Consider the following 72,089-nt stretch of genomic DNA (forward strand, 5'->3'; position numbering starts at 1 on the left):
AAACGTGAATCTCCCTGTTATAGTGCCACCATGACGCTGATTTGAACATTTTCAAGTGGCATTTCTTCCTCGGCCTAGTGGGAATGTCCGTGCACAATTTCACGGAAATTGCATGCTGCGTTCATGATTTGAGGCATTTTGTTCAAAACAAACCAATCCTGCAAACTTAGCCAATCAGGATGGAATATGGAAAATCTGATGTGTGTTGATCACATGACTATAGAGATACTGTGTACTGATTTGTGTGATGTTTGGACAAAATCTGTAATATAAAATAATTTATTTTGCACAAATCGGCCTCCTGGTGACACTATAACAGGTCAATCTGAGGCAGAGGTTCGGCTTTGGCATCCAGGGAGTGTGTGTGCACAGTTTCGCAGCGACCGGGCCAACAGTGCCGGAGATTAGCTGCTCACAAACAGACGGACACACGGACGGACACATGGACACACGGACGGACAGACAGGGTGCAAAACATAGTCTCGGCCATACCTTTCGGCCTGGCGGAGATAAAAAATAACTTCCATTGGCACGTTTGAATAAAGCAAGGAAAAGGGACAAACTAGCTCTGATTTAACAATATGTGTGCAAGTGCAACAAAGGAGGGACTGTATATAATATAGATAGTGGGAAGGGCTTCCCTTTGTACAGACTTTATCTCCTGTTGGAATCCATCGCCAAGGTTGCAGGCCCAGCTGGCTGCATTCCTAATCATTTCTTTTTGGACTCCTATCGCCTCAAATGAACTGACTGCTGCAAAGGTTTGTATTCGGGGAGTGTTTTAAAAAAAACACACACACACACACACACACACACACACACACACACACACACACACACACACACACACACACACACACACACACACACACACACACACACACACACACACACACACACACACACACACACACACCCCAAAGACTCCCCTTTCCAGAGATACAGTGCGATGAATTATAGTTTGGCATGAAGTCATGTAAATAACACGGGAAGGCCAAGATTCCAACACACACCACGCCACTATGTGAGATTTCTCTGTCCTCACAATTAACCCATTAAAACCGGGAACGCATCTGTGTAACCACTTTAACCAATATTTTATACTTTGGCTATTAAAAAATAGTAGAACTAAAAGCTCATAGCACGGCACTGAGTGACGTGCAAATCTTTGAATATATATATATTTTTAAGCGAACATTTTTAACTCAAATCTTTGCTTCTGGAGGGCCCCTGGAACAACATATCATTGACATGAAAAAGTCAAGAACCACTGATTATAGCAACATAGTTTTTTTCAAGAAACTGTTAGGATTTAGAAGACATTTGTAGAATCCCCAGAAGCAAAGATTTGAGTTAAAAATGTTCACTTTACAAAATATATATTCAAAGATTTGCACAAATCTTCACGATAAAAAAAAGAGCAGATCTACAAGCTCGTAGCGTGGCACTCAGTGCTGTGCTATGAGCTTGTAGATCTGCTATTTTTGAATGGCCAAAGTATAAGATAATGGTTAAAGTGGTTAATATCTAAAATGACAGATGAGCATCTGTCCCGGTCATACTGGGTTAAAGTGAGCTACAAGTTTCACCGTGACACGCTGAGTGTCTAAACTAATGACTGAATGTAAAAAAATCTCTCTCAGTATCATGGAACGTTATTTGTTGACACTGAGGTCAAATACTTGCCAGGAATTTGGCTACTTGGCTATTGGCTAACTCGGAGAGTGTATACAATTGGACCCATACTCTCTCTGAGTTAAATTAACACTTTTTTTACATTGTAGATTGGGGTCCCAGATATATATATTTAAAATCAAAACAGGGTCCATAACCTAATACATATCAAACCGGGGGTCCTTGAAAGGGTATGGGGCAAAACTGATATTGCAAATAAATTTAACACCTCCGGGGAAAAGCAGACAACCTAGTCAGCACCTGGGTATTGGCTCAAGCTTTTCCACAAATGCCCGTTTCACCATTGTTTACTATATTGGATTAACAACGGATTGCCATGTTGTTTTCATTTCTGTGGTTCTATTCACTTCACTGATGTCTATTTGATTGTACAGGCAAGCATTTATTATGTTTTCTATAATCAGTGAATTTCTCATGTGACTTTGTATTGATTTAATTGAGTTCTCTATTTCAACTCTGTAGACTAATTGTCCACCATAAGAACTGGTCCTAACTTTGGTTAATTTGTTGTTGTTTTTTCTTTCTTTTTAACCCCTTTTTCTCCCCAATTTAGTCAGTATGCCAATTGATTCCTCCCCACACACACATTGCTGTATTGTCACTGCTGTTGTATCCTACTAACTCACAGTGACAACTATCACGCTCCTCCCTTCGCCCGGCTTCCCTCCCCTGAACACGGGCCAATTGTGTTCGCGTGCACCACGGCGGATTTGAACCATGCAAACCCTATGACACAAAATCAACCAGCAATTCAATCCACCACGTAGTGCCCTGTTTCAGAAACTGAAAGCCAATGTTGACACTTTACCACCAACAAGCGATGCCCTGACTCTGCACACCATGAGCGCTCACTATCAAACATAGTTTGTTTGGAAACAGTCACTGGTGACCCATGATGAGGAATTATGGTTAGTCAGGAACAAAGGGGTTCGACCGCGCCTCAAGCCAATTTCAGGCTGGTCCGGTGCCATCTAAGGTAAGCATTAAGGAAGGAAGGAAGACACTGGAGCAAACCTGTGTCTCCTGCATAGAGATCCAACATCTTAACCACTAGCCAAAAGGGGAATTCCCCCTTGGCAGGCGGAGACATTAGGCTTTTGGTCATCAGGCAGAGGCTCTACTTGTACTGCCTGGTGCAACAAATCATGTGACCATGAAGCAATAATGTGAAAAGGCTGAATAGGAAGAACTAATGCAGCGTGTCTAACCGGAAGTAGAAGAGGGCTACAGGTAGTTCCTTTATATTCAAAAAAAATGTAAGTGTCGCCCTTCCAGAGTATTTGTGCCAAATTTCATCCCTGGCTGTATCACAACCTGAAAGATAATATTACTATCTGCTCCGCTAAGGTGGCGGCCATCTTGAAAAAATGGTTGCCATCTTGGATTTTTGGAGTGGCCAGCACCTTTTTCTATAAGAGCCCTTACAGAGTGTTTGTATACTTTTCAAATTTAGCAGATCTACAAGCTCATAGCACGGCACTGAGTGCCACGCCATGAGCTTGTAGATCTGCTATTTTTTTTTAAATCATGGAAAATGTGTGCAAATCTTTGAATATACTTTTTAAAGCAAACATTTTTAACTGTGATCTGTGTGTCATGCTTGCATCACAATGTGAAGGATTCTTATGAAACGTACGTGCCATTAATCTGCTGTACTACATTGAGAGTTCCACTTGTACGTGTCATCAGGCCTGTCTCTCATCTCATGCAACTACTTGGCAACAGAGCTGAGCAGCAGATCACTGATCTAACAGCAGAGTGTTATTGCCCAACACTCTGCACTGTGTCTGTGCAGTGTGCAGTGTGTAGAGAGAAGGGAAGTGGGCCGCGCCCCCCAAGCCTTTATAACATTCCCTGATACAATTGTATCCACAGTGACTGAGACTGAGCTGCACGTAGTAAATAAAGGAAGGATCCGCCAAGTCAGCAGAAAGAAACCAGAGAGTCTTTATTAGAGACTGAGACACTTCTTACTGACAGGAGAACAAGTTTGTTTTCGAGGACTCTCTCTTACTTTGTTTTGCGTGTTTGTTCACCTGAAGATACAAGCAACTATTTAAAGAGATACAGGTAAGTTTCTACTTAATAATAACTCCAATGTGCAGGTTTTTTGTTGTTGTTGTCAATTGTCAACCGCATGTTTGTTTACTGTGTTCCATGTTGTTGGGTTCCTGCCTCTGAGATGTAGTGGAGTAGAAGTAAAAGTATTGAAAATTGGGGGGAAAAGTAAAAATACCTCAAAACTGTACGGTACTTGAGTAAATGTACCACCACTGTTTGTTGCTTTAATTGGACGCTTTCTCTGGAGTGTCAGAGACGTTGGTCTGTCTGACATTCCTTGAAATGTCAACACGTTGTTGTCTAGTAATTATTATAAATGATGCAAAGGGCTATAGATAAATACATAGTAAGTTTACTATAATAGACCAAGCATGCTGCTTTTTCACACGTGACCAGAGTGCCATAATAAACACTGTTGTTGTTTTAATGTCAGACACATCATTTTCACAACAAGTCGTTTTGTTCCCACCCTTGAGCTACCATTTAAAGGAACAATTCGTCTGGTTTGCTCAAAACACTTTACTTTTAGGCTAAATGGAAATATGTAAACAACTTGTTTACAAACTGTCAAAGCTGTATGTATCCTGCAAGGACTCTTAATACAAACAAATAATCATTATTTTATGCTGCATTAGTAGACCTACTTATTTTACAAAAAATAATATGTTATAAAATTCAAGGATGCTAAAACTAGTCCATAAAAAAAAAAACATCACTGTTTTTTTTACACTGCAGAGGAAAGTAACACTTGTTCAATAGATAAACTTTGCTGTTTTTTTTAATTTTTTATTATAATGATAATGATAATATATTTATTCACAGTGTAAAACATTCTGACATCTCAATTGTTAAACATTAAATTTCCACTGCACTTTTTCTTTTTTTTCACCCTTTCTGCTGCCCAACAGTGTCTTGTTGGGCAGGTATTTTAAGTTTTGATGCTTTATGGCAGTGCTTCTCAAGCTTTGTCAAGGACCCCCAAATTGATATGTATTTGGCTGATATGTATTCGGACCCCCATCTGAAAAGGTAAAAGGATAGGTGGGCACCTCCAGTGTAAAAAAAAAAGTAAAGTAAAGTACATGGATTAGAACATGCTTAAACATTCGACAATTAAGGTCTAATATTTTGCTACAAATCGTCAAAATGTCCCATAGTGCCCACCTATCCTGTACCCTTAAAACAATGTTCAAAAGTAGCAGATGTACAAGCTTGATTGTATATCTGCTATTTTTGAATAGTGAACATAAAATATGTATTTGTGGTTAAAACGGCGAGGGATTAGTAAGGCTATGCGAGTTTAAATCTGGAAATGTTTATTTTCAGAAGATATTATTTTTTGCTCTACTATATATAGACACAAGTAAACACAGTTAGTAACCTCTGGCAAATGAAGTGAGTTCAGCTGATGTAAGCAGTACAAGCACACAGCTGGCTAATATGATTGATGATCCCATGATGTAGCCTAACCATGTGGGATCAACCAGTGGTTGTGTCAAGAAGAGGTCTTTGTGGTTGATCCCTTAGTTGATCCCTGCTGTGACACCCCCCCCCCCCCATACCAACCTCAGTGTGTCAGTGTGTGGAGAGCTGCTGGAGCATGCATTTCTGCTGGTGGATATATAGGCCTGTCACAATTATTACATAATCACCTACTCGCAATTATTTGAGATAATAATCACAAGACACTTTCACACTTTTTGCTTAATTGTCATAATTGTCAATCATTTTCATTGTGGAACAATGTTCATATATTTTTCAAATATTTTCAAAAATGTCTAAATCAATCATTTTGATAACTTATCTGCTGAAAATGTAGAGCTGTGCCAGCTGAACTGTACCAGCCTGCTACTGCTGTATATATTTCAGAAACTCCCGGACAGATCAGACAACGGTGGACAGATTAAAGCCAGTTCCCAAAGATTATAGGGAAGCAGTGATTGTTTTTTTGTACAGACGGAGTGAGTCCGATGGTCACTGGATTTAAACCTATGGCAAAGGGTGGAAAGATGGCCCTAGCTGGCTTTTATCCTAGCAGCACTCTAAAAATGGAAACCCGGGCCGCCTCCTAAATTGAATCGGCGCATATGTTGTTGTTTTTCTCTCTCTCTCACCCTGACAGGGAAACATGGAGTTTTTTTGTAACTGGGACTGGTGGCCGGATGTTATGGATTGTATGTTATATCACTTAACCACATGCAGCCTAGCATCCCTAGTATTCTTGGTTGAAGATTTGTTAGAAAATAGCAGACCTAGTAGTACACATGCTTGTACAGTGTACATCAGTGGTTCTCAACCTGTGGGTCGGGAGCCCCAGGGGGATCCCCACATGGTTTTGAGGAGGGTCCCCAGATGACAGTGAAGTGACAATTTAAGGACCTTAAGACCTTTTTAATACCTCAAGAAAGAAAGGAAAAAGAGCATTACTGCATAAACTGGTCAAACATTGGCCAAATTGTGAAATTATATTTAAGAAAGAGGCAACATTTTTGAAAATAGCAGATCTACAAGCTCACAACGCCTCGCTTATCTGTGGAACCGAAAATGTGATGCCTCAACTCTTACATTCCAAGTGCTTATCAGGGTGGTGGGTCCCCAGTTCAAATATGATTATTTGGGGGTGGGGTCTCTGGTTCAAATATGATTATTTGGGGGTGGGGTCCCCGGTTCAAATATGATTATTTTGGGGGGGTTCCCAGTTCAATATGATTATGTTGGGGGGTCATGGCCTGAAAAGGTTGAGAACCAATGCAGTAGATCAGCTGTTTTTCGGAGAAGAGGGTTTGGTGTAGATCAGGAAAAAAGGAGTGGACCAACAATAGAGCCCTGGGGGACACCCCGGTCAATGGAGTATATTGTTGCAGTCAGGACAGAAACCTCTTATCTCCATATTCTAACCTGTTTTTTTTCCCCGTAAATGAACGCCCTACTCGATCATACTGCAGCGTCACACAAAAGAATCAAAAGTAGCAGATCTGCAAGCTCGAAACGTGTTTTGTGCTTGTAGATCTGATACTTTGGCTATTTATGTTTTTTAGCAGTGGTTCTCAAACTTTTTCACGTCAAGGACCCCCAAAATGATATGTATTTGGCCACGGACCCCATCTCAAAATATTTTGTACCAGGGACCCCCAGAAGCAAAGATTTGCTCCCCACTTTGAGAACCAATGCGATATAGGCTTTAAGTGTAACCATTTAACCCCATGTTCTTTGCACGGGGTCTCCCAGGGTCTCTCCCAGGGTCTGCTATTTTTGTTGAATGTTCTACTATTTTCACAGACTGTTCACCTAATAATATGACTTTCCAAGAATATGGATGCCAGGTTTCATGTGGTTCATCAGTTTTTGTGTTGAATATGAATATTTCTAGACATCAGATCATGGAAATATCACCAAAAATATGGTTCATATCATGTCAATTATTGTTATGGTTCAAGTCACGTCAATTATTGAATCATCACATAATAGACCTTGGTGACAAGTGTGTATTATTCATTGTTCTGGCAGATTTAGTCACAAGACGCAACAATGTTTAAAAAAGAATAAGGTTGTGTTTACCGAACGCGATCAAGCGCAGCGTCTATTGGGAAAATATAAACCACTGACCAGTGGTGTAAAGTAACTAAGTACTACTATGTACTCAAGTACTGCACTTTTACTTTACTGGAGTATTTCCAATTTTCAATACTTTTACTTCTACTCCACTACATCTCAGAGGCAAATATTGTACTTTTACCCCACTACAATTATTTGAAAACTTTAGTTACTTTGCATATATAAATTATTATATTATAAAACATGCATTAACCACTTCAGCCCTATTTTATACATAGGCTATTTGAAAATAGCTGATTTGCAAGCTCACAACGCGTCGCATCGCGACGCCGACGCATTTTGAGCTTGTAGATCTGCTTTTTTCAAACATTTTAATACTTTTACTTTTGGTACTTTAAGTATATTTTGATGTCAATACTTTTGTACTTTTACTCAAGTAACATTTTGAACACAGGCCTTTTACTTGTAACAGAGTATTTTTATATTGGTATTGCTACTTTTACTTATATCTGAGTACTTCTTCCACCACAGCCACTGACCACTGACTTTGTCTTTGTTTATACTGTATGGTTTGTTGCAGCTCATTTTGGCTTCTCCATCCGAGATCATACCAGTTCCATATCCTTCCCTTATTTCCTGTTAGTGGTTGCATAACTCGGTGTCACTTCTGGCAGGCTAAGGGTTCTATATCTGAGAATAGCTTGCTGTCCTAAAAAAAGCCTTATTTAGATAAGTGCTTCTCAAACTTGTTACAGTGTCAAGGACCCCCAAATTGATATGTATTTGGCCACGGACCCCCCCATCTGAAAAGGTTTTGTGACAGGGACCCTCAGAAGAGAAGATATATGTTAAAAAAAAAAGAAATTCAAAAATGTCCAAACATTTTCGATTACTTTTCAAAAATATTTTAAAATGGCAGATGTACAAGCTCGCAGTGCGGCATGAAGTGTCGCCCTGTGAGCTTGTATATCTGCTATTTTCGGTGTGTGCTTGAGATGGTGGTACGACCGTGCATAACTTAGACTAACATAAACCTCTTCGTGTGCACGACCGTTTGTCTAGGAACACAGAAGTGCAAGATGAGGAAGGGACATTGTAGGAAGTTGGAACTGGTCTGGCTGCTGTACTAACACACACACACACACGCACGTGAGCACACAGACGCAGTATTACAATACTTGAGGACATGAGCTTGTAGATCGGCATTTTGTTCGGTGCACGACACAAGCGCACACTTTCTCTTGTGAGGACCAGGAAAACGGTCCTCACTACAGTATGTCTATTTGTCATATTCTACTATACTTGTGGGGACATTTGGTTCTCACAAGTATAGTGACACACACACACACACACACACACACACACACACACACACACACACACACACACACACACACACACACACACACACACACACACACCCCCCTCTGCCGCCTGTGCATCACGATCTGTTGCCAATGACACACCAAGCAAGCCAATATGGCCCATAGTTTAAATAGAGCCATCTGCCACAACAGTGTGTGTGAGATGAGATGAGATGGGATTCCCTCTTTAGAAACAAATAATCCCACGTTTTCTGTTGGTTTAATTTTCATCATGACGCACAAGGGAGGAGGGTGCAAGAAAATAGAACGGAACCCAAAGATGGTAAAAATGGTTGCATAAGCAAAGAAATGGTAGAGTGGTTGTGTTCTAATTAGTTCTCTTGGAGGAAGTGCTTTGTACTAGAAAGTCTGAGGATAATGTTTTAGCACTGTGAAAATATAAGATCTATAAGCTCTCCACACCTCACACCACTACGTGTTGTGAGCTTGTAGATCTGCTATTTTAGCTATTTGTGGTGGCAACAAAGTATATGTTAACAAGTAATCTATTATTTTGAAAAATCATGCAAATGTGTGCAAATCTTTGAATATATACATTTTTAACTCAAATATTTGCTTCTGGAGGTCCCTGGAACTTAATATTTTGAGATGGGGGTCTGCGGACAGATACATATCATTTTGGGGGTCCTTGACAAAAAATAAAGTTTGAACCATTTATGATTATAGAAACGTATGTTTTTTTTCCCAAAAAAATGTTAGGATTTGGAAGACATTTGCAGAATCCCCAGAAGCAAAGATTTGAGTAAAAAAAAATACGCTGAAATGAGCACATCTACAAGCTCGCAAAGCACGCCGTGTTCTGAGCTTGTAGATCGGCTATTTTCGGCATCGTAACAATGACACGGCGTAAATCAGGCTTAAAGACAGATCCACATTCAGGTGTCCCTCTCATTAGCTGCTGCTGGCTGGCTGAGTCATCTATCTTTTTCCGTCCGTTATTATACTCTCTTCTGGGCCAGCCAGGTAAAAGATTAGCCTGGCTGGGTGGCTGGCTGGCTGGCTGGGTGGCGTGTCGGGGTCAGAGATCCGGAGATCCAACCCTCTTCAGTCCAGTGTACACAGTCAGCTAGGTGACCTAGTTGTGTCAGCTTATTGCCCAGTCAGACCTTTCTGCTGTGTGCCCAGTGGGTTTAATCATTTCAGACCGGGATAGCGTCTGTCATTTTAGATTTTAACCACTTTAACCATGCATTATCTTATACTTTGGCTGTTCAAAAACAAGCTTGTAGATCTGCTATGCCTATTTTTGGTATATTTTTTTTTTTTACTTATGTTGCTATAATCAGTGGTTCTCAAACTTTTTCATGTCAAGGACCCCCAAAATTATATGTATTTGGCTGCGGACCCCCATCTCAAAATATGTCTATCTACAAGCTCATAGCGCGGCACTCTGTGCCGCGCTATGAGCTTGTAGATCTGGTATTTTTGAATAGCCAAAGTATAAAATAATGGTCCAAAGTGGTTACACAGATGCGTTCCCGGTTTTAATGGGTAACAGGTGGCAGAGAGGTGTGTCTGTTAGCATTAGCAAACAGTGTTTTCCTTGAAAGAGTAGTTCACCCAAAGAAATACTTATTTCCTATCAATTCCACACCCCATGAAGCCTTGAATTCATGGATTTTCATTTTTGCTTTTGTCGCATTCCTGAGCCATAATAATAAAGACCCTTATATATCCGGTAGGAGACACAAAGGAGACTCTTTGTGTCTCCTACCGGATACATTAGGGTCTATATTATTATCTTCAAATTATTGTCTCACTCCAGTCTGGGTTGGTGGGTTCAGGGTTGAATCACTTGGCAGCGACAAAGACACAGGCTGCCACTCATTTTCAATGGAAGCCAGTGACATGAAGATACAAAGATACATCCAACAGCTACAAAGATACGAATAAGTTAAGCTGGTTTCAGCTGCAAACATACAAAGATACAAACATGCTGTGTAGCTTTGTATATTTTGTATCTGCCAGTGTTAACACAGCATTAAACCCTATAGACCAATTATTTGTTTAATAACATTGAGACTGGATGCACAGGCGATTGTTTCATGCAATCAATTCTCAAACTGTTGTTTCGGGGACCCCGACCCCCGCTTGTGTGTTGGCTGGTGAAGCGCGTCCTAGCAAGACCTGATAAAATGGGTTTCATTTGGAGCCAGTATGACGTTTGGAGCCAGTGTGACGTCGTCTGTTAAGGAGTCTATATGGTTGACCGGAGTCCCTCGGGTCTCTAGTGTGTTTTATGTTATTGTGGGGGAAGCTTTCGCAGAAAATAGCCAATCGACAAGCTTACAACGCGTCACACTGCCACGTGTTGTAAGCTTGTCGTTTGTTTTCACCTAAAAATGATGTGCCCAAAATAGGTGAGGCCAGGTTTAAAGTGGTTAACATTTAACAGTTTACTACCAATTATGTTTTTTTTTATTTTAGCATAACTTTTTATTGAAGGATTGTCACAGTTTACAGGATAAGATAAACATAAACAGAAACCCTTCTAGTTTTCTGAAGAAAAAAAAAAAACACAAGAGAAACAAACCCTCCCACCCAACCCCCTCACAAAAAAAATTACATTTGACATTAAATAAAAACGTACAATGAAGAGGGAAAAAAGGGAGGGGAAAGGGAGGGGATTAAAAAAAAAAGAAGTATTCTTTAGTTGTATCTCTTTTTCTCTATCTCTCCTGTGTTTCATATACTGCAGTACTGAACAAGAATAAAAGAAGACCGCACGCAAACAGCTGCTGCTCCTGAGTAAAACGGTGCAAACTTCAACCTAACAGGTCTTCCTCAGCGCTGAGCCCTGTTAGGTTGAAACTCGTCCATTGCTCTGTCTGTGGAGAGGTGAATTAAAGGACATTTATTGTGCGCTGGCTGTTTTCTCAGTTTCAGGATATTGTTGGGCTGTGCACCTTGAGACTTTTTGTTTAATCCGGAGTGTTGCTGGCGTTCTGCATTGCAGTGCTTTCTCTTAATGTGCAAACTCAAACATTAAGACTTAGTGGAAGCAGAATCTTCCACTAAGTCCACTAAGCGGACTTATTTTATTCAGGTTCAGTGTGTTTTCTTTGTCCTGGCTGCACCAACGTCCACATGGATGTGCATAACAATTCCTTTTGATTCATACTGCTGTACAGCCATATAGGCCTGTCACGATTTATTACATAATCATCTAATTGTTTCCATATAAAGGTTCATACATTTTCCAAAAATAATGGAAATAGCAGATCTACAAGCTCACTTGTGAGCTTGTAGATCTGCTATTTTCAAATATTTTAGTACTTTTACTTTTTGTACATTTTGATGCCAATACTTTTGTACTTTTACTCAAGTAACATTTTGAACACAGGCCTTTTACTTGTAAGAGTATTTTTATATCGTGGTATTGCTACTTTTACTTGAGTCAAATATCAGAGTAGTTCTTCCACCACTGTCCATACTGACAATTGAATTCCCCTTGTGTGGCATCAATGAAGGTCAATCTATCCATCCAAACTTGACATAAAAAACTTGGCAGTGTTTTGAACAACGGACACGCAACATCAGCACATACCTCCAGAGGAGGAGGGGGGGGGGCATGCTTTTTATTGTTCTAAAATTCCCCTGTTTGTATGAAATGCATGGTGGTCAGTGTGACCGAGGTCTTCTGGCCGTGTCACATGGTGCTGGAATGTCAGCGGGGGCTGATTTTTCCTGTGCGTCTCTTGACAAAGGTCCTGCAGTGTTGAAGACGGCCATGTTTCTGAAGGCCCTCTCGGCAGAAAAATGACTCCGTTGTTTGATTCTCTCTCTCCTCTTTCCTCTGTGCTATTATTGTGAGGGTCTGGCTCGCTCTTCTGTTCTCCCCCAGTGTGAGAACTAATAGAAGGGTGTGTTTGTGTGCATGTGTGTGTGCACGTGTGCGTGTCTTGTGTTTGTTTGTGCACGTTCTTCTTGCCGTGTTTTGGAAATATCTCTTCTTGCAGTTCCTGGCCGGATGTCCACATTTTGATCTCTAATGGCGAACCTCTTTAGTTTTGAACAAGGTTTAAAGAGTCGACCCCAGAGGCCTTGCTGCCCCTTAACGCCCAATCAGACCGAAGTGTTTTGAACTGACTGACATTGCCTACACATTAAAGTCGATAGGGTTCTTCATCGTGAAGGGAGTATTAAAGGGGTATTTTTACTTTCAAACATGTTTGGGGTCATTATAACGTCTACTCAGGCTTTTGAGAGGACCCCAGACAGTTTTTAAGTTGCTTGATTCAGTATTTAGATATTTGATATTCATCTTATCAGACACCCCCCGAACTCTATTTTAACCATGTTAGATTAATTGAAAACAGGTTTTTCAATTACTTTTTTCCATTTATTTGTAATAATGTTTTGGGGGAATAAAATAAAATAAAGTTCCAATGGGTTTGAATAGGAAGGGGGCGTGTCTGATAAAATGAATAGCATATATCTAAATACTGAACCAAGCAACTTTAAAAACTGTCTGAGAACCCCAAACATGTTTGAAAGTGAAATATCCCTTTTATAGGCCAATTGAAATTTCTTATTTTGCAGCTGAGCCAGTCAGCGCTGGTGGCAGGGCTCCACACACCCGACTGTCTGAGGGTCTTTTAACCCGGCGGCTATGAGGTCTGAGTGATTTGGGCTGTGACTGCATGTACCTCCATGACCGCCCTGGGTGTCAGGTCTATCCATAAAGTAGAAGAACATGTCTACAAGGCAGCAGTGCTGAATAAAGTTTCTCTTCTCACTGCAAATCTTTAAAATAAACATATTTTGTGGCACCACACCAATAACCTGGTGGTCTGATGCATCACATGATGCATCACTGTGTGGAACAATGATTGGAAGGTTCATGTCATGATGTTATTGGTAAAACATCGTTAGTACCTGCTGATGTAATCATGTGTTACGTTTTATTTTGACAGGAAGTAATTCAGACTAGACTTTTAGGGATACTTGACTAGAAATACAAATTTAAATGCAAATTCCTCTTCAGCCTGAAGAACAACCTGAACTGAAACGTTGGGAGTGATTAAAACACATTTTCTTTAATTTGAGCTAGAGAAGACACTGAGCAGTTGGTTGGCTCTAATAAATGGTCTTGTTCTGAAGCCGAAGGCCGTAATACAACAACAACAGGCTGACAACAAGGATGTGTTTCTGTGCAGTCAGAGCCCAGGGGATGTGTGTGAAAGACACACATCACAGAGCCAAAGATGGTGATGGTGACAAACAAATAACCAAACAGACAGCTAAAGCTTGGCCAAATACTGGGCTCCTCGGACACTTGGCAACCATGACTAACAGGCAAGTGATGGAGAGTGACGTGCATGCAGTGTTAATTTCATCGACTAAAACTATGACGAACAATGTTGGTCGACTACCTTTTTTCACTGACGAAAACGAAATAAAAACAAAAGAAATATATATATATATATATATATATATATATATATATATATTGTGGAGTATCGCCACAATACCGCCTGTCAGGTAAGCACCACACCAGGGAGAGGCCATGGGACAGAGACAGAGTGAGACCGCGCAGGCAGCGCACCAGCCTGGGCAGCGTCATAGAAGGGCGTTACCTACCACTCACCATCATGAATCAGCCCCAACTCAGCGCAGCTGCGGCGACAGGTTAGGTGTGGCACCTGGCTACAAGTATGGCTACTCTGTCTCAGTCTGGCATTGGCTCTCCTGGTGACTGGACGGGTGCTACAGGCGGTAAGGCAATATTCTCCACTATTCCCGCACATTGATGAATGCTTGTGAATCGTAGTATTAAAAGGATACTCTTTGTTTACTCCTAGGCAACCTGTGGGAGTTAATCACATTACCCGACACAATGCATGGATAAATGACGATGACGCTGAGGCGCATGGATTCCCAACAGAGACATTGTGATGCATGAAAATACCCCGACGCGGGGCGAACTTTGAGTTTGATCTTTATTATTTGAAGTTATTTGAAAAGTATTACCAAGGACCTGCGGGTCCCATATACGAAAGGTGTTGAATAAATACCCTTAATTGGGCTTGTACCCTGCATTTTGTGTTTGGCTTTGATCAGTTCCCCACATATGGTGGAGAATACGGGTACACTGATCCACGCCAAACCCAAAAAACCATGGAGCATGCCAACGCCCTGACGGCCCTGTTGAGGAGCCAAACCGATTTGCAGACAGCGGTACAAAAGTTAATTGATAGGATTAGCCGTGATGTGGCTAGCACACGCGCACCTAGAGAAGTACTCACCAAATTGACACCAGAAGATGATATTGAAGCGTACCTGGAAGTGTTTGAGCGCACCGCAGCCAGAGAGAGGTGGCCAGTCGGAGACTGGGCCTCGCTCTTGGCCCCGTTCCTCACCGGCGAGGCCCAGCGGGTGTGCCGGGATTTAACCCTCGCCGACGCCAGAGATTACAGGAAGTTGAAGGACGCCATCCTCGCCACCCAGGGATACAGCCTCCCAGCTCGAGCGCAGCGCTACCACAGCTGGGCCTACAACTCGGCCTTTCCACCTCGCCCGCAGGTAGCGGCTCTTCTGCGCAGCGCTCATAGCTGGCTTACCACCGGGGGAAATCCACCTATCATCGACCGCTTAGTGATCGACAGATGTATACGTTCGTTGCCGCCTGACGCCCGGAGATACGCCTCACAAGTGAGTCCAAGCTCACTGGAGGCACTCGTGGCCCTCTTAGAAAACCACCAAGTGAGCGTGGACATGATGAGGACCACGCGCACCGAAGCAGCCAAGAGCCCTGGGGAGGAGAAGCCCAGCCGCGATCGTCGAAGGTCGACGCCACCGAACCCATCCGCCGCCCGGACTGAGGCCGCCGTTGCCGAAGGGCCCACCCGAGGCCCACATCAACGCCGCTGTTATGTCTGCGGGCAGGCGGACCATATTTCCTGGTCGTGCCCCGAGAGAGAGCGCGACGTATCCATGGGGACCGCAGCCAGCTCCGACAGCGCGCGGCCCTGCCTGCACACCGGCACCAGCCCGCACCGCCAGACACGCCTGCCCGTGAAGATTGGACGGACCGACACGCACGCCCTGCTGGATTCCGGCAGCGCGGTGACTCTCGTACGAGCGGACCTGGCCGGGAAGCTCAGCGCCGTCACCGTGCCTGTAACCTGTGTCCATGGCGATGTGCGCCACTATCCGGTGACCCAGCTCCGCGTCCAGACGCCCCGGGGAGACGCCGTGGTACCAGCCGGGGTCGTGCCCAACCTGCCCGTGCCGTTGCTGATCGGCGCTGATTGTGTCCTGTTCGCCCGGTACTGGGACCCCGGCCTACTGCGCGGCACCGCCCGCCACCGTCGCCGACGCGCCCGGCGCCTCCAGGCGCGCTCCACGCCTGCCCTGCGTTCCGCGCCACCACACCAGCTGGCCTGAGTGACAGCTCCCCGGCAGGAGATGGGGGAGACGAGAGAGACGCGAGAGACGAGAGAGACGAGAGAGATGAGAGAGACGAGAGAGACGAGAGAGACAAAGAAAAGGAGAGGAGAGGAAAAGACCAGAGACGGGAGGCGGAGGACATGCAGGCCACGTCAAGCCAGGGGGCCGCGGGCCCCGCTGATGTTGCGGACCCCTTCGCCGAATTCCCCGGCGCCGAAGCTCTCGAACCACCCCGGGCTGGGGGGTTCGCCACGGCGCAGTGGACCGACCCGAACCTGGACATGGCGCGCCGGAACGTGGCCGCCATCGACGGGAAGAAATGTGAGGGGGTGAGTGCATTGAGTCACCCATACTTCCTTGTAAAAAAAGACTTGTTATATCGGGGTGTGTTGGACAAGGGGGGGGACCTAGTCGAGCAGCTACTTGTGCCAAAAGAATATGTGTCACGGGTGTTATATTTAGGACATACGCACCAACTAGGAGCGCACTTGGGAAGCCAAAAGACATACGAGCGCATATTGGCCCGCTTCTACTGGCCCGGGGTTAAACGGGCAGTAGAGGACTTTTGCAAAGGCTGCTCTGAATGTCAAAAGACCGCTCCGCGGCCCACGTTTCATAACCCTCTTGTACCAATGCCGATAATTGAAGTGCCGTTTTCACGCCTTGCCATGGACATTGTGGGTCCGTTGCCAAAATCCAGTCGCGGTCACCGCTATATCTTAGTGATACTAGACTATGCCACTCGATATCCCGAGGCCATTCCCCTGCGGGCGGCCTCGGCGAAAGCGGTGGCCCACGAACTATTGATGCTGTTTAGCCGGGTGGGCATAGCTGAAGAAGTACTAACGGATCAAGGCACCTGTTTCATGTCCCGAGTGATGTCACAATTGTATAAATGGCTGAAAGTGAAGCGCATTCGCACCTCCGTCTACCACCCACAGACGGATGGTTTAGTCGAGAGGTTTAACCAGACTTTAAAAAAAATGTTGAAGAAACTAACTGATGTGGACGGGAAAGACTGGGACCAGTTGATTCCGTATGTGCTCTTTGCCATCAGGGAAGTACCGCAATCGTCCACGGGGTTCTCGCCATTTGAGCTTGTGTATGGCCGGAGGCCCCGTGGTTTGTTGGACATCGCCAAAGAGACCTGGGAGCGCCAGCCTTCTCCCCACCGCAGTGTGGTGGAACACGTGGAGCGTCTCCAGGCCCGGGCGAAGACCATCTGGCCCCTGGTACGAGAACATATGGAGAAAGCCCAGCGAGACCAGGCCCGGACCTACAACCGAGGCGCCACGCTCCGCGAGTTCCAGGTGGGAGAGAAGGTCCTGGTGTTGGTCCCCAGCTCGGAATGCAAGTTCCTCGCAAAATGGCAAGGACCATACGAGGTCGTGGAGAAGGTGGGCCCCGTGGACTATCGGGTGAGCCAGCCCGGCAGACGGAAAGGCCATCAGATCTACCATGTGAACATACTGAAAAAGTGGATCTCAGCCCCCCGACTACCGCTGCCAGCGCTGATGACCGCCGTGCCCGCGCAGACGCTGCCCCCGGTGCCCATCGGAGAAGACCTCGTCCCAGCCCAGACCCAGGACATCAAGGACCTGCTGGGGCGGAACCGGGACATATTCTCCGAACTCCCCGGCCGAACCACGCTGATCCGGCACGACATCCGCACGGACCCGGGGAAGGTAGTGCGCCAACGGCCATATCGCATCCCAGAAGCCAGACGAATCGCCATCAAAGAAGAGGTGGCCAAGATGATCGAGTTAGGAGTAATCGAGGAGTCGTACAGTCCATGGTCCAGCCCGATCGTGATTGTACCGAAGCCAGACGGGACGCTGCGCTTCTGCAACGATTTCCGAAAATTGAATGACGTCTCCGCCTTTGACGCATACCCGATGCCCCGAGTGGATGAACTGATCGAGCGCCTGGGTCCTGCCCGGTTCGTCAGCACGCTGGACCTGACCAAGGGCTACTGGCAGGTGCCGCTGACGGACCGGGCCAAGGCGAAGACGGCCTTCTCCACGCCCGACGGGCTGTTCCAATACACGGTGCTGCCGTTTGGAGTCCATGGCGCGCCCGCCACATTCCAACGGCTGATGGACCGTGTACTCCGCCCCCACCGAGACTACGCTGCCGCGTACCTAGACGACATCGTGATCCACAGCCCGAGCTGGAGCCTCCATCTGCAGCACCTCCACGCCATCCTTGGGGCGCTCAGACGAGCCGGGCTGACAGCGAATGCAAAAAAGTGCCGCATCGGCCTGACGGAGACCGACTACTTGGGGTTTACGATCGGACGAGGATGCGTGCGGCCCCAGACGCGTAAAGTGGAGCGGATTCGGGAATGGCCCCATCCTGTCACGAAAAAGCAAGTAAAATCGTTCCTTGGCCTTATGGCTTATTATCAAAAATTTGTGAAAAACTATTCTACCATTGCAGCCCCACTGTATGAGCTGACGTGTCAAAAACGCCCCAACCACATTGTCTGGACGGCCGAGACGGAGGCCGCGTTCCAGACCTTGAAGAGCGCGCTCTGTGAGGAGCCAGTATTGAAAGCCCCCGACTTCAGCCGGCCCTTCGTCCTCCACACAGACGCGTCGGGCACCGGGTTGGGGGCGGTCCTCGCACAGGTATTTGATGGAGAGGAACATCCAATTACCTACGTGAGCAGAAAATTACTAGACCATGAGAAAAATTACGCAACAGTAGAAAAAGAGTGTTTAGCGGTGAAATGGGCAATTCACCACCTGCGCTATTACCTGTGGGGCCGTACCTTTACCCTCATTACAGATCATGCACCCCTAAAATGGATGGCCACCAATAAAGACCGGAACGCCAGAGTGACGCGGTGGTTCCTGGAGCTGCAGGACTACTGTTTTAAGGTGGAGCACCGGCCCGGGAAGGAGATTCCACACGCAGACGCACTGTCCCGAATGTATGAAGTAGAGGAGCTGGAAGCCCCCGGACCAAGCGGCGGGCTTAGGGGGGGGATATGTGGAGTATCGCCACAATACCGCCTGTCAGGTAAGCACCACACCAGGGAGAGGCCATGGGACAGAGACAGAGTGAGACCGCGCAGGCAGCGCACCAGCCTGGGCAGCGTCATAGAAGGGCGTTACCTACCACTCACCATCATGAATCAGCCCCAACTCAGCGCAGCTGCGGCGACAGGTTAGGTGTGGCACCTGGCTACAAGTATGGCTACTCTGTCTCAGTCTGGCATTGGCTCTCCTGGTGACTGGACGGGTGCTACAGGCGGTAAGGCAATATTCTCCACTATTCCCGCACATTGATGAATGCTTGTGAATCGTAGTATTAAAAGGATACTCTTTGTTTACTCCTAGGCAACCTGTGGGAGTTAATCACATTACCCGACACAATGCATGGATAAATGACGATGACGCTGAGGCGCATGGATTCCCAACAGAGACATTGTGATGCATGAAAATACCCCGACGCGGGGCGAACTTTGAGTTTGATCTTTATTATTTGAAGTTATTTGAAAAGTATTACCAAGGACCTGCGGGTCCCATATACGAAAGGTGTTGAATAAATACCCTTAATTGGGCTTGTACCCTGCATTTTGTGTTTGGCTTTGATCAGTTCCCCACAATATATATATATATATATATATATATATATATATATATAAGCTATGATGACTAAAACTAAGACTAAATATTGACAATTTTGTCAACAAATAAACTAGACTAAAATGTTAGGGAGGGACTAGTGGAGAAGAGATCCAGTAGAGCTAAAAGACAATTCATTTTGTGTTTGGTGGTGTGCAGGTGTCACTCTCCGACAATAGCTGATCTACAAGCTCAGCTCGGCTATTTTCGGCACACAGCTGAGTATAAATCGGGCATTTCAATGTCATCACGGCCCGACAAAATACATTTTAGTCGACTAAATCGACAGTAGATTTTTAGCCAGCCAGCCCACTCAGCCTGTGGAGGGGTCTAGAGCTCTGTGCTGTCTTTGATGGACGCAGTGGTGTCTGTGACTTCCGGCTAGGGTTGAGTACTGAGAACCCGTACCGTACCAGAAGCGGTACCACCACATCCGGTAGGCCGATGCTGTATAGTACCGAATATGTACTGTTTTGTAGTGCTGTATAACTTGTGTGATGATTTAGACGAGGGCTTTTCAACAAGTGGTCCGGGGACCACCAGTGGTCCTTGAGGGGCTTCCAGGGGGTCCCCAGCCAAATTAATAGTTAGGAACCAAATTGACCCTTATATGTCTGTAACACTCTCAGAGTTAAATGAACACTGATGATGGTGATACAGTGTAGATTGGGACCCCCAATAAACCTAAATGGTTGAGTCCCTGGCATGTCTTTTCAAATGGGGGCCCGTGAGCTAATATGTGTCAATTTGGGGGTCCTTGAAGCGAAAAAGGTTTAAAACCCCTGATTTAGAGTTAGACTGATGTAGAATCGGTGCAAAGTAAGGCAGCACTGGCAACATTGACACTTGACAGTTTTTTGTATGGAAAAGTATTAGTTCTGGCACATTTTTTGCAGCGGTTTAGTACAAGATTGTTCAAATTGGCCTTGGCCAAAATTATTATTATTTTTTTTAAATCCCGTTTTAGCACCGGTACTGGATAAAACCCAATCGATAGCCAATCCCTACTTCCGGCAAGTCTGTGTCAGCCAAGTGCCCGGGCGTTCAGCAGAGGAAGAGGGGGGGAGAGGGAGCCGATCCCCTGACCCTCATAGGAGCCGCCGGCCCGCTGGACAAGACAAAGGGCTCTCTGAACTGTCCTGATTTAATTTGCATGCAGCACAGCCTACAGCCTGACCGTTTCCTCTCCCAATGATCCACTGCACAATCTGACGCCCACTCTCTCTCTCTCTCTCTCTCTCTCTCTCTCTCTCTCTCTCTCTCTCTCTCTCTCTCTGGGTCCCCCGCTTTTCCTCGCTGTCCCACTCTCTCTCTCTCTGTATTTGGCTTTCTCAGTGTCTTGTCATTGCTTGTCCCTCTCTTTTTTTCCGTCTCTTGCCCTTTTACTTTTCCTGTTGACAGTCAGTAGCTGAATAGGGCCTTGGTGTAACGGGTCAAAGTAATTTGGAGTTTGGACATGCTTTTCAGTCTCAAATTCATTTTTCCCAGCCCTTAAGAACGAGTTGAAGAACAGAGAGATGCACTGCTCCATATAAGACAATAATAATATGGGGGGAAACGATTTGCTGTATTGACTACAGAAGTTTCCAAATGTAAAGCAGCAATCAGTTACTTTCATGGCCTACCCGGGATTCGAACCCGGATCCTCCATGTGCTGTATTGCGCTTTGAGCTTCATGCAATACCTCTTGTCGACCAGTAGTGTTCCTATGCGGCCACAGCATATCGTTGCTGTCGGGCAGAAGCCTCTTATCTCCATATTTTACCTTTTTTGGGGTTTTTTTTTGGTAAATGAATGCCCTAATCGATCATACTACAGCATCACACAAAAGCATCAACAGTAGCAGATCTACAAGCTCGTTTCGAGCTTGTAGATCTGCTACTTTTGCTACTTTTGAATTAAAAGAAACAGTTTTGGACATACAGTATGAGGTTTCCACCTGACAGAGACGATATACATTTCTCAATAGAACTGCAGGTAGACCCAAGTACATATAGTTATATTAACATACTCTATTTAGTTATTTTTGTAATCACATAAGGGTGTTTCAAATAGCTCCCTCACTGAGGTTGCTAGTGTGTGAAATCGCCAGCTTGGGAAGTAATCAACCTGCATGTAAAGTTTTACAGGAAAAGGCAGGGTTGCAATGTGTCCCATGCAACGATCACAACCTGCAGCCAAACCGGATCACATTCTGTTACGACGATCTCGCTGTCCCAGTTTCAGTGGACATGGTTGTGACTTGCCCTGGCCTGTGCACTGCATTTCCATAGTGCATGATGCATTATAATAGACTTTATGTACACAAAGTGCAACGGGGAACCCAACGTGTGCAGGCATGTCCGGTCGGGCTACGAATGAATCATCGATTCTATTTCTGCTTATCTTGTTTGTCCGTCTACCTTTTTTATATGCGTAGATGACTTGTCTCTGTGAATGAACGAATGAATAATCTTTTTTTGAATGAATGAATCATTTTATTTTCGTGTCTGGCTGCGTTTCACAGCCCATCCCTTACGACACAATTTAAAGAACAGGTTTTTTTCAGTGCCAATATGCTGACACCAAAATAATAAACTAAATAAATAAATAAATACCACACACTGTATACATGACTCTGATCATTAGTACAGTTTAGTAGTCTAATTAGAGAGTCAGAGAGAGGGAGAGAGGAATTGAATGTTTAACTTAGACAAGTTGATATACTTTTACTATACAAAGAATTCAAGCTTAGGAGTGAGAACAAGTTGGTATGATCCATCACAGTGCCACTATGCATTAGTTGCATGTTTTCTTCTGTTCCAGGCTTTATGGATAACATTTCAAATTGCGAATGTATGGTTTGTTCTCTGTGTCCTTCAACACAATTTAATTAAAGTGCCAAATTACAACAACGTTGTCTCAAGACACTTTACAGAGCAGAGACCGGACATCGTCCCACCCTGAGCAAGCAGTTTTGCCACGGTGGCAACAAAAAACTGGGGAAGGAGTGAGAGAGACAGAGAAAAGGATAACAATAATAACAAATACAATACAAGATAGTATATGATACAGTAACAGTATGTTAGATCAGGGGTCTTCAACAGGGGGTCCGGGACCCCTAGGGGGTCCTCAGAGCTACTATAGGGGGTCCACCAAATCTTTGTGTAATAGGATGTTGTTTTTTTTACATTAACCACTTGAACCCTAGAATTCCTTTTCTGAGGGGAACATTAGCCGAAAATAGCAGATCTACAAGCCCACAACGCCTCGCGCTGCGAGGTGGTGCGGGCTTGTAGATCTGCTATTTCTGGCAAAGAGATATATAGGTGTAGAGGGGGAAAAAAGAGCAGACCAAGTAAACAAAAAAAGTTTCATCTGAAACACAATTTTATACAATATAGAGTGGGTCCCTGCTTCATCTCTCTCTCAGCTAGGGGGTCCTTGGCCTGAAAAGGTTGAAGACCCCTGTGTTAGATAATATCTAATAGTATAATATTGTAGCAATCCACAGTCATGCTTCATGGAGAGACCCGGTCCATGTCTTTCTGTTGTCTTTGCATCTTGCCTCTGCTTGAATAGCTTGCTGCAGCGTCTGCCTGTTTGCCTTGTCTCTCTGTTTGTCTATGGATGGGATGGATGTGTGTGTTGTGTGTGTGTTTGTCTATGGAGTGTGTTGTGGGTGTTAGACTTGGAACAGCGGAGGCCTGCTGCTACATGATCTCTGCACGTCCCCATGGGGTTGTTATCTGCGTGTGTTGCAGTCTGGTTAAAATGTACACAAAGCTTATTATCCATCATCAACACCCCGAAAATAGCCGATCTGCAAGCTCACAACGCACCACAAGCTTGTAGATAGGCTATTTTCGGAGCTTAACGACACCATCGCACGACAAAGTATAAGTCACAGACTTCAGACAACAACACTATGTGGGAGGGAAACAGTGCTGCGCTATCAATCAAGTTCAAGTCATCTATCATTTGCTTGTCTGACTGTCATGCTTTTTGTTTTCAACAACTCGTGTCTCTCAACCGCACGTCAACCCTCTCTTGATCTTTTTTCATTTTTTCTTTTGATTGAGGAGTTTTTTGAGATAGTCCAGGAATGCATCATCGTTCTGCGGTCAGAAAACGATAAGGGTCCAGCACGACTGGAATGGAGTGGGACATTTTTGCACACAAATTAAACTCGTGCTTTCATGTTCTTGGAAGTTCTCTACGAGTTCTTGGAACAGAAAAATAAAAGAATGTGTACTATCAAAAACAAAACATTTGTGTGTAACCTGAGACTTTCTCTTCTTTGACGTTCTTTAAAAAGCATCTGAAACCACAGAGATGGTTTCTTTTAGACACTGGTTGGTTGGACCCAGGCAGAGACATTCTTTGCTTTAATGGGAATACTTTTAATACGCCTGGTTGGTTAAATAACACCAGTGGTGTAAAGTAACTAATTAATTACATTTACTCAAGTACTGTACTTAAGTGCAATTTTGAGGTACTTTTACTTTACTGGAGTATTTCCAATTTCCAATACTTTTACTTCTACTCCACTACATCTCAGAGGCAAATATTGTACTTTAGTTACTAGTTACTTTGCAGACATAAATTATTACATTATAAAACATACATTAACCACTTTAGCCCTATTTTATACCTAGGCTATTTGAAAATAGCAGATCTACAAGCTTGTAGATCTGCTATTTTCAAACATTTTAGTACTTTTACTTTTTGTACTTTTTAGTACATTTTGATACCAATACTTTTGTACTTTTACTCAAGTACATTTTTAATTTGGGACTTTTACTTTTAACAGAGGACTTCTACATTGCAGTGTTGATACTTTTACTTAGTAAAACATTGGAGTACTTTTTCCACCACTGAATAACACCTATTTCTGACCCGTTTTAAAATGTCTTTCTTTCTGTTTCTTTCCCTATCTTGAAACTGCAAATGATTTGAAGCTTGTAAAGACGAAGAATTTCACCCACTATTTGTACACCTGTAAACCTGCCACGTGACGATACATTTGATTTGAGTTAACCTTTGAACCTATCTGTCTGCCTCTCTCTCTCTCTCTCTCTGTCCCTCTCTCTCCCTACCTCTTTCTCTCTCTCTACCTCTCTCTCTCCCACAGGCTCTCCCAGCTCACTGAAATGGATGATATCCAGGTTGTGGAATCCAAGCCCCTGCTGGTCGACCCCTTGCCGGTATGTGACTGTAAATACAGTGTTTTAACTTTCACTACAGTTCTGTATTCACTGGATCCAGACCGGTGACCATCATCAGCATTTACACCATCATCTCCAGCGTTGCCAGAGTTTGTGTGAGAAATAAGCAACCCAGCGGTCAATGAAAACAAGCCCAAAAGAAGCGACTATTAGGCCACATGAGCACTTTAAACCTATATGCAGTGGCTATTTGGAAAATAGCCGATCTACAAGCTCACAATGTGTTGCATCGCTGCAATGTTCATTGTAATAACTTATCGTCTCTGTCGGCTGGAAACCTCATACGTCCAAAACTGTTACTTTTCAGGATTAAAATTCAAAAACAGCAAAAGTAGCAGATCTACAAGATCGAAACGCGTCGCTTCGCGCCGCGTTTCGAGCTTGTAGATCTGCTACTTTTGATGCTTTTGTGTGACGCTGTAGTATGATCAAGTAGAGCAGTGGTTCTCAACCAGTGGTCCGGGGACCACCTGTGGCCTTTGAGGGGGTTCCAGGGGGTAAGAAAAATCTGTTAAGAAAAGTGTTAAGAATTTTGTAGAATTTTGCATTTTTTAACAAAAAAAAAAATCTCTTCTGGGGGTCCCTGGCACAAAAGATTTTCAGATGGGGGTCCGTGGCCAAATGTATATCAATTTAGGGGCCCTTGGCATGAAAAAGGTTGAAAACTACTGAAGTAGGGCATTCATTTACGTGAAAAAAACACAAAAAGTTAGAATATAGAGATAAGAGGTTTCCTCCCGACAGAGACATTATGTAATATGAATCACAATATTGACCACAAATATCCTCAGCAGCCGCCAAATAGAATATTAAGTCTCACATACCGTGTAAATTGTTCCGACCATGAGACTTGGATAGATGTGGATGTAAAAATACCCTCTCCATGACAGGAGGAAGGCTCAGGATATTAGATTCGTTAAAGCATCTTTCATTTTAATTGCATTAGTTTTACATTTCTTTCATAACCTTTTCCTCTTTTTTCAGGGCTTGAGAGAGGCTGTGCTGCAACTTGTGATCAGGGTATGTACTGTATGGCAAATGCATTTTGATTATATGTTGCAAATACTGTATTTACTGCTGTATTTTCTTTGTTATCAACAGTTGCTTTTCATTGACCCCATTATATTAGCCTGTCTAGTGCTATCTAGTGGTTGACATAAAGAACTGCTCACCGATTGACTGACAAACATCTGTTGTTGTTGACTCAGCCCTAGTTGAGCTGCATTCTGGGTGATGATGACGTTCTGTCTGCGTTGATGTTATTATTAGCACAGAAATCGAATTGGCTGTTGTGATATCATACAGCATTGTGGCCACACACACACACACACACACACACACACACACACACACACACACACACACACACACACACACACACACACGCGCTTGTTCACCCACATCCACATGGATTCAAGCTCTCAGTCCTTTGTATTCCATAGAAGCCGGGCATGTCTTCCTATGGAAGCATGTCATGCACCAAAAATAGCTGATCTACAAGCTCACAACGCGTCGCAGCTGGGTGAACTATCCCTTTAAAGCCCCAATCTGTGATTTCATCAACTGGTTGGCTGTCTGTAGAACATGAGTTTTTCAAGTGGGCCCTGATCTAGAAAAGGTTAGAGGAACCACCTCATTCCAGCACCCTGGACAGCGCTCAGTCATTCCAAACAAACCCTCCTCGTGACCAGAAAGCATTTTGCTGTCAAACCCACGACCAGTGACGTCGTAACGTCTGTAGCTTGAGGAGAGCTTGGTGGTCTTTTGAAGTATCGTGTCTGCCGGCTGGGAAACATGCATGTGCTTTTCACATGTTTACGCACGTACTGTATACAGCAGCCTGAAGCCTTGAGCCAGTGAGACTAGGCTTTGTTCCGACTGCAGACAGAATACTATTTCTATTAAATTCTGACCTTTTAGGACTGACTGTCCACTTGTTATTTAGCAAGTGATGATCAGATCTGATTTAGTGTATTCAGACATTCTCGAACCTATATCTGCATTGGCTTCTGTGCTGTGGTAATGATCTAACAACATATGTTCATGAGTAATGCTTAAAGGTGTAGTGAAATGAAAAATATGTTTTTCACACTTTTAGAGCATATCCGTGGTCATCATATGGGCATACCTTACAATAGATGCAAAAAAAAAAGAAAAAAAAAACATTTTTGTGTATTTTTACATCTAAAGTCCCTAAAAAGCCAATCTTAATTACTTCCTGTAAACGAAAACGTGCTGCGTGATGACATAATACAGCCTTCACAAATATAAATGAATCTTGATTACATGCACCTGTTTGATTCCCATAGCTGCACGTTCTTCAAACACAGCTGATTTTAATTACAGAGATACTCCGTTTTGAATCTCATTGAAGATGAGTGTATTACTCATTTTAAACTTCATCTGCACACTAAAATATGTATCTGAAAAGATTATAGGTTAGAAATAAGCCAGGTAGTAGCAAACGTGCTTCACTGGCCGTCTCTCTCTCACTTGTAAACAAACACTAGCCGTGTGCCAGCACGGCTGAAGTGATTGAGATCCAACGTCCCATAGCCTGAAGGGATGGGACCTTCTGATTGGTTTAGAGTCGTTGAGCCGACGTTTCGGGCTGAACCTTCAAAATAAAATGACCGAAAATGTCACTTCAGTGCGTCTTTAACGTTTACTCTGTTGTACAATCAGGCTTCAGTGTCTAGAGCAGGGGTTTTCAACAGGGGGTCCAGGACCCCTAAGGTCCTCAGTTACTACAGGGGGTCCGCCAAATCTGTGTGTGATAAGTACTTTTTTTTAATATTAACAACTTGAACCCTAGAATCCCCATTCTGAGGGAAACATTTGCCGAAAATAGCAGATCTACAAGCTCACAACGCTATTTTCGGCAAAGAGGTTTGGTGTGGAGGGGGAAAAAGACCCAAAGGTTAAGTTTACTAAGTATTGATGGTTTAAGTGGTTAAATGTCTGAAAATACAGTATATGAAGCTATCTATGAAGAATTTTAATCTGCAACACCATTTTATACAATATGTAGTGGGAGTCCCTGCTTCATCTCTCTCTCAGCTAAGGGGTCCTTGGCCTGAAAAACGTTGAAGACCCCTGTTCTAGAGTGTCTAAACCAAGGGGCAAGGCTGAGATATTTACGATGAGGCCGACAAAATGGCCAGAGTGGCGCTGTTTTACCCTGCGCCGACCTGTGAGTTCAGAAAGAATTTATTTTAGCGCAAGTGAATGGGTTTTTTGACAAACTTTAGACTAGATTTTCTTACTGTAATAAAAATTGTCATAAATTCTATATGCTTCCAGTCGCTAGTTTAAAGTCTCCTTTCAATCATCAGGATATGCGTTTTGCTAAGTTATGGTTCTATTTATTATAAAATTGACGATAAAGTAGGCTATTCTCTAGGAGGGGCGGGATGATTTGATTGACACGCTACACAACCAATAGCATTCATTCCCCGCCCCCCCGCTCTTGATTGACAAGCTACCCAACCAATAATGGTCTGAACTCATTCTGACGCGTATTGAAAGATGGCGGACCTACAGTTTTGCAGCAAAGGCTTCATTTTCGGTCTGTAGAAAGCAGCGGAGGGGGTTTGTCCATCTCATTTATACAGTCTATGGTCTAGACTGAGACTGAAATCAGATAGAAATCAGATATTAATGATATTTCAAACCACCTAGGAATGTGGTTCAAATCTAATTAGCATTTTTTTGCTTTTCCGACTTGGGAATAACAGGAAAATCTGATTCCACCTGGATAGGGCAAAAAAATGTAAAGACCACCCTGAGCCAGTGGATGGTTGCATTTAGCACCAACTATTGTTTTTGTCAATGGTGTCTCTAAAAAGAGCTCATGCTGGCCCTCCTGTAGTGGCCTGCTGTCCATGAATGAGGTGACCTCAGGTATCCAGGCCAAAGCGTTGAATGTCAAACAGGTGTCTGAGCTTAGTGGTAGTTAGTGACGTCGGGCTTCTGCAAAGGAGTGCCATCTGGTCTATCTCTGGGCTTTTTCCGCCCCGGGGCATTCGCAGTAAACGCTCTTAATGCATGCACACATGATGCACGCGCCTGCACGTGCACGGTGCGCACACATCAGCCTCGATTGTGTAGCCGCCTTAGAGGAGAGGGGATTATCTGGGCGTGACTGCATGTGTTGCATGCATAACGAGTGGTCAATACTTGACCGACCTGCTGTCCCATGTTATAATGTGTCCAGCAGGGCCCTAGAAGGTCTGCTGAACAGGGTCTGCTGTTAGACGTTCCCCATACTAGACTACAAACTAAAGATGACAAGTTTTGACAACGCCTTTCAGGCTGTATCTCCCAAACTTTGGAATGCTCTTCCACAGGTCTTGAAAGAGATTCTTTTCCTATCGATTAGTCACCCCACGGAGACTTGAATTCATGGATATTTTTTAGTTTTTGTCGCATTCCTAAGCCAATACTTTGATGACCAGCGGACCGCCAGGCAGCAGTTCCGGTAGGAGACACAACGGAGACTCTTTGTGTCTCCTACCGGAACCGCTGCCGGTCATCAAATTATTGGCTTAGGAATGCGACAAAAACAAAGAAATATCCATGAATTCAAGTCTCTATATGGGGTGACTAATTGAAGAAAAAAATGCTACTATTTGAACGAGCATTTGCGCGGATGTTACATGATTTTATTTACATGCTTGTGTTGTTATTTGCGGTCCTGCTTGAGATGAATTGTACAGGCTTTAATATCTTGTTCACTGAATTCACTGAATGTAAAGCACTTTGTGAGATCTCTCTGTGAGAAGCTCTATATAGATAAAATGTACTTACTAACAGTACAGTACAGTACGTGCATGTTGGGTGGGGAGAGAGGGAGGATGGCTGGAAAGAGAGAGGCGTAGACACCGTCCTCCTCCTGAGTGGGCTTGCCTAAAGACCTTGTCCAGTAAATAGGTCATATGAAGGAGTTAGTAGATCACTGGCAGTTGAAACCAGTCTGTCTGCACTGTAACCATCTTGACAAACATTCAGAGGTTACCCCGTGTCATACAGTACTCCTCCCTCCCGAGCAGGTCATCTTAGTCTATCCATGGTCAGGGTTCCCACCGTCATGAAATTCCTGGAAATATTTTGAAATTAGAAAAACGGTTTTCCACTGATTTTGTTCATAAAAACATGTCCCAAAACATGTTCAACATTATGTGAAATACCTGTGGCCTAATGTGTACAGGACGTCACGTGACAAAAGGAATAGATCTACAAGCTACTGTAACAACATGTTGCATCGTGATTCGTTGTTAGCTTGTAAATCTGTTCTTTTCATCACGTGACACCTCTCTCGAGTCAGTCTTTGATAGCGCACAGGTGTAAGAGCCTCCTTATTGCACTGTATGATCGCTATATAGGCCTGGAAATAGGGTAAAATACTTGGGAAAAGTTTTGAAAATTCATTGTTAAAAATGTGTGGGAAGCCTGCATGGTTAAAGGGTGTTTAATACAATGTTAAAGCTCTATATTATTAAAGCAACCATTGATGGTGTTTCTTCAGTAAAAGGGGTTTTCCTGTCTCTTCAGCGAAATAAATGTTCTGGTGGGGGGATACCAATTGTATCCAATCAGAGAACTCCACAAAGATAATTTTTCGTCTTGATTGATCGTGTTCCAGTTCCAATTTTCTTCACTCAGTTTCTAATTTCACTTGTTTATCCTCTATCCTCTATGACTCCTCTTGGATTGGATAACATTGGTATCCTGCCCTAGTAATCTGTTTTATAATTACTAAAGATCTGGAGAGATGGTGACACCCCTGTAACAAACAGTCTATAGCAATGATTACTATCAGACTTTAGAGCTATTTAACACTTATTTTAACAACAACAAAAATATATCACTTACAGCAGCTTTTTTTTATGTGGGTTTGATGCATACCCAGGGGGATACATTTATTCTTAAATGCTCTGTTAATGTGTACGATGAAAATGTACTTTTACTGTAGTTCATAACCCAATATAAGAGACACTATCTTAAACAATGCTTCTCTTTTGTGCGTGTATTACTGAAAATGGGTAATAATAACTTAGTGGTACTACATTGTTGAGTTTTTATCTAATCAAAATAGTCATATTTGTCTTTATTAAATTGTACAGTGCTGAAAGATAGCCATTATGTCTATAAAATCAGCCTGGGTAATAGAACAGGGGTCTGTAGTGTGCACCACTAGTGCAAACAGTATCGATTTGCCTGAGGTCATGTTTACCCCTTAAACCACTTAACCCTTTAACGTGGGCCTCAGCCCACGTGCTGCTTTTGCCTTTACGATGAATAGTGAAAACAGACGATCTACAAGCTCACAACGCGCCTGACGCGTTGTGAGCTTGTAGAACGGTTATTTTCACTCAATTCTGGAAATGTTGTGCAACGTTGTTTTGAAAATCTTTGCCTATAATGACATGCGCAAAATAGGGATGCCAGTGGTGGAAGTGGTCAGATGAAATTAACTTTTTCCATTTCCCAACGACTCCATTAAGAAAGTAAACAAATTGAGGGCATCCGTCCAGTCAGGCACGTGTCCAGTGTTGTTATCACATCGGGATCATTTGCAGGAAGCTTACGGGAAGCACGCCGTTATTGTTATGAAATATCACGTGGTCCAATTTGCTCACAGCTGCTGTTGTTGTTATGATGAAATAATTCATAACATACTGTACGGTACATGCTGCAGTGTACGTTAGGTGAATGATGCCTTGCCTTAATCACCTCGTTATGGCCGTGTTTTCCCATGGATCACGTGACCCGATACTCCTCGACTCCTCTGCCCCCTGCTGTGTCTGACATTGTCTGATCCAATTTAAGGATCTCTTCCCCGGCTGGAATTAGCTTGTTTTGACCGGTCCGCAAGGCACCATGGGAGCTGGGGAGATTATGGCCGAGCGGTAAGCAACGAGGGGGTATAAAACGCAGCTCACCAGCGCGGGTGGCCCCAACCTCTGAGGCTTACCACCAGGCAATTGGATCTATATCCCTGTTACCTCTCGAAGAGCTAACTGCTGCTATTACTGCTAATTTAACTCATTTCATTACTAGTTAAGGTCTCATCAACCGCACAACTGGCTGAAAAAATGGTTTTAGAGGACTCTTCCGATGTGGAAATGGTCGTATGTGAGATAGAAGTCAGCGTGAGTACACTGATGTTCTTTTAAAGTGTGACGACTTCTTCTATGGAGTAGCTGCTTAGTAATGGTTTTGTTCTCGCGTCAGATTATGCTGATGATCATGGATTAAAGTTCTCATTTCAGTCATTTGGAATCCATACAGTAGAAGCCAGCATGTCTTCTGTGGAAGCATGTTGTGCAGCGAAAACAGCTTGTAGATGGGCTGTTTTCAGTTATTATTTTAAGATTGGAGCATTTGAAGTGGTCAAACTAGTGATATGTTCAGAAGTATCTTCCATAAAATCTTAATGAATGAATGAATGAATGGCCTCGGATATTTCATGTAAAAGCAAAGGTCAAAAGCCTCAGTCTGTGATTTCTTCATCTCGTTGGCTTTATATGTAGAACAGCAGGAATAATACTAAAACATTATCATTTTACATATTGTGTTAATTGTTTAGGAAACAGTGCTAGTGTGTGTGGGGGAGGGAGGCTCCGGGGGGCTCCTTTCACACTGTTTCACAGATCACACAGTAGGAACATTTTCAGTCGTGAGATTTTATTTTGCTTGATGTGATGAACGAGAAATACTGTGTGCGTGTGGGTGTGTGTGTATTGGTGCTGTGTAGATTGTCACTCTGAACTGAAGCCTGTTTGAAGTGCTAGTGGCAGTGTGTTGTTGCACATTGCTGGCAAAGTGTCATAAGTTGCATGATTTTGCCGTCTTCTAATATGTCTGGGAAATAATGGCCTGTAGAACCACACAGGAAAATGAGAAGCTTTGATTTGTTGATGGCATTAAAAGATGTTTAACTGAGATGGTAACATCTAAAGAAAAAGTTGGTTGAATGTTTAGTATGAACTTAAATGCTGTAATGAACCTCCCTTTTCAGGAGGACTGGGTCTCTGAATGAATGGGTTTACATCATTTATGTTTTGTCTATCAATAGATGAATGTCTGAACGTACAGCGTCACCATTGAATATCGTCTCTGTCGGGTGGAAACCTCATATGTCTAAAACTGTTACTTTTCAGTATTCAAAATGAGCAAAAGTAGCAGATCTGCAAGTATGATCAAGTAGGGTGTTACTTTATGAAACAAAACCCACAAAAGGAATATGGAGATAAGAGGTTTCTGCCTGACAGCAACGATGTATGAATGAATATACATCACCATCATGGCAGTGTGAGCATTAACATGAAGAACCAGATAACCTGAAAGTTTGGGGGAAAGCATTTATAATCTGTACTTGTGAAAAAAAACCTAGTCATAATGGTCTTTATTAAATTGCACTGCTGAAACATGGCCATTATCTGTCTCAGATAAGCCTGGGAAACAGAAAGGGGGGGGTCTGCAGTGAGTGCAGTCTGCACCACCAGTAGTGCAAAACGGTGGTATGCTATGGAAAAGGGTCAGCAGTAATGTAAAGTATAGTACATTACATGACTTAACTTAACCCATTGATACCTGAGACGCATCTGTGTCACTTTAGATGTCTTTGGATATAAAAAAAAATGTTTAAGATTTTTCAAAAATAGCAGATCTACAAGCTCATAGCGCGGCACTCGTGCCGCGCTATGAGCTTGTAGATCTGCTATTTTTGAAAAATCTTAAACATTTTTTTTTAGATTTTTTTCCAAAAACTGTTATGATTTAGATTTTTTTAAAGAATCGCCTCAGGTCTTAATGGGTTAAACGTACAGAAAGGAAAAACACATGCAATTATGATTCATTCATTCTACCCTGGAATCTAAACTATGGCGTTAATATTCCATTGTAGGACATTGTTGTCACACGGCCAATGTTTCCCAACCCGTTTCCTCCTGAGGTCTGATTTTATACTTAGCTGCACACTGGTGTTGACCTGACCTAATGTAACAAGTCCAAATGACAGATCTGCAAGCTCACAACGCGTCACGAATGTGACGCGTTGTGAGCTTGTAGGTCTGCTAATTACTACTGAGCGTGACGCTGCCACGCAATTAGCTATTAGTCTAAATCAGGCTTTGAGAGTGGAATAAAGTTCTTTGCTGTATAACATGGCTGCTGTCAGTCAGCCCCATTGTTTGACCTTTTTATAACAAAGCTTTTGCTTAGTCTTTTTCTCTCCTTAGCTCTTTTACTCTATGCCTAATTAGTTTTTAATCTACTGTTGACCCCAAGAAGGCTCTTATGTTGTTGCCGAATGTTGCATTTGTTTTGCATTTGCTATTTTTATGCCATTGTTTTTAAACCCTGTAGCACTTTCTGATTTGCAAAAAAAGTGTGTATTTTTGTTTTAAATAATGTAGTATTATTATTCTTATCGCTGAAGGTGTTAATTTCTTTGAATCTGTGTAGGAGCACGATGTGGAAACGCCGTACGGAAGAGTCCACTGTACCATGAAGGGCTCTCCCAAGGGCGACCGGCCGGTGATCCTGACCTTCCATGACATTGGACTGAACCGTAAGCAGCATGCAGGGCTTCTTCTTCTTCTTCCTTTGTGTGGCCAAGCTAGCGTTGCCAGATTTTGCGAGAGAAATAAGCAACCAGGTCTATGAAAACACGCCCCAAAAGAAGAGACTAGGCCACATGAGCACTTTAAACCTTTTTACGTCGGCTATTTGAAAATGGCCAATATAAAGCTTGTAGATCAGCTATTCTCAAAAGAATATTGGGGGAAAATGTGAAAGATTTTTGACATATTTTAACAACACAAATCTGTTATGGGGGTCCCTTGCACAAAATGTTTTCAGATGGGGTTACGCGGACAATTACATATTAATTGACATGAACATGCTTGACAACCACTGGTTTAAACAACATTTACGAAGCAAGCCGAAATATGCAACTACACTTTAGAAACAAGCCCAAAAAAACGCAACCCGCAACTACCAATATTTACGAGCAACTTTACGGAAAAACAAAGCCCAAAGTCGCTTGTAATAAGCAGACATGGCAACATGGTGTCTAAGCTGTTCACCTGTTGTTGTTTTGGCCGCATCCTCCTCCTAAACCTGCTTTGAAATGACTGACTGCACCACGTGGGGGATAGCAGATTAACCTTAACTGTTAAATCTACAGAAATCACACTGTCTTTAGCCCATTAACCCATTAAGATCTGAGGCCGATTCTAAAAATGTTTTCTAAGTCCTTTTTCAAGTTTCTTGAATAAAGTATAAAAAATATCTCAACTATTTTGTTCCAGGGACCCCCCAGAAGCAAAGATTTGAGTTACAAATTAAAAAAATATGCATTGAAAGATTTTGGCCATTAAAAAAGCGTTGGCCATTAAAAAATAGCAGATGTACATATGTTTATTTTGAACATTTTTGAAGTGTGATAACTACTGATTTAGAGGGCATCAGGTCTCTAAATCAGGTCTTAATGGGTTAAGACCTGAGGCCGATTCTAAAAACGCCTTCTAAATCCTAACCTACGTTTCCCGATGCTATATATAGAAACAACTAATGTGACACAGACACTGCCTGTCCCAGATTGATATTGGTATTGGTATAACAACATATAGGTGTAAGGGGTCTAAATGGGTAAAAGCCACACTTTAAAGGGATAGTTCGACCCCAAAATGACTTAGAAAATCGACAAAAGCTAAAAAATATCCATGAATTCAAGTCTCCATGCTGTGACTAATCGATAGAAAATAAGTTATTTAACTATCCCTTTAATAACGTCTATGTCCTGAGCAAGATTCAAACCCAGGTCCCCTGCACCACGGCACGAGCGGCAACATCTCTACTGTTGATTAGACTGGAAAAGATCGCTTCGACAGAGGATATATTGAGCTTTGATATATATACTCTTATCAACAAGTAGTGGTCACTGCAGTGGTGATGGCTGTATTGCATTAACATGCTCTACCGTACAGATGGGTCAAAATAATTATGTTTTATTCACACAAGAATTAAAGGGATAGTTCACCCAAAACACATTTTTTTTTTCTATCAATTAGTCACTCCATGGAGACATTTTTGTTGCATTCCTAAGCCATTCATTTGATGAACAGCGGACCGGTTACGGTAGGAGATACAAAGGAGACTCTTTGTGTCTCCTACCGGAACTGCTGCCGGTCATCAAATTATTGGCTTAGGAATGCAATAGAAAGAAATGTCATTTTGGGGGTGAACTGTCCCTTTTTTGTATTTGAAACATACAAAAAGACCCCCGTCAGCCTATATAAAGAACCTTGCTACACGTGTCCCCCTATACGGTCGGTCTAAACCCATATAATCGTGTCATTGCTGGTCCACGTGCCCCAGTAGGTCAAGCATCAATCACTGACCCGTCCTCCTGACCTGACCTAATTCACTTCCTTTTCTTAATTTCCCGATGTGTTTTTCCAGACAAGACGTGCTGGGACCCGCTGTTCGTGCACGAGGACATGCAGGAGATCATGCAGCACTTCGCCGTGTGCCACGTGGACGCGCCTGGTCAGCAAGAGGGCGCCAGCACCTTCTCCACCGGGTGAGAGCCAGAGAAATAAGAAACCACGTCTATGAAAACAAGGGAACCAGGAGACCTGGTACTGCCAGACCCCTAGTGGTTGAAATCTGAATGGCCGGACTAGTCACGTCATGCGAGGTCCCTTCTATGCCCATGTATGGACGAAAGGGGGACAAAAAACTGACATGCCCATGTATGGACGAAAGGGGGAACTTCTATGCCCATGTATGGACGAAAAGGGGACAAAAAACTGACATGCCCATGTATGGACGAAAGGTTGACAAAGCCACATGTAGGCCGACCCCTTGGGTCTGGCAACAAGCCCAAAAGAAGCGACTATAGGCCTACATGAGATTTTCAAAAACCTTTTTTTGTAATGAGAAAAATCCCCCGGCACAACATATTTTCAGATGGGGGGGTCCGCGGATAAATACATATTCATATGGGGGTCCTTCACATGAAAATGTTTGAGAATCACTGTTTTAAATGACATTAGGAAGCAAGTAAACAACTACACTTTAGAAACGAGCCCAAAATAACGCAAATACTAATATTTAAGCGACTTTACAGAGAAAACAAGCTCAAAGTCGCTTAGAGACATGGCAACCCTGGGTGAGACACGCATCTATGTCAACACACACACACACACACACACACACACACACACACACACACACACACACACACACCAGGAATACAACAGATGAGATATAATGTAGGCTAAGCTGCCCGTGAGGCTTAACTCTCAAGAAGGTAAACAGGTAATCACTCGGTGATCCCCGGGGAGAGGAGGAGTTAGAATAATGCATGCTGGGATCAAGCCCCCAGAACCCAGTGCTTGCATTGAAGCGAAATGGACATGCTGGCCATTCGTAGGTACTGCAGCTTAAAACGGATGGGGCCACTGCAAATGTACGAGCAAAAACGGTTTCGACCAATGGGCTTGACTCACGAGCTTGCGCACAAGCTTGCGCACAGGGACGCGCACCTCTGTGACGTAAAACGCGTCACTTCTGTGACGCAGAACGGATCACAGTGGCCCCAAATAGGCTACGCCCATCACACTTTACAACCCGGAAGAAGGGGTGAATTTGCTTCATGCGCTGTGTGAGCAACTCAATGCAAGTGGACGGGAGGCGATATCCGGTGCCCTCTCTATTATTTTTAACTCTATGGCTGGGATACATAAGCCCACGTTTTTTTCCCATGCTGAACAAACTTTATGCTGCCCTTTTGTTTTAATGCCTAGTTTGTTTGTTTTCTTCGTTTTTTTATGCCCAGAAAGTTACACTTTCAACCTGGTGTCCCTACTGTGTACAGTATACTCTTTTTTTTCCCCCCTAAATTTTCAAAAATAGTGATGCGACCCAGTGTGAGCTTGTAAATCAGCTGTTTTTGCTATTCGCCTACGACAAAGTATATCTTGGGCCTTAAGTGGTAAATGCCCGCTATTGACAGAAAGGTGAATATTTTACATCTGAGATTTTTCCCAGCAAAAAAAAAAACAATACTGCATTCATAGATTTGGAGCAATCAAGACAATTAGTCAATCATTATGGTTCACCACAGTGAGTGCTGGTGTAAAGTGCATTATTGTATCACAATCATTTATCTATACTGCCCCTACCTCCTTACAGTAGGCTGCAAAATCTAAAAGCTGTATTGAACTAAATGATTTCACAAATCCCTGTGGTACACAAGGGGAAGACTTCCCCTTTTCCTGACATGCATCTATTTTGAGGTTGAGTACTAGTATCTCTCATAAACACAAACAAGCATGCACATCAGCTCTTTAGTGCCAGGTGCAGGACAGAAGTCCAACCATAAGAAAAATAGAGTCCCTACACTGGATCATGCTCCCAAAGTTAAAAAAAAACATCGAAACATCACGTACGAATGGTGGAAGAAAAGCTTGTAGATGAGCTATTTCCTATATTACGAAGCCTAAAAGTCAAAACAATTTTATAGGCGATTTGTATTCATATGTTCCAATGTTCAATGCCAAAAACACAATTAAATCGTTAATCGCAATTCTTTGTATGACAGTTAATCGTCAACTTAACATTTGTAATTGTGACAGCCCTATTTATATGAGTACTAGCTCTCCCCACTCTGCGGCTGGTGACTCACTCTTCAACTAAGTGAGTCACACTTTGCACTAGGGCTTGATAAGAGTCCAGACCATAAAGTGCGTTATTGTCTTAATGAGTGCTTTGATGATGGTAGAACTTTGTTCCCATGTCAGTGGGACAAAGGCCTACTACACCTTGACCCAAATTACAGATATTAACAAATAAATAGAAAGAAAAACAGATACTGAAGAGTCACATGGCTGCTATAATGTAATATTAAAAGGATCTCTGGCTAACAAGCCTTATATGCCTGAATATACATTATAATTGACCTCTATAAACACCTCAGGGGCGGCCATACCTGAATGGTTAGTGAGCCCGCCTAGGGAGCCAGAGGCCCTGGTTGCCCCAGGTTCGATTCCAGGCCAGGTCAGCATATGTGTCGATGAAATGAAATTTGTCCCTGAGCAAGACTCTTAACCCCTAATTGCTCACAGGTTCTCATTGGAAACAAGACCGCAAGGACTTTCATGAACGACCTGTTAAAAGGAATTATCCTTATCCTTAAATATGTTATTTATTTTAGAAACGGTTCATCTTTTACTCAAGAGGGACAGTGCCTGCCGCAATTTGATGATGTAATTTGTCCATGTGTGGTCCATCCCTATGGAATGCATGTGCAAATAAAACATATTTCAAATATTTATGTGATGATCATATTGACCGTAGGAAGTTTCACGTTGTTTTTTATTTGCGCATGCATTCCATAAATTCCATAGGGCTAAACCACACATGGACAAATGACATCATCAACTTGCGACGGGCATTGTCCCACCACTTGAGTAAAAGATGAACTATTTCAAAAATAAATAAAATGTTTAAGGTGTTTTTAATTTTAGTTATAGAGGGCAATTACAATGTATAGGGATCCTTTTAACAATATTGGACCATATAGACCGGTGACTGGATACTTTTCTCTCTGTGTTTCTGAATATGTTTTTTTTTTGTCCTCCCTTCCAGATATGAGTACCCATCTATGGACCAGGTTTCAGAGACCCTTCCCCATGTCCTGAAGCATTTTGGGTAGGTTCACCCTGACATTAACTCCTCAGACTCCACCTTAGCCTGTAGTATTTGACCTTAGAGCTGAATTCCAATACTCACATTTCTGCCTCATCCTCGCTTCCTCCGTCATCTTGTCCTCCAGCATGGTGGTGTTACGGTGAATTTGGTGACCTGTTGAAATATGTGACAACCGTGTAGACATCACATAACGTCAGTGTCCGGACGTATATCACTGTGGTTTGTTTGCACTTCAACCTAGCGGTATTTAGGCCACGTTTAAAGACCTCTATGTAAGTTTTGTGAAGTGGTCATGTAGTTGGGCAGGTCACCAATTTCACCGTAACACCGCCACCGACAGATGACAGAGGAAGCGAGGAGGCAGACATTTTTGTTTTGGAATTTGGCTCTTGTCTTGACCACCATGCAGACTTATGCAAAGGTTCAAATCATTCAAGTCATTTAGATAGCATGTTATTAAGGCGGATGCGGGGTTCATTGTTTACCTGGTATCCTGTACAGATTATTATTAGCTTTAGGTATAGAGCGGATCCTGCTCTATACCTGACTTTGTCCGTGTTCACCGTCAACGCTCTGATTGGTCAGACCCGTCAACGCTCTGATTGGTCAGACCCGTCAACGCTCTGATTGGTCAGACCCGTCAACGCTCTGATTGGTCAGACGCGTCAACGCTCTGATTGGTCAGGTGCGTCAACAAAGTGATTGGTCAAGCTTCACGTGACACATGGCTATAAACACATTATAAACACATATCGATGACAAAATGTATCAAAGGCGCCGCTACCTTCATACAGGGTGTGATTTTTTTTCATATTATATTGTTTGGACTGATGCTAGGTTTCTTGGTACACCTGTGATCCCAGTTTACTGATGAGGCACTACACTGTCTCTGCATTTGATGTATGTGATACGACAATAAGACAATAACGACGATAAGACCTTGGTTATTGTAAGTCACTTTAACGGTTCAGACTTTATGCTGTGTTCACACTGGAAGGTACAAAGACACAGGCTGACATGAAGATACAAAGATACATCCGATGTTTGTAGCTGCTACAAAGCTACAACAGCTACAAAGAAGTTGAACTGGTTTCAACTTCAGCCACATACTAGATACAAAGCTTCAAATTATGCTGTGTAGCGTTGTATCTTTTGTATCTGCCCGTGTGAACGCAGCATTAACATTGCTTTTTATTTATTCTAATACCTTTTAGCACATCCTACTAGGAGGATCCTGTCATTAATTTTTGTTTTCATTCCCTGTCTACCTCAGGATAAAGAGTGTTATTGGAATCGGCGCTGGAGCCGGGTCCTACATTTTGACCAGATTCGCTGTGAGTGAAACAGTGTTGATTCATTTTGTTGAAAAATGTTTGTCGACTACCTTTTTTCACTTACGAAAACTACATAAAAACGAATTAAAATCTAAGCTATGATGACTAAAACTATGATTATATATATTGTACATTTTATTTTATCAACAAATAAAAACTAGACTAAAATGTTAGGGAGGGACGAGTGGAGAAGAGATCCAGTAGAACTAAGACTGTGTCACACTCCGAAAATAGCTGATCTACAAGCTCACAACGTGTCCATTGTGAGCTTGTAGATTTGCTATTTTTCGGCACACAGCTAAGTTTAAATCAGGCATTACGACTCCATCAAGGCCTGCCAAAACTATTTTTTGTCGACTAAATCAACTGCAGATTTAGTCGACTAAAACCTTATGGTATTTAGTCAAGTAAAACTAGACTAAAACTAAAATATTTCATATTATTTCATTCAAAAGACTGACTTAAAATTTGCAGTCAAAATTAGCACCGGAGAGAAATAATGCCATATCAAAATCAAGCTGAATAATTAAGGTTTTTTTAATCAAACTGGGATTATCAGAGCTCACTAAATGTGTGCTTTGACTTTGACCTCGTCATGCTCCCTATTGCTTTAGCCTGCTGGAATGTTTTGCCTGGGCTCAGCACTAACATTGAACTCAGTGGGGAAACTCGCTTTATTGACATGAACCCGATGAAGACATAACTTTTAGCCCCGTTTCTTGAAGCCTTCTGTGTCACTCATATCATGGCTATTAGGCTGAGTAAATTTAGTGTCAAAGCACATCATTGCTAGACTACTAGACATGTAGGAAATGCATTTAAAAAAAATGTTTGTCTCAAGACACTTTACACATACATATAGAGCAGGGACCTGACATTGTCCCTCCCTGAGCAAGCAATCGGGCAATAAAAAGCTCCCCAACCTGTGTTCCAATCATGGATCCAATGTAGTTATATTGCTGTGTGTGTGTGTGTGTGTGTGTGTGTGTGTGTGTGTGTGTGTGTGTGTGTGTGTGTGTGTGTGTGTGTGTGTGTGTGTGTGTGTGTGTGTGTGTGTGTGTGTGTGTGTGTGTGTGTGTGTGTGTTACAGTATATACAGTTTATTTTGATACATTATTAATCAAATATATATTGTGTGATAGTTGGACTATCCTGCCATGGTGACGGGTGTCATGCTGATCAACATCAACCCATGTGCTGAGGGCTGGATGGACTGGGCAGCAACCAAGGTACACAGCAACACTACATGACCTCAAAGAGAGATAGATGGATAGATAGATAGATAGATGAGGGCTGGATGGACTGGGCGTCATCATCCTCATCATCATCACCTTTATTTAAACTCTGAGTACAATTGAGTGGCAAGCCCTCATTTTCAATACAGCCGAGGTTACAATAATGGACACAATCCAAATCCATTACAGATTGGATTACTGAAGGAATGTGTACCAGAGTACAAAATAAAAGTACTTGAACAGTACCCAAAACAAGTCAACTAAAACAAAATGTATAATGAAAAGTGGTGCCATCACGGTTTAAAGTGTTAAGGACCATTGCTCTGAACTGATCAAATGATGGCAAGGATTTTGAAAGGCTTTTGAAGCTTGTTCCAGGAAGTTTGGCCACTAACAGAGAAAGCTGCCCGCGTGGAAAGCCAACGTCTTATCCACTACTGGACTAAAGGGGAATTCCCCCTAGGCCCGGGGGAGATATTAGGCTTTTGGTCATCAGGCAGAGTAGAGTCTCTAAGCGACTACTGCTACATAATGTGTGTGTAAGACGTTATTGATTAGCATTTATTATGGCCTCGTTGAGGTCAATAGCACATACAGTTTAACAGTCTTAAAACGTAACGATACAAGTTGCCTCACAATCCTTTCGGGGGATTTCATATCTGATGAACCTCCATCATTTTGGTGTATGAAAAAGTCTTTGCAAAGGAATTATTGGCACATCCACTTGGGTCAGATGCAGGTGCGTTGGAACAGTAACAAATGAACCAGTCGTGAAGAAACGTATTCATGAACAAAAATCCCACACACTGCTCTTGCTCAGCACCACCTTGTGTACCTTAATACTTTTAATCATAGCGTATTTACATGATATCATGTGTATTGATTGAAATGTTCATTCATGTGCACTGTCCTGGAAATAAATAAGTAAAGTAAATACATTTTATTCAAGCATCAACGTGACGTTTCGGTCCCTCCGGATCTTCATCGAGAGTGTCTTCTGTTTGAAAAAAAAAGCCTCACGATGGCTAAACTAATGTGCATCTGTGACTGTCACCATTGCAGATCACTGGCTGGGCCCACGCTTTGCCTGACATGATCATCAGTCACCTCTTTGGAAAGGTACGTTCATTCATTACTTTCTACCCGTTACATGTCATTCTATAGGCCAGGGCTTGGGCAACCACTTCTTGTTCGAGAGAGAGAGAGAGAGGCCTGCAGTTTAGGACTTTATGTGAGACTTGCGATTTCTACCTAAATCACATCAGGTCGACATGCAGTAATCTTGTACAACTGTTAGTAATCCAGTCCAGGAAAGGCCAGGCACAGGGCAGGGAGCTGTTGCAGTGCACTGCTGCTGGCTCCAGGTCTTTGGGTTACGGTGGAAATTGAACGGATTTGTGTTCTTGCGAGCATATCACCCTAGTCTTGGCTACTTTACTTTGGCTCCATGTTTTACTAGAGATTACAGTTAATACCCAGAAGTATATCTTTTTTATATATATTTATGAATTGATTGAATACTTTATTAACAGTTTGCAAATAGTACAGTAGTACGATTATACAATGATGCTAAAAGGATAACACAAAATGCCCTAAGGGCTTGTTTCCATTGTGGTCCTGAAATGATGGTGATGCTGCATTAATCAATTACGCCCCGAATCCGTGGAACACATTACCTCAAGAAATCATGGAGGCAAGCACAGTCGACATCTTTAAGCGTCAACTGAAAACTCACCATTTTAACTAAGCTTTTAACTAGCATCTTATGAGATGTATTGCTCAGCACCTTGATGTTGCTGTTTCCTTGTTGTTTAAATCTGTTTTAGATTTTTGTCTGTATTGTTTTTAATCTGTTTAGATTTTTTGCTGCATTGTACAGCACTTTGGGCTGAATTTCTATGTATGAAAAGTGCTACATAAATAAAGCTCATTATCATTGTGTTGTCTGTCCACGTCTAACAGGACGAGATTCAGAACAACCCCGACATGATCTTGACCTACCGCCACCACATTCTGAACGGCATGAACCAGTTCAACCTACAGCTCTTTGTCAAGTCCTACAACAGGTAAATAAATGCACCTAACACCCTGCCGTGCCGGCCTAGGACAGTGGTTCCCAAACTGGGAACTGGGTCCCCAAATTATTTTGGGGGCCCCCAGATGATTAGCTTAATGTGCAACATTGTTTTCTCACTCAACAGTAAACAAACCAACATACAGTTTGCTCCATAACTGTTTTGAACACTTTCACCACTGTCTTTCTTGTACACTTCAATAAACAGATTGTTGGAAAAAAAGGGGGGAAAACGAATCAACAATTTAACTCAACTATTTATACAGGTACATTGCATATAAAAAAGTGTCAAACACTGGCCAAATTAGTCAGATATTACCTAAGAAAGAGGCAAACATTTTCACAATATTTATCTGTCGAACAACAAAATGTAATGCCTGAACTCTTATTCAAATATGATTATTTTGAGGGGTCACAGCCTGAAAAGTTTCCTGGCCTTAGGGCATGTGTAGCCATAGACATAATATACGTTGATATCCCATTGGCCACTGGATCGTACGTGAACACCTTACCTCCTCCATGAGACAGAATTACTCAGGGCAAAGTCGGCATCAATGAAACAGCCATGCATGCTGGCTTGAGCTTTAAGATCTTAAGCAGCAAGTTGAGGATCTTTAGTAGCAAGTTAAATTCAAATTCGGGCTGTAACCTCATTTGTTTTATGTTCCTCTCTGCAGCCGGCGAGATCTGGAAATCGAGAGGCCGATCCCCGGAAGCAACGTTAATGTCAGAACGCTCAAGTGAGTTGTTAAAAAAAACTAAACAAGCGTGTAACTTCCTCCATGTTCAACTTGAAAGATAAAACCACAAATGATGGTAATGTTTGACCAGCAGCGTATCTAACTGGTGTGTGTGTGTGTGTGTGGCCTGGTTGGTTGCAGGTGTCCGTCCATGCTGGTGGTTGGAGACAGCTCTCCTGCCGTCGATGCTGTGGTGAGTTCAGCCACTTTCCATGGACAGCGTCCCTGTTTGGGGCATGTCATTTTAGACCAACTAAAATAAAAAACATTATTATTATTATGTTTTTTCCCCCAAAAAAACTTGAAAAAATTACAATAGTAATCTTCAACTGCTACAGAGAATTGTGTACATCAACTGTCTATCTTGAGATGATGAGATGGTGGTATATATAGGGTTAAAGTGTGCACTTTGCACAATGCAGGAAAATCATTAATACCACCTGGTTATACTTCTCATCCTCCTTACCCAGCTGACATGTGTCGGCCGTGTTTTCGGTTTGTTATTTAAGCCTCCGGAAACATTCAAGATTAACCTTTGGAAGGATAACACTTTAACGTGACCTAGAAGGTCGAGAAGGAAGCAAAATGCCATCAAATGTTTTCCTGGGCCGTGAACCCCACCAACAAGCATGACCAATAGCGTCTTTAACATGAATGTTTTACATCACTATTCATTTTCCAATGCATATTTGAGGTTGAGAATACGGGTCATGGCAATACCTGCATTCTACATGTACTGTATTTGAACTTGAACTTAGTCATTGTACCAAGTCCCAAAGGTCTTATGTTTATTTAATTGAGTCCATGCATCTGCTATTGATAAACCCTCAATGGAGGAGAACCCCTTTTTGGGGAAAGAAAAGGTAGAAAATTTGGGAAAGGGTCACAAAAAGAGGGGACCCCCTTTTAGGACGGATAGGTGTGCAACAGGTACAGAACCAGTGGTGTAAAGTAACAACGAACATGTACTCAAGTACTGTACTTTAGTAAAAAAATACCTCTACATTTTACTGAAGTATTTCCAATATGCAGTACTTTTACTTCTACTCCACTTCATCTCAGAGACGAATATTGTACTTTTACTCCACTACAATTATTTGAAAACTTATGTTACTAGTTACTAAACCACTTCAGCCCTACATACATTTCGGCCAATTGGAAAATAGCTGATCTACAAGCTCACAATGCGTCGCGGTGCGACACATTGTGAGCTTGTAGATCTGCTATTTTCAAAATATTTTATTCATTTGAAAACTTTGTGAAATGGGCCATTCTGCATAATGAGTATTTTCTACTTTTGGTACTTTAACTACATTGTGATACCAATACGTTTGTACTTTTATTGCATTTTGAATTCCGTACTTTTACTTGTAACGGAGTGTTTCTAGACTACATGGCAGTATTGATACTTTGTTACTTAAAGGACTTTTCCTCTTGTTTTCTCACAGGTGGAGTGCAACACCAAGCTGGACCCGACAAAGACCACACTGCTCAAGGTGAGGAAAAGAAGGAGAACTATTAGAGAGCTCATTCGGGGTATTAATAGCCCCATCGGGTCGGTGAGCTTTGGGCATCATCGGGTTGATAAGATTCCGTTGGCTCAGCATTCGTTTACCTGGTGACACATTAACCCCGAACAGGACGAGCACGCTGACGAGGTGCGGCCTCGGAGGACACAATCTACTCCCATTAACCCTTTAAAACCGGACCGAACGCATCTGTGTAACCACTTTAACCATTATTTTATACTTTGGCTATTCAAAAATAGCAGATATACAAGCTCATAGCACGGCACCGAGTGCCGCGCTATGAGCTTGTAGATCTGCTATTTTTTGAAAAATCTTGACCTGCAAAAGTTAAAAGGAACATTTTAACTCAAATCTTTGCTTCTGGGGGGGGTCTCTGGAAAAACATATTTTGAGATGGGGGTCCGCGGCCAAATACCATATCATTTTGGGGGTCCTTGACATGGAAAGGTTTGAGAACCACTGATATTATAGCAGCATACCTTTTTTCAAAAAACAGTTAGAAAAACAGCAATAAGATTTGAGTTACAAATGTTTACTTTAAAAAATATATATATATTCAAAGATTTGCACGAATTTTCGCGCTTGTAGATTCACAATCTACACGCTCATACTATGAGCTTGTAGATCTGCTATTTTTGAATAGCCAAAGAAATCTAAAAATGACACACAGATGCGTTACCGGTCTTAATGGATTAGCCTGCTTTCCTTGGCCTCTTAACACCCTTTTTATGTTGCACAACCCAACGCAAATGGGGCACCTGTTATGCAGTGGTGGAAAGTAACTAAGTACATTTGCTTAAGTACTGTACTTAAGTACAATGTCGAGGCATTTGTACTTCACTCGAGTATTTCCAATTTCCAATACTTTTACTTCTACTCCACTGCAACTCGGATCCAAATATTATACTTTTACTCCACTAGCATTATTTGGAAACTTTAGTCATTAGTTACTTTGCAGATATAAATTATTACATTATGAAACATACATTAACCACTTTAGCCCTATTTTATACCTAGGCTATTTGGAAATAGACGATCTACAAGCTCACAACGTGTCGTGATGCGACGCGCTGTGAGCTTGTAGATCTGCTATTTTCAAACATTTTAGTACTTTTACTTTTGGTACTTAAAGCACATTTTGATGCCAATACTTTTGTACTTTTACTCAAGCACATTTTCAATTCCGGACTTTTATTTGTAACAGAGTATTTCTATACTGCAGTATTGATACTTTTACTTAAGTAAAACATTCGAGTACTTTTTCCACCACTGCTGTTATGTGACGGCAGGCGCACTTTATCGAGGTTAACCGTCCAGGAGGCCTAGTGAATGGGAACGGTTAAATGTAAACGAGGGAGTTGGGGGAGTAATGGCGTGTGTCATTTGTGTTTTGTTAAACATGCAAAATGCTAATAACCTGTTTTTGTATTCCTGTTTTACCCCTAGATGGCTGATTGTGGTGGACAGCCCCAGGCTGACCAGGTGTGTATATTTGTTTTGTTTTTTTATCGTGTGAATGTGAGCTGAGAGAGAAGGAGCTCTTTAAGGCCCAGTTTAACTCCCATGTTTTGGACATGTCATTATAGGGGAAGATTTTCAATATAAGCAAAACAATTTTATAATATATATATATTTTTAAATGTTCAAGAAATTCCCCCCAAAAAACAATTCCAATTTCAAAAAGTTACCAAAAATGTAATCCCCCCCCCCCCCCCCCCCCCCCCCAAAAGAAAAATCCCGCATTCTCAAAAATAGCGGGTGGAATCCTTAATTATGTCCAAAACTGTTATGTTGCTTTCCAGGAAATTAAAAAAGTCCAAAAATAGCTGATCTACAAGCTCACTGCTATTTTTGTACGACTTTTGTACGATGAAGTAGGACATTAATTCTTGGGGGGGGGGGGGGACCTGTAAAAAAGACAAAACATGGATTTTGGATCGGGTCCAAAACTGTTGCTTTTCAGGATTCAAATTCAAAAGTAGCAGATCTACAAGCTCGAAACGCGTCCGCGTTTCGAGCTTGTAGATTGTGCTTGTAGAAAAAACACAAAAAGTTAGATTAATGGAGATAAGTGGTTTCTGCCCGACAGCAACGATATACTGAAGTAGGCTGAAGTGGATAATGTCTTAGAGAGAGGACCGGGGAACGGCTGGATAATCAGTGGCTTGTGGGGGGGTTGGGGGTGTTAGGGTTAGGTTCTGTAAGAAGGCTGTGCTTTAAGAGCATTAGGAAGCAGGCAACAGACGTGAGCCACAGTTGGCATGTTGCTCTAATTCACTGGCCTGCTTCGCACATCATTAACAGAGAGGCAGCTGTTCACAGGCCCACTTAAAGAGAAGCCAGCTAAAACAGTGATACGTCAACAAATACCATAATCAGTCCTCATGTCACTCATTAAATCTCTCTCTCTCTCCGTCTCTCTTTCTGCAGCCTGCCAAACTGACAGAGGCGTTCAAGTACTTCGTTCAGGGCATGGGATACAGTAAGTATGCGAGAAACGCGCTAGACAATGCCTCCCCTTTTGTCCACTATAGCAATACCCAGGAATGTGTGAGTGTTTAAACTTGGCCTTTACCAAGTTAACCAAGCACACTCGGTGTGAAAAGATAGGACTGTCTGCCCCTTGGTGGCGATATGTGAGTACTCCAGCCCTCCAGACTAAACATTTCAGTTCATGAGTGAATGAAGTTATACCCATATTTTCGGGGGGTTATGTATTCATTGACAAGATCTATGCTAAAAGGTTATAACACATAACTCATATTGAATTCAAAAATATTGATAACTATAACACCTCTACTATATTTCTAAAGTTTAAACTACCAATCCATGGTAGCCTGATTTACACTTCATAATGCGACTGTGTTTTGCCTCTACACAAAACATCTTCACCGAAAATAGCAGATCTACAAGCTGACAATGTGTCGCAGCGTGACACGTTGTCAGCTTGTAGATCTGCTATTTTCGGCGAATATTCCACCCCAGAATAGGGATGCTGGGGTTCAAGTGGTTAATGTAAAAAAAAAAAAAGAGAGAAATTGTTCTATCTCACATAGATTTGGCGGACCCCCTGTAGTAACTCTGAGGACCCCCTAGGGGTCCCGGAGGCCCTGTTGAAGACCCCTGGTTTAGACTAATGCAAGGTTCTTGGTTTATGTGTGTGTGTGTGTGTGTGTGTGTGTGTGTGTGTGTGTGTGTGTGTGTGTGTGTGTGTGTGTGTGTGTGTGTGTGTGTGTGTGTGTGTGTGTGTGTGAGATCCTAGTTTACTGAGGCACTACACTGTCTTTGTTTACCTTGCTTATTGCAAGTCACTCTGGATAAGAGTCTACTAAATGCCTTAATTGCAATTGCACTAAGGAGCATAAAGCATTATATGCCAACCGATTGTCAAATATCTGGACAATAACAGACTGAACTGAGGCTGAACGTGACTCATCCTCTTCCTCCTCTTCCTCCCCTCAGTGCCCTCGGCCAGCATGACCAGACTGGCGCGCTCGCGCACCGCCTCCGGCTCCAGCATGGCCTCCATGGACGGCAACCGCTCCCGCTCGCACACCAACGAGGGCAACCGCTCGCGCTCGCACACCAACGAGGGCCGCAGCCGCAGCCACACGCACGACGCCACGGGCAACAGCAGCGTGGACAAGGTGCTCAAGTCCACCGAAGTGTCCTGTTAGGGTGGGCAGTGTGGACACTGTGGGCAACACAAAGCCCTTCCCAACAACAACACCCCTTTACCTGACCACACACACACACACGCACACACACACACACACACACACACACACACACACACACACACACACACACACACACACACACACACACACACACACACACACACACACACACACACACACATACACACACCCTGGTTACCTTTTTTTTGGAACCCCCCCAAAAAAAAACTTGAAAAGGAAAAAAAGGATCCCTCGGGGTCTTGGCTGCGCTGCTTCTAACTCTTGACACACCAACACACATATTTGTAAGATGCACGTACTGTAGAAAGAACACAGATGTGGACTGAGTTGGGGCGCTGAGAAAGACGCTACACGTGCAATAGGAACACACAGTACCCCAGTTAGAAAAGAGAATCGTTGTCCATGCCAAAGAGTTAGAAGAAGAGGTTGAAGGCTATTAATGTCTACGTCAAAACGACCCAGCAGCGGAAACCCAGTGATGCTTTTCCACTGTCGAAAATAATGAATGTTATGTCAACCACAAAGCATTCTGTGGAATTAACCACTTTATAAAGTCCTGAGTCCCTATTTTGGGCAGGTCGTAATTTCATAAATCTTTTAAAAGTGTCCACAAAAAAATGTTTTACTACAAGCTTAGATTTATTCTATTTCCGCTGTCCATCGTGCAACAAAGTAATATAGAACTGAAGTGGTTAAAATGGAAGCAATTGGCCTTAATTTGTGTGTTGGTGTGCTAGACTAGTCGTCAGTCCTTGAACGAATCCTGGAGATAAAGGGCTCAACTCAGTTTGCTCCCTGTCATGGTTAGTTAGGTGAGTTGGTTAGTTAGTTAGGTGAGCTAGTTAAGTTAGCAGCCACGCAGCACAGGGACGCACACACAGAGAATGTGGGAGAGAGCAGTGGCTTTGAGAGAAGAAAGTACACCAGCTTGTACATTTTATCTCATTTTAATCTCTCATGTATAATTTTGTTTTTTCTGTCTCCCCCCCGGCCCCACAACCAGTTCTGGTCCATAGTGGGGTATCACATTGACACAACTTTTTTTTTGTTAATATCGTTGCTGTTGGGCAGAAACCTCTTATCTCCTTATTCTAACGTTTTGTATTTTCTCGTAAATTAAAGCCCTACTTGATACTACAGCGTCACACAAAAGCAGATCCACAAGCTCAAAAAAAGACAACGCGAAGCGATGCGTTTTGAGCTTGTCGATCTGATACTTTTGCTAATTTTGAATTTGAATCCTGAAAAGTAACAGTTCTGGACATGTGAGGTTTCCACCCGACAGCGATGATAAATACTGTATCTGTATGTTGACTGTAAATTACTTGTTTTATCTTTTTTGTTATCATTGTAATTGTTTGTTTTTTGTTGATGATTATTAACGCTCATATTTTCCGAATTGACGTCAGAGTAGGTTTGTAGATGTGGAGAAAAAAGATATAGGGAGGTATTGGAATAAACAAAGTTTTGTTTTGTCTTTCATAAATTGCTATTCCTCTTTTGAAATTAAGGGAACAGAATTGAAGTGTATCATCCATTATACGTGTCCTATTCCTGTAATGGCTCTGTTTGTTTTTGGGATACTTTGAATGCCCCCCTTTGCAGAGTTCTCTGGAACATTTATATATGTGTATTTTCCATTCTAACAATGTTCTAAAGTTCAGTTAAGTTCTAATGTTCATCAGTTAACGCTGCAGCTATGTTGACTTTACGGAATCAAATGATTGTAGATTGTTTCATATTTTTAGAACATTCCAGCAAAGATGTGATGCTTCATGTCATTAATCAAAAAAAAATGCATCATAAAAAAGAAATTAAAATGGCTTTTTTTTTTTTGCATTGTACGCTTTAACTACCAATTCTGGCTTGTTTAGACGAGAACAAAAACAAGGTCTTTTCTTTTAAAGAGTAATTTCTATGCAATCAAGTACAATGGAACAAATATGTGCCATGGAATTTGTTCATTTTTCTTTTCTTTTTTTTTATCAGATTCTCCTGATTTATACTTCACTGTACGACGTTGTTGAATGTCAAAAAATAAACCGTCTACAAGCTCACAACTAGGGTTGGGATCCTTTCAGGATTTTAACGATTTAGATTCCTAAGCGATTCCCTCTTAATGTGAGCTATAGTAGAGCTTTTTGGCGCGCAACATGGCCATACGACGGAGCACAAATCAAGCATAAGAATTGACATGACACACACTCTATATACTCCTCTTTTACTTGCACTACACTACAGCAACACTTGCCAGCTCTGTAGAAGAACACATAACAATGGCTTTGTAAAGGTGCACATCTGCCTAATAATGCTAGAGACAAGCATTTTTAATAAACGGCAAAAGGGTTTGTATTTATTTAAAAAACAAAACGACAATAAAAAAAACGTGTAACTCGCCTACATTGCTTGAGTGCTTTATTAACAGTTTGCAAAAAGTACAGAGGTACAGTTATACAATGAATTAAACATGTAGATCTGCTATTTGTTGGATTTGAACCCAGGACCTTTGCCATACCGTACATAGAGAGATTCTTAACACAATTAACTATTGTACCTGGATGGATTCATCGCAATAAAGCCAGAGGCGTGTTTCCATTGTGCTCCATAAACCTTCAAACATCTAGAGATTCTAGACAGCACGATATACAAAAACAAAAATCTGTATTGTGTTTGTATCGTTGTTTGTTGTCACTTAAGGCACAACTTAAACTGGGCTGGAGCAGGCAGCATGGTAGCTCAGCTCACTGTGTTGAACATTGTCTACATGATCCAAAAGTCGTGGGTTCAAATCTTCCTGCTCCTTTACCCTGCAGCATGTTTTGAAGACATGCATCCAGGAACTACACTTAAAAGCACTAAAATGAACGTGTGTAAACGTGTGTAGGTGCCGTAGGCAGGCGGATGGTTGGTGGACACCTCTGTGGTCTCTGCAAACAGGGCCACAGGTTCAAGTCCAGCCTATAGGCACTGAAGCCAATACTCATCGATGAACAGTTAACCCCTGTAAAAAAAAAACTAAACTGTGTGTTTCTGTATCTGCTGCCCACTGTTCATCTCAAACTAAGCTTGTTTATTCACATGTATTGAATATTGCTACCCACGGTTAAATATTGGAATGCAGCCAGACAGTAGGTGCTGCTCACTAACACAGGGGTCCTTGTGGCTTGAAAAACGTACATTGAAGACCCCAGTAACTTCACTAGTCACATGAAGCGCGCGCACACACACACACACACACACACACACACTAGTGTCATTATCATTAGTGTTGATTGCAAGCAAACTGGGATCCATTCACTCCAGACTGGATGTGAGCAGTGGTTATTAGATATAAATAGAAGGTGAGAGATGCCAGGGTGGATCACTTCAGAATGGAACCTGTCCCCTCTGCAAAGTACAAAAAATACAAACTGTTTGAATGATATGAAAATGACATATTTTTAGCCTGAATATTTAACATTATTGTTTAAGAATTGGGTTTGTAGACTAAAAATATAGCCTACAACTACCAAAACCAACTCAATCAGTTGTTTTTAAAAAGTTTCCATATCAAGGACTCCCATCTGACAGGGTGAGATTTGTGTTGTATTCCAGAAGTGTGTGCTTTCATTGAGATTGGGTATTGAGCCTGTGACCATCTGCTCACTATGCAGCCTCTACCCATTCAGCTATGGCTGTCTCTTTAGTCAAAGTGGTTCTCAAACGACTTCATGACAAGGACCCCCAAATTGATATGTATATGGCCGTGGACGCTCATGTGAAAAGATGTAGTGCCAGGACCCCCCATAAGAAAGATTTATATTTAAAACTTAAAAAAAAAAAAAGTGTTCCAAATGTGGCAAGATGCTAGGGCCACCTTGACACACGTCAGAACCGGGAATCAAACTTGCAACCTCCCTTTTCAAAGGCAGGCGTCATTACTCAGTGGGCCACTGAGCTTATGTTTGACACTTAACAAAAAGCCCTCGGTTTGAATCCATTTCACTGTATACCATGTTAGTGTCCCCTACACCAGTAGGGATACTATACTAGTCCTGTGTAGTGGAAGAAATCTGGCATAAAAAAGTGAAAACTATAACTAAAATTGATACGTATTGGCCGCAGACCTCCATCTGAAAAGATTGTGCTGGGGTGGCTATAATAAGGATTTGTTTAAAACGTCAAGATTCTTCAAAATGTTGAACTGGTATTTGTGGGACTTGAACCCAGAACCTTTGAACATGCAGAGAGCTTCTTTTCACAGTTTGCTATTGTGGTAACTGCTAGAACAGCTATAGATTCATCAGAGAAAAGACAGAGGGTGTTTTCCATAAAAAACATCTAAGCTGAACGGCGCATTTTATGACGTGAATGGCGCAACGCAAGTGACCTCCCTAACCCAGCAGCAGCAAAGAATTAAAAGAAGTTCCTACCTTCCAGCCATCTTCACTGCACACGCTGCAGCAACAGCATCATAGTTCCTACCTTTCTGCCATCTTCACTGCACACGCTGCAGCAACAGCCATTTATTTATCTAGGTCTTATTATGTTATATAAGACCAATAGGCCATTATTATATTATTATATATCTATGGACAAGTTGATAGGTTGGCCACTAGATGGCAGCATTTGACCAGGTGTTTTAATCCCACTGATGAAGCCACAGTGAACAAACAGCTGAATGTCACTCAATTCAACAGAAATACTCAGTGGTGGAAAAAAAAAAAAAAGGCACACACGCATGCACACATGCATGCACACACGCATGCACGCACACATGCACGCACACATGCACACACGCATACACGCACACACGCGCGCACACGCACGCACGCACGCACACACGCACGCACGCACACACGCACGCACGCACGCACACACACATGCACGCACACACACACGCACGCACACACACTCATTAGTGTTGATTGAAAGCAAACTGGGATCCATTCACTCCAGACTGGATGTGAGCAGTGCTTATTAGATATAAATAGAAGGCAGGTGAGAGATGCCAGGGTGGATCACTTCAGAATGGAACCTGTCCCCTCTGCTGCAGGTAAATACAAACTGTTAGAATGATATTAAAATTACATCTTTTTTAGCCTGAATATTTAACATTATTGTTTAAGAATTGGGTTTATAGCCTAAACTATAGCCTACAACTAAACTACAACTACGAAAACCAACTCAATCAGTTGTTTTGAAAACGTTTCCATATCAAGAACTCTCCTTTGACAGGGACCCCATAAGGCTACAAGATTTGTGTTGTATTCCAAACAATTCCACAAGTTTGTGCTCTCATGTAGATTTGCTATTTTCAAAAGATATTTACAACACAAATCTTGTATGTGGGTCCCTGGCACATGTTTTCAGATGGGGTCTGTGGCCAAATATAGAAAATGGAAACACTAGCTGTCTTTAGTTGTGTATATCTGAAACTGTATGAAAGACTATAAGCATGGTAATGAAGGCTTCCAAAATGCACCTGTGGTTCTCAAAACGATTTCATGTCAAGGACTCCCAAAATGATATGTATTTGGATGTGGGCCGTCAAATATTTGGTCCCAGGGACCCCCAGGAGCAAAGCTTTGAGTTACAAATGTTTTTATATATATATATATATATATATATATATATATATATATATATATATATATATATATATATATATATATATATATATATATATATATATATATATATATATATATATATATATATATATATATATATATATATATATATATATATATATATATATATATATATATATATATAAAATATATTTTTTTCAAAGGTTTGCACACTTTCACGATTAAAAAAAAATAGCCAAAGTATGAAAGGTTAAAGTGGTTAAAGGTTTTGTGATACTATATTAACCCATTTTACTGGGGTACACCTGGAACCCCCTGGGGGTCCCGGGACCCCACTTTGAGAACCAATGGCCTAGACAACTGAACTGTTGTCTTTCTTTCCAGAATCTGAAGTTGACCAGAAGAAGACATCTTGAGGACATGCAGGTGGCTGGAGTGACAGAGGAAGATGCAAATGGAAACGGATGATCTGCTGTGACGATCTAGGTTTCTATATCTATGGCTGTTGCTGCAGCGTGTGCAGTGAAGATGGCAGAAAGGTAGGAACTATGATGCTGTTGCTGCAGCGTGTGCAGTGAAGATGGCTGGAAGGTAGGAACTTTTTTTAATTCTTTGCTGCTGCTGGTTAGGGTTAGGGAGGTCACTTGCGTTGCGCCATTCGCGTCATAAAATGCGCCGTTCGCGTCATAAAAAAACAAACGCAAAAAAACAAAAGGTGCTGGTCTGGTTCTCCTGGTTTTACTAGGACAGGGTTCGATTCCCTGTGGCGCCCTGCTCATGGTTTGCGTTGCATTTACATTTCCCTAGTTTATTACTATTAGCACAAACTACAATTATTTGAAAACTTACTTTTTTTACTTTGCAGGTATAAAGTATTTATTACTTTATAAAACATAAATTAACCACTTTAGCCCTATTTTATACCTAGGCTATTTGAAAATAACAGATCTACAAGCTCACAGCGCAAAGCGGTGTGAGCTTGTAGATCTGCTATTTTCAAACATTTTAGTACTTTTACTTTTGGTACTTTAAGCACATTTTACTCAAGTAAACTTCTACATTGCAGTATTGATACTTTTACTTAAGTAAAACATTTGAGTACTTTTTCCACCACTGGAATTCACTCTATTTAAATGGATTTATGCCTGATTCAAACTTACTTTATACATAGTAGGCTAACTAAATTAACTAAGGCTACTAGGTGTAAACATTTACTTTCTACAACATCAATATGTTAGTCTTTTAATGTACTGTATAGTTCAAAGCCATCTGCAACAGTGCAGCTGCATCTAAAGTCCCTTTCCCCGCACCTTCTCGGAGGAAATGACACTCAGACATGTTACTGGGGTGGGACTTGAACCTGTTTCTGCTTACCAGGTAGCCACTCTACCCATTCAGCTATGGCTGTCTCTTTAGTCACAGGTTCAAGTCTTCATCACAAGGACCCCCAAATTGATAGATAGATATAGATAGATAGATATATGGAGAGATATATGGAGAGATAGATATAGATAGATATATATATATATGGCCGTGGACACCATGTCAAAAGATGTAGTGCCACGACCCCTCATAAGAAAGATTTATATATATTACTTGGAGGGGAAAAAAGAGTGTTCCAAATTTGGCAAGATGTTGGGTACACCTTGATACATTGTCAGAACCTGGACTTGAACTTGCAACCTCCCGTATCATAGGCAGGCGCCATTACTCAGTGAGCCACTGAGCGTTTGTTTAACTCATTAAGAACGAAGACATCTTTTTCATTTTTACAGTTCTTTAGGCTATTCAGAAATAGCAGCCGCGCTACGAGCTCAGAGTAGATCTGCTATTTTTGTAAAATCGTGACAATCTGTGCAAATCTTTGAATATATATATATATATATATATACATATATATATTTTTTTTAAAGCGTTAGGATTTAGAAAACATTTTTTTAATCGGCTAGAACAGCCAAATAGAATAGATTCATCACAAAAAAAGACAGAGGATTTTTTCCATAAACATTGAAACATCTAAGCTAAACTAAATCATTTTAACTGCATATTTTTATATGTATTTTGTTGCAGTAATTAAGGAAGTGAAGGGACAGTGGAAGTTACAGTAATCTGAAGCATGTTTTAAACACCACACTTAAAAGCAAAGAAACATGTGGAAATGTGTGGAGGTGCCATAGGCAAGCGAGTTCTGACGTGGATACCTAGGCGACCTTGTAAAAGGCCAAAGCAGGTTCAAGTCCCGCCTAGGCACTGAAGCACATACTCATCGATGTACTCTGTTACCCCCGGTTTACGGGGATGCAGTACAGTGGGGCCGGGGAGCGGTTTAGCTCCCCGGTGTTTCCACACAGTAAAACTAGGTGGTTATGGCAAAATAAATCACACCTATCTGAACTTTTATGTAACCAAGGTAACAATGACAATTAGGTGAGGTCACTTCCTGAACTGCACTCCTCCCACCTCACTGTTCTCCTCCCACCTCACTGTTCTCCTCCCACCTCACTGTTTGATGTGTGTGCTGCTGCCCTGCTGACTGCTGAGCTTTTCTATAACTAAGCTTGTTTATTCACATTCACATTACTAGAGCCTGTTACATGGAGGCCTTGAAGAATGGGTACAGCGGTTTGTTGAAAACTAAAACGGACGGTTATTGTTAAGTCAAGACTCAGAAAGGGAGCCTTGACTTAATGCTGAGAGCCTAGTGCCAATCCTCTTCCTACTGGCAATCCTCTTCCTACTGGCCCATGTATAGTCAAAACTACACCCCTGCTCTACACTACATTTCCCAAAATGCACCAGCAAAATGGCCGCTCATTACCTGATGGGAAGCACCTGAAAAGGAGTGGAGGTGCTCAATCATTATACAAACACACTTCAGAGAGAAGGAACTCCAAGTTCTACCAAAGAAGTTCAGCCCAAAGATGCCAATGGTTGGTGAACTGGTTTTATTTACTTTGTTTTGCAATACTGCTTATGTGTTTGAAAATGTGTTCATGTTTAACTGGTTAAGTTAAATTAAGGAACACATTGCAGCATTGTTGAAGGAACACATTGCAGCATTGTCCTATTTTTGTGTTTGGAAAGAAAAGTATGAAATACGAAAGGATAATACAAAGTTAAAAAGGTTAAAATTCTGTTTATGATTTAAAACTACTAAAATGTAGAAAATTCATGAAATTACCATGTTATGGTTTATTTGAGTTAAGACTACATAATGTGGAATTCATGAATTTGCCATGTTTAAGAAATGCTTAACATGCTAAGTGAAAAATGGCTGATCTACAAGCTTGTGGGTCTACTAAAATGTGTCTTTATTCCATTTAAAGGACTTAAGATGGTTTATTCTTTTTAAATGTTTAATTCATTTAAAATGTTTAATTCAAATGATTTACTTTAATAACTTGTTTAAGACATTGATTGGTTAAAGACAATTTTTGTTTGGTGTAAGGGCTTTAATTGTTTTGAGACATTTAATTGTTTTAAAGCATTTATTGTTTTAAAACATTTATTGTTTTAAAAGTTGTTTAATAAATACCCTAATTTGTTGTAAAACGGCAATGTTGTTAAACCTTGTTTTCTCTCTGTCTTTTAAGGTTTACAACCTGAATATGATTGACCAATCAACGAGAAGAAGCCAACCGAAATGAAATATAAGAGTTGGAAAAAATAAAGGAGTTGATTGAGTTTAAGACTGAGTTGTGTCCTTGTCTTGGGTTTGGAGCTGAACTGTGAAAGAACTTGAAAGTTATTATTATGCTGCAGTGGTCACAGCACTAGCAGCAGCATTAGCTGCAGCAGCAGCATCATCATCATCCAGGTAAAGTGCCCTTTATTTTCCACAGAAACGCCACTAAATCATTTAACATTCGTTTTTAGATCGACCTAGGATTGTATAATTGTGTGCTGGGCTGTCTGTAACCTGCAGCTTGGGCTTAAAGCTAACAACAGTCCATTAGACAATTGTAATGATTCATAAACATGGTTATTCATATCTTTTCATTCATTTTAATGCAAGTATGCAATATGGTGTCAACATGGCAAACAAGCGCTGGTAGTCGGTACGCCTGGTTTCTACTGGGAACAGGGTTGGATTCCCTGCAGCGCTGTGCTTACTGTTTCACCTTTGTCCTGTTGTGTATGTTTACATTAAATGTTAGCACTCAATTCATTGATTCATAATAGAGGATATGCGTGTGACATCATCATTGTTATGTGCTTGCACAGTTAAAACACCTCAGTTTAGCTCATATTATTATTGGGTCACTAATGGTTGTTTGTTCTTTCAGTGTCTACTCTGTATTGCTGCTGTGGTCTGTGGCTGTCACTCATCTGTGATTGAGCTGGCTGCTCCGCCCCTGTCCCAGCTGTCCTTCATGAGGAATTAGGGTCCAGGATATAAAAGGAGCTGTGGCCAGCTCTCATGATCTTTCCCCAGCACCCCAGCAGAGCACAACTGTTATTTTGTTCCCCTGATTTTGTATGTTCTTTCTTTCAGTTTCGATGGGCTGGCCGTGAGTATTGTTTGGTATGAGTTTTCGTTATTGATTAGTTTAGTTTGTTATTTTGTTTTGGTAGTTTACGGGAGTCTGGTGAGACGACGAGCACATAGTTTGGCTCACCAGACTCCCCACTTTTTGAGTTTGGCCAGCCCATCACTTTACTTTGTTAGGAATTTAGTTAGGTTTTGTTTCCAGTCATGAGGCTTATCCAACACTGTGTTTCTTGGTGCATAAATTACTACACATTTGCTGTTGGTACAATAAACTTCCACCAAAGTGTGATAAAAACCTGACTGTTTCCTTGTATTATGTTGTGGTCCCTTGTGCAAACGAGCCAAGGTTAAAGGGGCCGTAACATAATTGGGGGCTTGTGCAAAATTTTGAATGTTAGTAGGGTAAAGTAGGGAGGTTATCTGAAGGTGTGTTTTTTTGTGTGGTGGAAACGTAAATTGAAGTGTCTAGGTAATTTTTTTTCTGAGTTGAGGTTGTTGAGGTAATTTGGTAACCATGGACTTTAAAATTGAGGACTTTGTGAGTGAACCTAGCATGGAAGTGTTTAATCGGTGTACCAAAGCGCAGTTAGGAGTAATTGCCGATCATTATAAAATCACTGTTAACCTATTAGAGAAAAAACAAGTGCTCAAACAAAAGGTGTGGGTGGGGTTAAGTGATAAGGGGGTGCTCCCTGGTCCTACTCACAGTCCTGAATTTCCTAAACCTGTGGTTGAACAGCCTGGGAAGAATTTGGTTCGGTTGAAGGAAATAGAACTGGAAATGAAGCGCATTGAGTTGGAAGGGCTAAAAGTGAGTGCGGCTGTTGAGAGAACCCGGATTGAGGAGGAGTGCAAGAAATCCATCCGGTTGCGTGAGTTGGACCTCGGTCAGGCTTCTCCTCAATCTAGGTTTGATGTGGGCAGAAACATTCGCGTGGTTCCACCGTTCTTTGGGAAAGATGTTGACAAATACTTTGCAATGTTTGAACGGGTTGCAACATCGTTAAAATGGCCTAAAGAACAGTGGACAATACTATTGCAATGTGTGTTGGTTGGGAAAGCCCAGGAGGCATACTCATCACTATCACTAGAGGATAGTCTTAAGTATGACATCGTAAAAGAGGCTATTCTGCGCACATATGAATTAGTCCCTGAGGCTTACCGGCAAAAATTTAGAGGTTTTAGGAAGGATGATAACCAAACATGTTGAGTTCGCTCGGGAAAAAGAGTCGCTGTTTGATCGCTGGTGCACATCAAAGGGTGTTAAGGATGTCACTCAGATGAGATCATTGATACTCATGGAGGAATTTAAGAACTGTCTTCCCGAGCGAATTACAACACATCTTAATGAGCAGAAGGTTTCTGACTTATCTAGTGCAGCTGTGCTAGTAGAGGAATATGTGCTCACTCATAGGGCTGTTGGGGAACAGCGGTACTCTGGTGGCAGACAGGGGGAACGCAGTTATACCAAAGAAAGTCTAAACCCTAAAGGTCCGGCCTCCAGGTTTTCTACCTCAATGCCAGTAGAAGAAGGCAGTATTCAACGGCATATTGATACTGTGCAACAGCAGAGTAAGGTTGAAACGGATAGGAGTGATAATGAGGGTCCTACCTGTTTCTACTAAAAAGAAAGGGCATATTGTGAAGACTTGCCCTTTAGTTAAGGAGAAGGAAGCGGCTAAAGCAGTAGTATTATTCATGATGTGCTAATTTGTGTCCCTCGGCACAAAGAGGGAGTCTTAAGTCTCAAAATGTAGTCTATAACTATAAATAGCTAAAATAGCCGATCTACAGTGTTCTGAGCGTGTGTTTTTGCTATTTGTGAGTTCTGTCTTGTCACTATTTCAATAACTTTTTGGCTTTGAGAACACATGTGTGTGTGTGTCACGCATGTGTACACACACACACACACACACACACACACACACACACACACACACACACACACACACACACACACACGGCATTCTTCACTTAACTGTCAGTGAGCAAGGCTCCTTTAAAATCAGTGGTTTTACAGCTGTAGCCTACCAGTCAAATAGCTGTAGTAAATTAGCTGATATACAGGCTCACAACGTGTATCATTGTGAGCTGGCACATATTGCACGTTTTACTCTACTATAGGTACAGTTATGACATATTTTAGTTAGTGTGGTTGCCCTAACAGTACATTGCGCGAGATAAGAGTTAATGGAATAAACCAACAATCGACAGTGTAGACCTAAATGGTCATGTAAATAGAACACAAGAAAACGCAAGTGCTTCAAAGCCATGGTTTGATTGTTTTACAATGTTTTACATACCAACATTCATGGTAAAGGTCCAATGTTTCAAACAATGGAAGCATTAAATGAGGTGACAATCATTGGAATGCCATTAAATGAGGTGTTAATCACTGGAATGCCATTAAATGAGGTGATAATCACCTTAAATTAAAATTAACATTGTAGGGTTTTCATTGAAAAACATTTCACCGCAGTGTATGACATATTTACTGTGGTTGGCTTACACTGAATACAATTCTTAAGACCAGTGGTGTAAAGTAACTAAGTACTTCTCCGGAACTACTCTGCCGGGACCGGGGGAGGCTCTGGCACGTGGAGGGACTAAGCTATGTGGATGGCCTCCTGTCCTGGCCCCTCCTTCGTCTCACCAGGTCCAGGACCTGAGCGTTGAACCAGACTCCCCGCTCCAAACATTTCACTCCGGCGTGATGGTGTCTTGGGCCATGGTGGTACTGCAGGCTCCACTTGTGGCTTGCCTAAAATGTATTAAACCGTTAAATCATTAGCAGGAGGATTGTGTTTCTTACCTGAGAAACAGTGATCATCTTTATTGGAACGTCTTATAGGATGAAGGTTATCTTTGCCATGTGGGTTTTGAACTTGTTGAACCATTCTTGCTGACTCATGAACATCCTCTTGGTGGGTCTAGCAGCACCATCACCAGTGAGTCCACTGTCTGTGCTGCCCCCTGTTGTGCAGGTGGAGTAACTGTCACTTGTACATTCAACAAGGTGTATGTCCACAGGTGAAGAGTCCCAGTTAACCTTCCTCTTCATTCCGACAGCTCTCTCTGTGGACCAACTAGGCTTCAAGTTCTGCTCCACTTTGACTGACACACTGGACAGAGGAGGAGAGGCTTTGCAGCACAGACCAGAGGAGCTGTCTTTCTTCAGGATGGATTCAATGGAGAAAGAACTGCTGAACTTCACCTCAGAGTGGAGACTTGTGTAGTGGTCTGGTGTGCTCATCATCTCCTTTCTCCCTATGGAGGTCAACTCAGGGAACCACTTCCTCTTCATTCCAACAGTTCTCTCTGTGGACCAGTTAGGCTTCTGCTCCACTTTGACTGACACACTGGACTGAGGAGCCAGACCAGAGGGACTGTCTTTCTTCAGGATGGAGTCAATGGAGAAAGAACTGCTGAACTTCACCTCACATCTACTGTCTAGCTTAGATTTGAAGGCTGTTAACAGTCTCTCCCTTCTCCTGCATTTTACCAGTTCTCGGAAAGACATGCGAGGTCCATGGTCTTCAGACATCTTGTATCTTTGTTTTGCTGTAAAATGAAGTCTAAGACACAGAGCAGTGATTTGAGATCTTCTCTCAGTCAGGAGCTTGTGTTGAATGAGCAGAAGTCCAGGTCTCTGGATATAAACCCTGTTGGAACAATAGGACATTAGAAGGTGTGAATTTTTGCTTTAATGAGGATATTTTCAGATGAGCTATGAAGGCCAGGGTGGAGTTTTAATAGAAAACTGAATAATGTTAGAGAAGCCATGCAAATATTTAAACATTTTACATATTACATTGCGATTAATTCTAGATATAATGAAACGATAGCCTACTCTGTATTATCTTGAACATCAGAGCAAAAACATTTGCAACAGTTTCTCATAAAACAGACATTGAGGCATACTCATCACTAGAGGATAGTCTTAAGTATGACATCGTAAAAGAGGCTATTCTGCGCACATATGAATTAGTCCCTGAGGCTTACCGGCAAAAATTTAGAGGTTTTAGGAAGGATGATAACCAAACATATGTTGAGTTCACTCGGGAAAAAGAGTCGCTGTTTGATCGCTGGTGCACATCAAAGGGTGTTAAGGATGTCACTCAGATGAGATCATTGATACTCATGGAGGAATTTAAGAACTGTCTTCCCGAGCGAATTACAACACATCTTAATGAGCAGAAGGTTTCTGACTTATCTAGTGCAGCTGTGCTAGTAGAGGAATATGTGCTCACTCATAGGGCTGTTGGGGAACAGCGGTACTCTGGTGGCAGACAGGGGGAACGCAGTTATACCAAAGAAAGTCTAAACCTAAAGGTCCGGCCTCCAGGTTTTCTACCTCAATGCCAGTAGAAGAAGGCAGTATTCGACGGCATATTGATACTGTGCAACAGCAGAGTAAGGTTGAAACGGATAGGAGTGATAATGAGGGTCCTATCTGTTTCTACTCTAAAAAGAAAGGGCATATTGTGAAGACTTGCCCTTTAGTTAAGGAGAAGGAAGCGGCTAAAGCAGTAGTATTATTCATGATGTGCTAATTTGTGTCCCTGGGCACAAAGAGGGAGTCTTAAGTCTCAAAATGTAGTCTATAGCTAAAATAGCCGATCTACAGTGTTCTGAGCGTGTGTTTTTGCTATTTGTGAGTTCTGTCTTGTCACTATTTCAATAACTTTTTGGCTTTGAGAACACATGTGTGTGTGTGTCACGCACGCATGTGTACACACACACACACACACACACACACACACACACACACACACACACACACACACACACACACACACACACACACACACACACACACACACACACACACACACACACACACACACACACACACACACACAAGGCATTCTTCACTTAACTGTCAGTGAGCAAGGCTCCTTTAAAATCAGTGGTTTTACAGCTGTACCAGTCAAATAGCTGTAGTAAATTAGCTGATATACAGGCTCACAACGTGTATCATTGTGACCCATTGTGAGCGGGCACATATTGCACGTTTTACTCTACTATAGGTACAGTTATGACATATTTTAGTTAGTGTGGTTGCCCTAACAGTACATTGCGCGAGACAAGAGTTAATGGAATAAACCAACAATCGACAGTGTAGACCTAAATGGTCATGTAAATAGAACACAAGGAAACGCAAGTGCTTCAAAGCCATGGTTTGATTGTTTTACAATGTTTTACATACCAACATTAATGGTAAAGGTCCAATGTTTCAAACAATGGAAGCATTAAATGAGGTGACAATCATTGGAATGCCATTAAATGAGGTGTTAATCACTGGAATGCCATTAAATGAGGTGATAATCACCTTAAATTAAAATTAACATTGTGGTTTTCATTGAAAAACATTTCACCGCAGTGTATGACATATTTACTGTGGTTGGCTTACACTGAATACAATTCTTAAGACCAGTGGTGTAAAGTAACTAAGTACTTCTCCGGAACTACTCTGCCGGGACCGGGGGAGGCTCTGGCACGTGGAGGGACTAAGCTATGTGGATGGCCTCCTGTCCTGGCCCCTCCTTCGTCTCACCAGGTCCAGGACCTGAGCGTTGAACCAGACTCCCCGCTCCAAACATTTCACTCCGGCATGATGGTGTCTTGGGCCATGGTGGTACTGCAGGCTCCACTTGTGGCTTGCCTAAAATGTATTAAACCGTTAAATCATTAGCAGGAGGATTGTGTTTCTTACCTGAGAAACAGTGATCATCTTTCCTGGAACGTCTTATAGGATGAAGGTTATCTTTGCCATGTGGGTTTTGAACTTGTTGAACCATTCTTGCTGACTCATGAACATCCTCTTGGTGGGTCTAGCAGCACCATCACCAGTGAGTCCACTGTCTGTGCTGCCCCCTGTTGTGCAGGTGGAGTAACTGTCACTTGTACATTCAACAAGGTGTATGTCCACAGGTGAAGAGTCCCAGTTAACCTTCCTCTTCATTCCGACAGCTCTCTCTGTGGACCAACTAGGCTTCAAGTTCTGCTCCACTTTGACTGACACACTGGACAGAGGAGGAGAGGCTTTGCAGCACAGACCAGAGGAGCTGTCTTTCTTCAGGATGGATTCAATGGAGAAAGAACTGCTGAACTTCACCTCAGAGTGGAGACTTGTGTAGTGGTCTGGTGTGCTCATCATCTCCTTTCTCCCTATGGAGGTCAACTCAGGGAACCACTTCCTCTTCATTCCAACAGTTCTCTCTGTGGACCAGTTAGGCTTCTGCTCCACTTTTACTGACACACTGGACTGAGGAGCCAGACCAGAGGGACTGTCTTTCTTCAGGATGGAGTCAATGGAGAAAGAACTGCTGAACTTCACCTCGCATCTACTGTCTAGCTTAGATTTGAAGGCTGTTAACAGTCTCTCCCTTCTCCTGCATTTTACCAGTTCTCGGAAAGACATGCGAGGTCCATGGTCTTCAGACATCTTGTATCTTTGTTTTGCTGTAAAATGAAGTCTAAGACACAGAGCAGTGATTTGAGATCTTCTCTCAGTCAGGAGCTTGTGTTGAATGAGCAGAAGTCCAGGTCTCTGGATATAAACCCTGTTGGAACAATAGGACATTAGAAGGTGTGAATTTCTGCTTTAATGAGGATATTTTCAGATGAGCTATGAAGGCCAGGGTGGAGTTTTAATAGAAAACTGAATAATGTTAGAGAAGCCATGCAAATATTTAAACATTTTACAAATTACATTGCGATTAATTCTAGATATAATGAAACGATAGCCTACTCTGTATTATCTTGAACATCAGAGCAAAAACATTTGCAACAGTTTCTCATAAAACAGACATTGATCTTCAATCAATACACTGAATCTGGGGAAGAATAAAGTTGATCTATCTATATCCACCAACTAGAACAATGTAATGCCTGTCTTTAAAGTTGGTTAATTATCTTTTCAATGCCTTTGGTATGTTTTGTAATATAAATGAGAAAAATCAATAGATGACAATTAACTATAGCACTCATAATTATTTACACACTGCCCCACAGATCTAGCAGCTGTACTTTGAGTAAATATATTATGTTGTGTTGACTTCATTGAATGGCCCATTAGCTTCACAAACCCTGTGAGTCCTGGATGAGGTGATAAACACAGGAATGTGTTGAGTATGTTCAGTGGTGACCATATTTTTAGAGTATCTGCACTGTACTTGAGTATTGTATTGTATGTATTTTGGGTTACTCCACTACATTACAAAGACAAACATTGTCTTTCCACTACATATCAAGGAAGGAAACATGTTCATTATGAATTAACCTATTTCAAATAGAGTCCACTAGCTCACCAGGTATTGCATAGCATATTAGGCAAAACATGTAAACAGCACACTTACGTTTATAAGACAAAGTATTATAAATGTAATTGTGCTGTTTACATTTTTTGCCTAATACAATATTCCATCAATCAATAGGCACACGTGAGATAATAGATCTGCTATTTTCATTTGTTTTTATATCTGGGAAATATGTAATGCAGACATTAAAAATAAATTCCAAAATGTGTTATTTTGATCACCCTTTAACCACCCTTATCTCAAGTACAAACTTGAAAGATTTGTAACTGAGTAATATTTGTACATTGTGCAAGATAAGAGTTAATGGAATAAACCCTGGTCAACAATCAACAGTGTAAATGGTCATGTAAATAGAACAAAGAAACAAAGTGGTGGCATGATTGTTTTACAATGCAGTTTAGAATATGTTTACCATATTATGTTTAATCTTTTTTTATGTTCATTCACATTAATGTGTAGAGGTTATCTGTGTATGGTTGTGAGTAGATAAGTCTGTACATAACAATATATTCAGTGGAGGTGTGCCTAATACATTTTAGTAAAGTCCCCATGGAGACACTTCAGTAACTCTGAGAAAGTATCATGTTTATGTAGAAAGTAGGTTGAAGTAAATATGAAATGAAAATAACTGGAAAGTGAACAAGACCAAGTTGTTGTGAAAATGAAATATCTAGCAATGTAATAGTTCATTGTAATTAAGCTAGTAATCTAAAATAGTAATATACTAGGCAGCTAAGCTATAATATAAAAAGATACCCAAATAAATATATTTGATAAAAAATAGCTTAATCTGTTTAATAAAAAGCATTGAATTTAGCTTTTGTATTACTTTTCATTTCCCCTGGAAAATGTGTTCAATCGAATCCTTTGTAATCCTAATTTAGTAGGGGCATGCGTACAATTGACTTGGTCAATGACCAAGATAGCAGAGAAATGCATAGATGGAATGAGCTGCATCTGAATTCTGAATTCAGATGTCTATTCAAATGTGGGGGAAAATAAATGTACACATGTATAACCCCACACTGCCCACACACGACTGATTAGAGAATGCAGAGAGTAATTCATTGTATCTACAAAAATACATTCAATTGTCTTATATTTAGAAACATTGAAGTAGCAGTGATAACTGGAATTAGATAACACAATCTAGACACTACAGGAATGAAGATTCAAAACACACTTTTTTTTTCAATGCTTTTATTGAAGGTAATAAACAACAATCCATACGCATAGAATACAGGCTAATGCTTTTTAAAGAGGGATATGAGTCCAGGATGATGCTTGTTATAAATGTTCTGTGGACTGATGAAATAAGGGGCCATGGTCTTCTGTAGAGGAATGATGGATCTAGCTGTGTACATGGAGTAACTGTCCCCTGTGCATTGAACAAGGTTTGTGTCCACAGGCGAAGAAGAGTCCCAGTTGAACTTCATCTTCAGTCCAACAGTTTCAGTTTCTTTGTTCAGGATGGATTCAATGGAGAAAGAACTGCTGAACTTCACCTCACATCTACTGTTAACAGCTTTGCAGGCTGCTACTTCAGGAGAATGGAGAGTTGTGTATTGGTCTGGTGGTGGTGGTGTGGTCAACATCTCCTTTCTCACTGAGGTCAACTCAGGGAACAAATCCAGAATCCCGTGCCGACGCACCATCTTCTCTGTTATTTTACTACGATCAAGTTTCCAGGATTTTTGTTCGTTCCATTGCATAGAAGAATGTCTTTTTACCTTGACAAAACATTTGTAGGTTGACAAACATACTCTGATGTTCTTCTCAAAGGATTTCGTCCTCTCCAACCCAAATGCTTCCAGTCTGTCCATCACCTGGGGAAAAAAGGAGTGATATTACAAATGAGACAACTTTACATTTAATATCAGATGTATCAAACTGTTAAATAATTAGCAGGATTGTGTTTCTTACCTGATTAAATGTTAGCATCCTTTCTGGAGAGTGTTGTAGGGTGAAGGCGATCATTGCCAAGTGGGTTTTGCAATAGTTGAAATTTTCTTGCTGAGTCAGTGCTATCATCCTCTTCCTCTTGGTGGGTCTAGCAGCACCATCACCAGTGAGTCCATGGCCTTTGCTGCTCCCTGGTGTGCAGATGGAGTAACTGTCACCTGTGCATTGAACAAGGTGCGTGGCCACAGATGAAGAGTCCCAGGTGCACTTCCTCTTCAGTCCAACAGTTTTCTCTGTGGACCAATTAGGCTTCTGCTCCTCTTTGACTGACACACTGGACAGAGGAGGAGATGCTTTGCAGCACAGACCAGAGGGACTGTCTTTCTTCAGGATGGATTCAACGGAGAAAGAACTGCTGAACTTCACCTCACATCTACTGTCTAGCTTAGTTTTGCAGGCTGTTAACAGTCTCTCCCTTCTCCTGCATTTTACCAGTTCTCGGAAAGACATGCGAGGTCCATGGTTTTCAGACATCTTGTATCTTTGTTTTGCTGTAAAATGAAGTCCAAGACACAGAGCAGTGGTTTGAGATCTTCTCTCAGTCAGGAGCTTGTGTTGAATGAGCAGAAGTCCAGGTCTCTGGATATAAACCCTGTTGGAACAATAGGACATTAGAAGGTGTGAATTCCTGCTTTAATGAGGACATTTTCAGATGAGCTATGATGGCCAGGGTGGAGTTTTAATAGAAAACTGAATAATGTTAGAGAAGCCATGCAAGTATTTAAACTTAATGTTACATATTACATTGTGATTAATTCTAGATATAATGAAACGATAGCCTACTCTGCATTATTTTATGAACATCAGAGCAAAAGCATTTCTAAGTTTCTCATAAAACAGACATTGATCTTCAATCAATACACTGAATCTGGGGATGAATAAAGTTGATCTATCTATCCACTGTAACTAGAACAATGTAATACCTGTCTTTAAAGTTGGTTAATTATCTTTAAATGCCTTTGAAAATAGTTGGTATGTTTTGTAATATAAATGAGAAAAATCAATAGATGACAATTAACTATAGCAACATAATTATTTACACACTGCCCCACAGATCTAGCAGCTGTACTTTGAGTAAATATATGATGTTGTGTTGACTTCATTGAATGGCCCATTAGCTTCACAAACACTGTGAGTCCTGGATGAGGTGATAAACACAGGAATGTGTTGAGTATGTTCAGTGGTGACCATATTTTTAGAGTATCTGCACTGTACTTGAGTATTGTGTATTTTGGGTTACTCTACTACATTACAAACATTGTCTTTCCACTACATATCAAGGAAGGAAACATGTTCATTATTAATTAACCTATTTCAAATATAGTCCACTAGCTCACAAGGTATTGCATAGCATATTAGGCAAAACATGTAAACAGCACAATTATGTTTATAAGACAAAGTATTATGTAATTGTGCTGTTCACATTTTTTGCCTAATACAATATTCAATCAATCAATAGCCACACGTTGTGAGATAATAGAGCTGCTATTTTCATTTGTTTTTGTATCTGGGAAATCTGTAATGCAGACATTAAAAATAAATTCCAAAATGTGTTCTTTTGATCACCCTTTAACCACCCTTATCTCAAGTACAAACTTGAAAGATTTGTAACTGAGTAATATTTGTACATTGTGCAAGATAAGAGTTAATGGAATAAACCCTGGTCAACAATCAACAGTGTAAATGGTCATGTAAGTAGAACAAAGAAACAAAGTGGTGGCATGATTGTTTTACAATGCAGTTTAGAATATGTTTACCATATTATGTTTAATATATTTTTTATGTTCATTCACATTACTGTGTGTAACATATAGAGGTTATCTGTGTATGGTTGTGAGTAGATAAGTCTGTACATAACAATAGCCATTATGTTAAAGGTCCAATGTTTCGTCTCTTTGACTGTGTCTGAAACAATGAAAGCATTACATTAGGTGATAATCATTGGAATAACATTAAATTAGGTAATAATCACTGGAATGTCTCAGGTATAACAGCCTAAATTAACATTGTAAAATAAATGTATATGGTAAACAAACACCTTTAGTTGACTTATATTCAGTGGAGGTGTGCCTAATACATTTTAGTTACAAGTCCCCATGGAGACACCTCAGTAACTCTGAGAAAATATCATGTTTATGTAGAAAGTAGGTTGAAGTAAATATGAAATGAAAATAACTGGAAAGTGAACAAGACCAAGTTGTTGTGAAAATGAAATATCTAGGAAAGTAATAGTTCATTATAATTAAGCTAGTAATCTAAAATAGTAGTCTACTTGGCAGCTTAGAAAAATGTGCTCAATCGAATCCTTTTAATCCTAATTTAGTAGGGGCATGCGCACAATTGACTTGGTCAATGACCAAGATAGCAGATAAATGCATAGATAGAATGAGCTGCATCTGAATTCAGATGTATATTCAAATGTGGGGGGAAATAAATGTACACATGTATACACATGCATTTTACAGATATATCA

General features: G+C 41.8%; 1 protein-coding gene across 1 annotated transcript; it reads left to right on the forward strand.

The window, feature by feature from the left end:
* The first annotated feature begins 3,507 nt into the window (after positions 1 to 3,507).
* ndrg1a (N-myc downstream regulated 1a) lies at positions 3,508 to 52,664 on the forward strand. The gene is made up of 16 exons (XM_084079680.1): positions 3,508 to 3,765; positions 24,834 to 24,906; positions 25,912 to 25,947; positions 34,399 to 34,504; positions 36,400 to 36,520; positions 39,592 to 39,654; positions 40,928 to 40,988; positions 42,131 to 42,217; positions 43,286 to 43,342; positions 44,186 to 44,289; positions 44,975 to 45,037; positions 45,179 to 45,230; positions 46,486 to 46,533; positions 48,013 to 48,048; positions 48,997 to 49,048; positions 50,029 to 52,664. Exons 2-16 carry the CDS (start codon positions 24,853 to 24,855, stop codon positions 50,241 to 50,243), a joined length of 1,155 nt encoding a protein of 384 aa, XP_083935806.1. The 5' UTR covers positions 3,508 to 3,765; positions 24,834 to 24,852; the 3' UTR covers positions 50,244 to 52,664.
* The last annotated feature ends 19,425 nt before the right edge of the window (positions 52,665 to 72,089 follow it).

The sequence above is a fragment of the Gymnoscopelus microlampas genome, assembly GCF_963454915.1.
Source record: "Gymnoscopelus microlampas genome assembly, chromosome: 15".
Lineage (NCBI taxonomy): Eukaryota > Metazoa > Chordata > Actinopteri > Myctophiformes > Myctophidae > Gymnoscopelus > Gymnoscopelus microlampas.

Excerpts from the sequence above, each read along its gene's own strand:
- ndrg1a (XM_084079680.1), top strand. The coding sequence starts at position 24,853 with ATGGATGATATCCAGGTTGTGGAATCCAAGCCCCTGCTGGTCGACCCC. Across the intron at positions 40,989-42,130 it reads ACATTTTGACCAGATTCGCT|TTGGACTATCCTGCCATGGT; the intron begins GTGAGTGAAACA and ends ATTGTGTGATAG. Across the intron at positions 42,218-43,285 it reads TGGACTGGGCAGCAACCAAG|ATCACTGGCTGGGCCCACGC; the intron begins GTACACAGCAAC and ends TCACCATTGCAG.